This window comes from Dipodomys spectabilis, unplaced genomic scaffold, assembly GCF_019054845.1.
Source record: "Dipodomys spectabilis isolate Male_0828 unplaced genomic scaffold, ASM1905484v1 ptg000017l, whole genome shotgun sequence".
In the NCBI taxonomy this organism is placed as follows: Eukaryota; Metazoa; Chordata; class Mammalia; order Rodentia; family Heteromyidae; genus Dipodomys; species Dipodomys spectabilis.
This window is the reverse complement of record NW_024870694.1, coordinates 18,180,217-18,252,305: the sequence shown is the minus strand read 5'-3', so window position 1 is coordinate 18,252,305 and position 72,089 is coordinate 18,180,217. Positions and strand designations below refer to the sequence as shown.

The 72,089-nt window shown below is 40.5% G+C and overlaps 1 protein-coding gene and 1 pseudogene across 1 annotated transcript; both read left to right on the top strand.

Moving 5' to 3' along the window:
• The first annotated feature begins 3,490 nt into the window (after positions 1-3,490).
• LOC122098901 lies at positions 3,491-3,955 on the top strand (annotated as a pseudogene).
• A 47,293-nt stretch (positions 3,956-51,248) lies between these two features.
• On the top strand, positions 51,249-55,878 carry Rtp4 (receptor transporter protein 4). Its single transcript, XM_042668679.1, has 2 exons — positions 51,249-51,487; positions 55,224-55,878. Exons 1-2 carry the CDS (start codon positions 51,330-51,332, stop codon positions 55,723-55,725), a joined length of 660 nt encoding a protein of 219 aa, XP_042524613.1. The 5' UTR covers positions 51,249-51,329; the 3' UTR covers positions 55,726-55,878.
• The last annotated feature ends 16,211 nt before the right edge of the window (positions 55,879-72,089 follow it).

Genomic DNA, 72,089 nt, shown 5'->3' with positions numbered 1-72,089 from the left:
TTCAGATGACAATCTTCCTACATTTACCTTAGGAGTAGCTGAGATTACACATGTGTACCACTGTAACTGGCTTACAAAAGAATCTTTTCTATTTGATTCTACCTATCTTCATTTTCCTTTTGTTTCTTCCCTTAAAAGTATGAAGGGTTTCACTGTTCACCAAATATTTTATATTCATTTCTCACTTTCTGATATCAATGATCATTCTTGCTTTATTTTTTTCTTTTGAGACAGTTTTGTGATTCTGAGGCTTGAATTTAGGGTCTTGCCCTTGCTAGATAGTTCTATCACTTGAGCCATACTGCCTATCCTTTTTAAAATTTAGATTTATTTTTCAGGTAGGGTCTCCAATTTTTTCCTGGAGCTGGCTTCAGACAACAATACACCCATTGTCTCTAGTAGCCATGATTGCAGACATACATCACTATACCTGGCCATGATATTTAAACTTCTTGGGAGGATTATTTTTTCAGGCAGTATGGAAATAATGGCCCCTCAGGAACCCTCATAGCTTTGTCCCCAGAGCAATCTTAACATAACCCTCAACACTTGTAATGACAAAACAGATACACTTAGCTTTTAATACAACCAAAAAGCGGAATGATGCCGGGCTCTGGTGGTTCATGCCTGCAATCCTGGTTACTCAGGAAGCTGAGATCTCAAGATCACAGTTGGAAGCAAGCCAGGGTAGGAAAGTCCTTGAGATTTATTTATAGTTAAGAACCCAAACCAAACTAACCCGCCCTAAAAAAAACCCCAAAAGACAGAAGTGGAGTCGTTCAAGTGGTAGAACACTACCTTTGAGCCTAAAAGTTCAAGGACAGCACCTGAGTGCAAGCCCCAGAACTGGCGTGTGCATGTGCGCACGCACGTGCACACACACACACACACACACACACACACACACACACGTGTGTAAAGATTTCCTGAGCTCTGAGAGACCATGAAATCTAGGACAGACACAGTATAACTAACAGAAAAAGAGCATGAACAGGCAAGACTGAGGGCTCATTTGGGCTCATTGAGATGGAGGTTTACTCAGTTTCATAGCCAATCTTATGTTTCTCCAACTAATAGGGGAAAAAAGTAAAAATGTTCCTATTTCAGAGAGAACAGTGGCCTAAAATGGAGGAAAATGGGCCAGTTACCTGCTTCCTGATAGATGGTTCTCCCTGACCCACAGTTCGTAAGTTATTGCTGGCTATAATAGAGTTTTGGATGTTTTCTTCAATATATTTTCTTTTCTGAATGTGCTGTAACTTCTACAATGAACAAGTTCTGCTTAGCATGAGCCAGTGGCTCATGCCTAGTTCTAGCTACTCAGGAGGTTGAGATCTGGAGATCTCAGTTGAAAGCCAGCCCAGGTTTAAAAAAAAAGCCTGCAACCCCTCTGTACAGTATCTTTACAATAAAAAATATTAAGAACAAAAAATGGCTGCAAGATTCTTATTACCAATTAACTATCAAAAAGCCAGAAGTGGGGCTGTGGCTCAAGTGGTAGAGCACTAGCCTTGAGCAAAGAAGCTCAGAACAGAGCCTGGGCCTTGAACTCAATCCCCAGAACTGGCACTGAGTACCAATGAGTCTCATTTACCAGCCCTGGGGAAACCTTACAGATTCATCCTAGGGAAGAAGGAAGTCCTGGGCAACATGGCTGGTCACTGGGTCTCTTTGGCTCCTTCCTCCATATGGAAAGCTACAGAGGCCAGCTGTCCCTCTAGTGTTCTATCCCTACATCAGGAAATCTTTATAGACCAAAACCCCATGAGGTCTGTGCCCTGAGCAAGGCAGCTCTGTGCCCAAGCAGACAAGCACATCTATGGAACCCAGCCTGATGGCAGATTTGCATTTTGTCTAACTTCTGCAATCAAGAGGATGTGAAGAAAATAGAGGTACATTGTGCTATCAGGTTTCTCTCATCTCATAGCTTGCTAATGTGATTGACAATCCTAGCATGAACATTCTGCCTTTCAGCTTCAATCTTTCTCTAAATGAATATTGATGCTGTGTTTACCTTCAATTAATATTCCTCATGATAAAGGAATTATACTCATTCATTTATAATTATATCCCTTTTGCATAAACAGGCTTTTAATAAGAGACCTGCTAGAGTGAATAAAATAAGTTCTCTGCCCTCAGCCTTGTTTGAGGCCAGGAAAGCTGCATGGACCCTTGATAATGGGGATTTTATTTATTCTGTTACCTTGGGCTGTGGAAGAAGCCAGAGATGGAAAGTTAGTCTTTAAATTCTAGCTCCAGCTCTGTGGGTTTTCAAGCTAAATTCCTTTTCCTCCCCAACTTCAGCTTTTTCTTTGTCTGAAAAATGGGGAATAGACCCAAGCAAATGATTTTCATCTATGGCTACATGTATGGATCAGCTGGAGGACTTACTTAAAAGTACAAAAACCCAGACAATGTTCCAAACCAACCACATGAAAAGCTCTATGTGGGTTTTTTGGAGGGATGGGGTGGTAGGATTTTGAGATTTGAACACAGTCCTTGTGCTTGCTTAGGCAGGTATTCAACCATTGGAGTCATGCCCATATCCTTGTTTTGTTTTATTTATTTTTCTGAAATAGTTTCTCAATTTTTCCCCCAGGGCAAGTTTTGGACTGGGATGCCCCTATGTGTATCTATTCTTAACTAGTATTTTAGGAATGAACCAAAAAACTTAGCCCTGTGTGTTGTATTAAAAAAGTAAACCCTTGGGGCTGGGAAGGTGGCTCAGTGGAAGAGTGTTTGTCTGGCATGCATGAGGCCCTGGGTTCGATTCCTCAGCACCACATAAGCAGAAAGAAATCAGAAGTGGCGCTGTGGCTCAAGTGATAGAGCACTAGCCTTGAGCTGAAGAGCTGAGGGAGAGTGCCCAGGCCCCACGACCGACCAAAAACAAAACAAAACAAAAAACAAACAAACCAATTAGACCTCCTTGGAAAACATTAGGGTTCTAACCACTGATCTGGATTTCATTCTGGTTGCTGTGGCTCTTGCTTGGGTTGCAGATTGCACAGGGCTCAGAGGAAGGCAGACCTGGGCCCCAGCCACAGCTTTGGTCTGTCCTGTGTTCTCGGTGCTTTTAGTTCCCTTTTTGTGAACAGCTCAGTGATGCTTTATTTGCCACAGAAAGGAGGGAGCAGCTCTTTCTCTTCCTGTGAACAGTCTGAGGTGACCTGTGAAAATGATTCTCTACTCTCTGTCTTTTTTGCTAGTCCTGGGCTTGAACTCAGAGTCTGGGCACTGTCCCTGAGAGCTTCTTTTGCTCAAGGTTAGCACTCTACCACTTGAACCATAGCACCACTTCCAGATTTTTCTGTTTATGTGGTACAGAGGAATCAAACCCAGGGCTTCATGCATGCTACGCAAGCATGTTACCACTAAGCCCCATTCCCAGCTCTTCTCTACTCTCTTGACCCAGAAAAACCTCACAAAATCATGCAAATCCAGAGGTTCAAATCTTTGTGTTCACTTTACGAACACCAGAGAGATAGGCCAGGCCACCCAGGATATGCATATCTGAAAAGCTACCACATATCTGAAAGATGTCACTTTAAAGAAGCAGTGGGTGCCATTCTGGTGTTACAAATGGTAGAGACAGCAGGTGTGTCAAGGCCAGACAGTGGGACTGGACACAGGGTTGATGGCCCCAAAAGAGTGCTGAACTTCTGCTGTACATGCTTACATATGCAGAGAGTGATGCCGAACTGAAGGGTTTAGATGTAGACTCCCTGGTCACTGAACACCTCCAGGTGAACAAAGTACCCAAGATGTGCCACTGAATTTACGGAGGCCATTGGAGAATTAACCTATCCATGAGCTCCCCCTGCCACACTGAGATGATCATTACTGAAAAGGAGCAAATTGTTCCTAAAGAAGAGGTGATTGGACAGAAGAAAGAGGTATCCCAGAAGAAATGGAGGAAATAAAAACTTATGGCACGGGAATAAATTTAGCATAAAATAAATGCAAATAGGAAGTGGTGCCGTGGCTCAAGTGGTAGAGTGCTAGTCTTGAAGCTGAATTGCTAAGGGGGAGCGCCCAGGCCCAGAGTTCAAGTCCCATGACTGACAATTGTATTATTAATATCATAAATATTCAGATGGCCTCATAAAGAATTCTTATAGAGCATAGCTAAATAAAAAAATGCAAATAAATGAAAAAACAAGAAAGAAGGGAGCAATATTCACTGGGACTTTGCTATTACGCTGGGGCAATCCAGCATTTCATTTGTTGGGAATCAGATATATAGTGTAAGTTTACTGTGTGCCAGGCAAGATTTTAATAGTGATGAACAAAGAGGTTTCTAGCTACATGAAATTTATGATCTGGAGAATGACTTTAAACCAATAACTAGTTATTACATAAATTTAAGGAGACACATAGGAAAAATGGCAATTAGACTTGATCGGTGGTTTTCACTCATGACTGCTTACAGGGATCACTAGAGGATTATATTAAAATAGCAAAGTACAGGTTCCTACCAGAGCACACAGTAGAAGGGGTGGAATGTTGGTGATGGAAATCTGTATTGTGAAGTAATGTTTAAGACATAAGGCCAAAGGGTGAGGAGTTTCTTCAGTTAATTGATGTTGTGTTAGTTGGCTTTCTGATGCTATGATAAAATACTTAACATAAACAACTTAGAGGAAAAAGGGATTTATTTTGGTTTATACTTTTAGTTCATGATTTGCTGACTCCATGATGGTAGGCCAGAACATCATGATGGAGAGAGAGAGAGAAAAAGAGAGAGAGAGAGAGAGAGAGAGAGAGAGAGAGAGTCTCCCCTCAACCATTAACCATTGCTATCTTGGAATCTCTCACCAACACGCTTAGAAGTACATCTCACTAATCTTCTAGGTTTCTCTCAATCTAGCAAGGTGACAATCAAGATTAACCATCATAACTAGGGTGTATGGCTGAAGAGGTAGGAGTAGCAATCATGAGACCCTGAGTTCAAACCATAGTATTACCAAAACATTAACCATCACTAACAGCTGGGCAGAGTGGCCCATTCCTATAATTCCAGCACTTGGAAAGCTGAGACAGGAGAAATGTGAGTTTGAGGCTAGTATGGGCTACATAGTGAGATTCTATCACAAACTAACGAACAACTATTACAGAAGGGGATAGAAGCTGGGTAATTCTTTCAAAGGCAAATATTGTCACTTTTGTTTCACATGTGAGCAAAGACACAGAGAGGCCTGGTGCTTTTCCTGAGTCCCAGACCAACTACTCTGCTTCTGGCTTTTCAGCTGAGAGGGATATTAGAAACCACAATGAACTTGACAGGGTAGGATTCCAATGGGAATGAGGAGAGAATGAAGCAAAGATTTAGAGAAGGCAAACTTCAGGGAGAAAATGCCATTGGTTTGGTTGGGCAAAAGGTCACATGTAGTTCTGAAAAGGGAGTGTATCACAGTGTCTAATATGAGCTCAGAAGGTGTTCACTGCTCTGTGGGGGTGATAGCATGGTAAAAGAAGGGGCTCACTGATACAAGATGGTGGACTATCCAGCAGATGGCCCACAGTAATCTTGAGCTACTCATAGGTTTCCTATCATTAATCAAGGGTTTACACTGAACTCAAGACCAAACCATGTAAGGCAGGGCTGGAGGAGAATATCATGCAGCTCACCTAGGGAGCAAGAGGGGCATCACTTCTTGGCATTGGTGTAGTTTAAATGTGGGAAGACTCAGTAGGTCAGAGGCAACTCAATGTCATGTGACCTAGATGCTGAAGTTCAGAACTTTAGCCTGAGAATTGGATCAGTGCTGGAGGCTGTGGTAGGTCTTCCTTGAGTATTGTGCTCATGTAGTTCTTATTGTTAGAGAAGCAGGTGTGCATAGGAGAGGTGAGCAGAGACTAACATTCATTCAATGTTTCTTAGTTAGCACAAAGGTCTGACTTCCTTGAGAATTTACCCTAGCTTGTCTAGTGTGGATGGGAATTCTTATAAAACTCCACAAGTAAGTTTTATTAAAAATCAATGATGTAAACCAATTTTCTTTTTTTATTATTGTGAAAATACTGTACAGAGGGGTTATAATTACATGAGCAAGATAATGAGTACATTTCTTATCAAGCATTATAGCCTCCTCCTTTGTTTCCCCTTCCCATCCTATCCTTTCCCCCGCCCCCCCACCCAACCCTCCCCCCCAAACCAATTTTCTTTCTTACTTTCTTTTTCTTTTTTAGTTTTCAGATGGGAGGGTAGAAGCATAGAGTGAAGTGACTTGCCCAGGCTATACAACTATTATTGGAAGGAATACGCATAGAACCCTGTTTTCTTCAATCCAAGTTCAATATACTTCACTGTTTATGTTAAGGAATAACATTAACAGTCACAACAACTCCTTCAGCTCATTCATTTATGGGCTTATTTATTTAGGGGCTTCTGGGCTCATGACATTGTTTGACCTTCAGGACTAGGATGAAGCAATTAGAGGCTGTGTGAAGGGAAATGATTTTCATGCCCAAAGTCCTATGGCTGACCTGGGATAAGAATTTACTCCCCCTTTTTTCCTTCTGAGAAATTTGTCTCATTCATGCACTGGATTATAAAGCTAATGCCTTGGTTTTTCTCCCAGGAAGCAAGACCTGACCTTTCTCAGCCTGAATGTTCTAATGGCCTCCATCCATTTTCTGTGTGTGTCACCCAACCATCCTCTAATGGAGTGCTGCAGTAAGGCTAAAGGAGAGCCTGGTAATTAATGGAACAGAGGCATGAGTGACATTTGGACAACTGGCCTGCATTTGGTACCCCAAGGGTTCCAGTAACTGGAGTCCAAGTGCCAAGCCCATCAAGCTCAAGTGTCACCGAGGTCTGAGCTCAGCTGCTCCCTTAGTATTTGCAAAATGTCCTGCCCACACTCTTCTCCCAGCATCCTCACTGGACCATTTTCAGGAACAGATGAGCTGAGGTTACATGCAGCTGATCCCAGACTTGCTGGTTAATTATCTTTGCCTGTAATTAGTGTTTTCTTTATCTTGCTTCTAACCAACTCTCACAGTTAATGCATCAACTTTTCCTGCAGAGGCTCGAAGGAGTGTGTGGAATAAAACTGTTTTGTGGTGGCAACTGTTTGGAAGCGTGGTGGCAACTGTTTGGAAGCATTGCATCCACTCACTACCCTATCACTCTAGCCAGATCCCCACACGGTCTCTCTACCTCACACTCCACATCAGTCTTGAAGGCTTGCCAAGTTTCTCTCCTGAACTGTTCTCAAAGGTCTCTGAGCCTCTCCATCTTGTGTCCTCTCATTTGCTCAAGCCTCATTCATCATCCTCTACTTGAACTCTTATAGTACTTCTCCAGTGGACTGTCCTATCCTGGTCCTACAGGTGTCTTCTCTATAGTGTAGATGAATAATCTTTTCACTGCCTGTCTGGCTATGTCAATCTTCTACATAAATCCCATCCATCTGAGTTTGGCATGTAATGTCCTGTGAAATACAACCTGCCTAGTTTTTCAAATTTCTCTACTACCTCTTCCCCACTCCCAGATTTTGTAGTCTGCTAATATAGAATGTCTGTAATTGTCTCCTTCCTCCATATACATCCCAACACAGATGTACATGTGCACACATGTCTTATCCATGCATAAGAACACATTATCCACCCATCCTGCTGCTCTATCATCAGGAGATGTGGTCAGAAGGGCATCTTGTTGTCACCTTAGGCAAAAGCCTTAGGAACCATCTGGAGTGAAGTAGAAAGGAAAAGACTGATCTGTGTTTTTTGTTTGTTTTTGTTTTTGTTTGAAGGTATGGAGGCTTGAACTGAAGGCCTTGCGCTTTTGCTCAGCTTTTTTGCTCAAAGCATGCTACCACTTGAAACACACCTCCACTTTTAGCTGTTGTAAATTTTATTTTATTTATTGTAAAAATGTTTTACAGAGGGGTTAAAGTTATATATGTCAAGTAATAAGTACATTTCTTTTTTAACAGTATCACCTCTTCCCTTGTTTTCTTCCAATTTTTCCCACCTGACTCTCCTTCTCCACAAGTTAGATAGTTCATTTTCAACGTAGTATCTAGTGAGTATCACTGCTGCAATTGTTCAGCCTTTGTCCCACCATTTCTGTGCCCCCCCTTACCTTCCTCCAAACAGATAAACTTACATACAAGACAAAAGGTACAGAAATAAAAAACAAAGGAGAGAAAGAAAAAAAGAAAAATAACAAAAAACTTCTTGTTTCCATTTCTTGGAGTTCATTTTGATAAACAGTATTTTATATGATCATATTCACATAGCTATCAAGTTTTTGTGATCTTCTTCTATAGCCCACAAACAAGGCCACACTAAAGCTATCAGCACAACCATGTTCATTGCAGCCCTGTTTACCATATCAACCTATATGCCCCTCAGTGGATGAATGCATCAAGAAAATATGGTGTGGGGGGGGGGAGGGGGGGTATGATTGGGCGGGAGGGAGGGGGGAGGCTGGGAAGGGAGGTGAAGGGTAAACAAAGGAGGAGGCTGCAATGCTTGGTAAGAAATGTATGCATTATCCTGCCCATGTAATTGTAACCCCTCTGTACAGTATGTTCTCAAATAAAATAAAATAAAATTAAAAAAAAAAAAGAAAATGTGGTATATATACAGAATGGAATTTTATGTTTCTATCAGAAAGAATGATATTGTGCTATTTGTAAAGAAATGGAAAGACTTGGAAAAAATTATATTAAGCAAAGTAAGCCAGACCAAAAGAACATAGATTACATGGTTTCCCTCATTTCTTTTTTTAATTGTGAGAATAGCATACAGAGGAGTTACAATTACATGGGCAAGATAACGAGTACATTTCTTATCAAGCATTGTTGCCTCCTCTTTGTTTCCCCTTCCCATCCCTTCCCATACTCACCCCTCCCCTACCTGATCCTCCCTCCATCCCCCACCAAAGTTGTAAAGTTCGTTTTTCAACATAACGACTTGTACATTTCATTGTTGCAATGGGTCCACCTGTATCCTAGTTAAACGATTTGTTTTTTCCCTTCCCCTCCACAAATTATACCAATATCAAATACAGTGAAAGCATGGGTTACACCGTGGGAGAGGAACATACAAAGCAACAAAGAAATCATTTTATAAATATGTTAGAAACAATTGCATGAAAGGAAAAAAAACAAAAAAAATTTGAATACTTTTCTTGGGGTTCATTCCCCCAACATCAACTTCTCTGACTGTTTCTGCTTGACTCAGATATAAACTAGTTATTGCAAATAAGGGAAACCATGGGACCTATGTTTCTTTGGGCCTGACTTACTTCACTTCATATAATTTTTTCCAAGTCTTTCCATTTCTTAACAAATGGGGCAATGTCATTCTTTCTGCTGGAGGCATAGAATTCCATTGTATATATATACCACATTTTCTTGATTCATTCATCTACTGAGGGGCATCTGGGTTGGTTCCATATCTTAACTATGGTAACTAATGCTGCAATAAACATAGTTGTGCTGGTAGCTTTAGTGTGGTCTTGTTTGTGATCATTTGGGTAAATGCCCAAAAGTAGGATTGCCAGGTCATAGGAGTCTTTTGAGGAACCTCCATACTGCTTTCCAAAGTGGTTGAACAAGTTTACACTCCCACCAACAATGCAGTAAGGTTCCCTTCTGTCCACATCCCCTCCAGCATCTGTTGTTATTAGAGTTCTTGATTATAGCCATTCTAACTGGGGTGAGGTGGTATCTCAATGTTGTTTTCCTTCATTTGTTATAACTGGATTGTGTCTATAAATCTACAAGTAAATACACTGGATGGTAAAAGGCAAAACATTTCATTTGGATATGATAAATTATACAAGACTTTAAACATTCACACATTGGAGATAAAAGTCTCATGGACTTTTCTGCCCTGGCTGGCTTAGAATTGTGATTCTCAGGTCTCAGCCTCCTGAGTAGTTAGTATTACAAGCAAGAGCCATTAAATGCCCAGCTTTCATGTGGTTTTGACACTAAAACTTGTAATTTTATTTCAGTGTAATAACATATTTGACCATTGATGTTGTTTGAGCCTGAGACACCTGTAGTATTCCATGGATCCTGTCCCCAGTGTCTACCCTGGCCTTAGTATGGGAATCAATTTAACCTCAGATGACATGTGGACCCCAAGATTTTGTAAATCTTGGGTACAAACACCATTTTCTATTTCCAGAAAAAATTCTACTTTGAGAAGAATAGGCAAATAATTAGACTAGTGTCAAGATGCTACCTGGCCTTTAGTTGGGAAGCCAAGGCCCAGTTTGCTGGAGTGGAGGCCTGCCATGCTGTCTCCATGCCTTATTCTCAGATATGTCAGGCAGAGTCACAGGCTTCCTGAGTCCTATGGCTGTTATAGGCAAGTTAGTGAATTCACCTGAGACATTACCAAAATGCAGAAATCATGTCCAGTCTTAGAAGGCTAAGGGCTGTCATTGGGTTGTTGAGAAATGTCCATGTTTACATTGTGTGATGGGGAGAGAGAGAGAGAGAGAGACAGAGACAGAGACAGAGACAGAGACAGACAGACAGAGAGAGAGAGACAGAGAGAGAGAGAAATTTCATTGCAGTGTGATTTTCCCTCATGTGCTAAGGGTATTGAGGTCACTGGCAGTTCTAAAGTAAGTCCCATGATGAGAAGACATCAAGTCTTCTTCTTTTGTGCTTCTCAAAGCATTCTTAGAAGACACAGTGCTGGATACATGATAGCTCCAGAAGTTTTGGGTAATTGTTAAGAAAACAAGTTGCTTTGCACTTTCAAGATTGATGTGGCAGATGGAACACTGGTCTCATATTAAGGACCTGGTTTATGCCCTCTTCCCAGTTCTGTGATGTTAGACAAATCTCTTCTTTTAAGGCTCAGACTGTATGATAAAAGGAAATAGGAGGGCAAGAGGGGAGAGTAGATTAAATGATTGCATTCTTTGTTGCAGTAGGAATTTTCCTGATTTTTCTATATTATCTATAAAGGGCTAGATTTTTTAGGCTTTGTAAACTACATGGTATCTCCTGCAGCTTCTCAGCACTGAAACACTGTTAAATGCAAAGCAGAGATAATGAATAAATAAGTGAACAGTTTCAGTAGATCATTATTTATAAAATGAGTGGTAAGCTGAACTTTGTTTCACCTAGCCCTGGTTTGTAGACTCTTGTTCTACCCTATTCTACCTATTTTCCAAAAACATGTCTTCTTCAGTTTGCTGTAGGTGGCAGTGGGGGCCCCATTCTAGTCCAGGAAGTCATTTCCTTTGTGGCAAAGCTGTACATTCCTCCTCTGCCTAAGACTTCCCTTAGATCATTTCAGGGTTCTGTTTAACTTAGAGTTAAGAACCATGTGGTAAAAAAAAATGACAACAGTTGATAGTTTTCACTTCTGTCAAAGAACTCTAGGTTTACTAGATATACCAAAACTACTATGGTTTGGATAATTGTCTCCTATGGCCCTTACGCCAAAGACTGGGTTACTAGCCTATGAAGTTGTCAGGAGTTAATGGAGCAGGTGGAACACAGGGGAAGAAGTCTAGTCACTACACACATACCCCTTGAAGAGGATTTTGAGATTCCACTCCTTCCTGTCTGTTTTTGCTCCCAACCACAAGGAGGTGAAGACTTCCTCTACCACACAATCTGGTCACCATGTGTTAACTCACCACAGCCTCATGAGTAACAGGATCATGCAACCATGGAATGAAAGCTCTAACACTGCCTGTCAAATAAACCATTCCTCTTTTTGTGCTGGTCCTGGGACTTGAACTCAGGATCTGGGCATTATCCCTGAGCCTCTTAGTGCTCAAAGCTAGCACTCTACCACTTGAGTCACAACATCACTTCTGCCTTTATTTCTGAATAGCTTATTAGAGGTAAGAAACTTACAGGCTTTTCTTCCCAGTCTGGCTTCAACAGTGACCCTCAGATCTCAGCCTCCTGAATAGCTAGGATTGCAAGTGTGAGTTACCAGGTGCCCAGCTACCATTCCTCTTTTAAAGTTGATTCTTTCAGGCATATTGCTACAGTAATGGAACATTAACTATTACTTTGATGCATGGAAAATGGAGTTTGTAGGAAATAGGTTAAATATTTTCTTTCATAACAAAAGCATGAGAAAGTTTCTGGAGTAGGGCATATTTGACTCTTAAATTTGTTATCCAGTGTCCTCTTGATCTAGCATTGGTAGCAGTTACATATCACCATAACCACCACCAGCTGCTGTATCAGTTTTAAACATTTCTAAGCTATGTAACTTGAACTTTTCTATGCCTCAGTTTCTCCAATCAAATGAAATAACTGTCTTAAGAATATTGTGTATCTCCTAGAATATAGCAAAAATTGGTTAAATACCTTCTTTTGACTCCTTGTCTCATGAACATTTCCTGTACTTACTCACTTTTCAGGTAAGATGTTAGTGTATCTCTTCCTCTCATTATTCTAAATTGAGCATAGATACTGATTGGCCAGGAAATTTTCCCTGATTCTTCTCAAGAGAAACAACATTCCTATGTCCCACTCACCCCTTCACCTCGTTCTACTTATCACAGTGATTTTTCTACTTTGTCACAGTCTTCTGGCATTTGATACTGTAAATATTTTAGGGGCAAAATGTGACATTAAGTGAGTTATTAAATGTGCTATTAATAGGGTTATTGATTCTTTAAGGGTTTAGTTTCTTAACATTTTGCATATTCTGGCTATCAGGACATTGTCCATAGTATAGCTGGCAAAGATCTATTCTATAGGCTGCCTGTCTTTTTAGCTTATTAGCTATGTCCTGTGTTGTGCAGAAACTTTTTAGCTTGGTGTGGTCCCATTTGCCAATTCTCTTGATTTGTAGAGGCCCTGAAAATCTTCTTAGAAAATAGAATGCTAAGAAATTCTAAAGTTTCTTTTACTCCTTCCTGTAGTAGTTTCAGGTTTTGCATTAAGGTCTTTCATCTATTTGAATTGATATTTGGAAATTAAGGACATTATTTTAAATATGGAATTACATTTACTTTTAATGATGGCCGTCAGCCTAGGTGTATATTATGTCTAATTATGTCTAATTATGAAGTGAAGTGATTCTTGACTAGTAACTTCTTGCAAAGCCAGGGTGCCGGTGGCTCTTGCAACAATTAAAATCACCTACAAAAAAAAAAAAAAAAAGGAGAAAGAACTGAACTATCCTATTACAATCAGGATTTCAAACAAAACAACGCAAAGCAAAAAGTGTGTATTTACAGGTCCCATGGTTTCCCTTATTTGCAATATCTAGTATATGTATGAGTCAAGCGGAAAAAGTCAGATAATGTGATGTTAGGAAAATGAATCCTTAGATAGGTATTTTAATGTTTTTTTTCTTTCATGCATGTGTTTCTAACGCATTTATAACTTTATTTCTTTGTTGCTTTGTATGTCCCTCCCCCACAGTATAACCCCCGCTTTCAATATATTTGATGTCAGTATAACTTATAGAGGAGATGGGGAAAAACAAGTCATTTAAGGATTCAGGTGGACCTGTTGCAACAATGAGAAGTACAAAATGTCATGTCAAAAAGGAGCTTTACAATGTCAGTGGGGGGGAGGTGAAGGGTAAACAAAGGAGGAGGCTGCAATGCTTGGTAAGAAATGTACTCATTATCTTGCCTGTGTAATTGTAACCCCTCTGTACAGTATGTTCACAAATAAAATTTAAAAAAAAGTGTGTATTTAATTAACTTGTTCTAATTAGAATATTGGCCAAAAGTTCTATCCACCATTAAGAAATAAAATAACTTTTCTTTTCTGTAAAAACAAGCAAACAACAATGACAACAAAACAAGATGTGTCACCAGTTTTCTCTGGGTGCCTTTATGGACCTGAGCCAAGAGTCTCAACATAATAAAGGATTCTTTGTTAATATTGATTGAATGAGTGAATTGTTCAATCAACGTCAATAGCCAGATTGATTCTCCCTTCCTTCGCCCTCTTATGCTTTGACTTCTGAGGAGGGGGCTGTGTTTAGTTTCCAAGGCGCATCTAACAAAACTCATTCATTTTTAGAATCTATTACATATGTGAACTTATGGAGATGCCATTTTCTTGATGACTTGTAGTCTATAAACTCATGAATTTATACCACATCTAGGCACAAGTTGGAGACTTTGAGATCTGAGCCTGCAAAGCAGTAGGAGCCGGTTAGCTTGGTGCCTAGGGTGAGAGAATTTGTCAAATTTTGTTAATTAAATTTGGGATCTATTCTTCTCCCAACCTGCCAGGGTGATGCCGATGGGCTGCAACTGGTTATATTGTTGAGCAAATTCCCATCATAATTTTTTTCTGTCTTTAATGGAAAAGAAGACTGTGTGCATCAGCCACATAACAAGGCCATCTTTTACCCCAATTTACAATGAGTATTTGCTCTTATTTGATGTCAAATTCTTGGAATTGAGTTTAACTTGAGAGATTGGTTTTTATTCCCAGGCTTAGGGTTCTTCCAAGTGATAAATGAGTCACCAGCTTTCAGAAAATTGAAACGGGACCTTGAGATTAATGATTATAATGTCCCATGAATCCCTAGAAGGAAGCTGTACAACTTCTTTATGAGCACTTCCAGTGATGAGGAGCTTTGATCCTGTTTTTATTATGACTCTAATTTTCATCGATATTAACAGTGGCATTCACCTTCATTCTCCTGGTGGCTTAATCCAAGAAGGCATTTTCACATTCATATTGTTCGATTTTCACAAATATGGTAGGAAGAAGCCTGAACATATATCCCTTTGTTTCATCAAGAATAAACAAGCTCCTCAAAAGACTCCACATAGAGCTCCCCTATGACCCAGCAGTCCCACTTTTGGGCATTTACCCGAATGATCACAAACAAGACCATACTAAAGCTACCAGCACAACTATGTTTATTGCAGCATTAGTTACCATAGGTAAGATATGGAACCAACTCAGATGCCCCTCAGTAGATGAATGGATCAAGAAAATATGGTATATATACACAATGGAATTCTATGCCTCCAGCAGAAAGAATGACATTACCCCATTTGTTAGGAAATGGAAAGACTTAGAAAAAATTATATTAAGTGAAGTAAGTCAGGCCCAAAGAAACATAGGTCCCATGGTTTCCCTTATTTGCAATAACTAGTATATGTCTGAGTCAAGCAGAAAAGGTCAGATAAGTTCATGTTGGGGGAATGAACCCCAAGATAAGTATTCAAATTTATTTTTGTTTTTTTTTTCTTTTCATGCAATTGTTTCTAACATATTTATAAGATGATTTCTTTGTTGCTTTGTTTGTCCTCCCCCCACGGTATAACTCATGCTTTCACTATATTTGATGTTGGCACAATTTGGGGAGGGGAAGGGATAAAAACAATTGTTTAGAGATACAGGTGGACCCATTGCAACAATGAGATGTACAAGTCATTATGTTGAAAAATGAACTTTACAACTTTGGTGGGGGGGGGGGCGGCGGCGGGCAGGGGATGGGAAGGGATGGGTAGGGGAAACAAAGGAGGAGGCAATAATGCTTGGTAAGAAATGTACTCATTACCTTACTCATGTAATTGTAACCCCTCTGTACAGTATTTTCACAATAAAAATAAATAAATAAAAAGAATTTGGGATCCCAAAGGTGGAAAAAAAAAGAAGAATATACAAGCTCCTCCGGCTTTAATCAATGAATCTAGTACAGGGTGTTCTATCCTACACTTGAGATGGTATCAACTACAATTTCCCTTTTTAAAGATAACTTTCTTATCTCCCTTTACTTTTTTTTTTTTTTTTTTTTTTTTTTTTTTTTTTTTTTTTTTATTGTAAAGCTACTATACAGAGGGTCACAGTTACATGAGTGAGGTTATGAGTACACTTCCTCTTGAACATTGTTACCCCCTCCATTGTTTTCCCCCTACCATCCCCTCCCTCCCTCCCTTCCCCGAGGTTCTTTTTTTTTTTTTTTTGATTGTGATTAAATGATTACATAATTTCAAAGTCACAAGTTCATTCTAACTTCCCTGGAGCAAATTGTCTACCACAGTCTGTAATATATAACAGTGTTCACATGTTATATACCATATTTGTGATCAGCAGCATGAGGATATTTAGTAGTGGTTCAACCAGATGAGCGGGAGTTCTTTGTTTCTTAAGTCCTGTTAGTTTTGTCGTATCACTAACCTTTTGGATTTAGCATCCACTTATGAGGGAGACCATGTACCGTTTGTCTCTTCGTTCTTGGCTTACCTCGCTCAACATGATTCCTTCTAGCTCCATCCATTTCCCTGCAAATGCCATTATTTTGTCATTTCTAATGGCTGCATAATATTCCATTGTGTATAGATACCACAATTTTTGGATCCATTCATCTGTGGTGGGGCACCTAGGTTGTTTCCATATCCTAGCTATTGCGAACAGTGCTGCAATAAACATGGAGGTGCACGTGTCCTTGTATATTGGTTCCTGTTGTTCAGGGTAGATGCCTAGAAGTGGTATGACTGGGTCGTAAGGGAGGTCAATCTTTAGCTTTCTAAGGACCCTCCAGACTGCTTTCCAAAGTGGTTGTATAAGTGTACATTCCCACCAGCAGTGTAATAGGGTTCCTCTTTCTCCACATCCCCTCCAGCATTTGTCGTTGGCTGATTTGTGGATGTGGGACATTCTGACTGGGGTAAGGTGGTATCTCAGGGTTGTCTTTATTTGCATTTCCTTCACCACCAGGGATGATGAACATTTCCTCATGTGTTTCTTTGCCATTTTTATTTCTTCATTTGAGAAGTCCCTCTTTAGTTCCCTTGCCCATTTAGTAATTGGTTTGTTAGGTTTGGGAGGGATTAGTTTCTTGAGTTCCCTGTATATACAGGATGTTAACCCCTTGTCTGATATATTGCTGGTAAATATTTTTTCCCAATTAGTTGGTTGTCTTTCTAGCTTAGTTGCGATAGATTTAGCTGTGCAGAAGCTTTTTATTTTAAGGTAGTCCCATTTGTCGAGTCTCTCTCCAACTTGTTGTGACCCTGGGACTCTGTTCAGGAAGTTCCTTCCTGTGCCTATTAGTTCAAGTGTCTCTCCTACTCTGTCCTGCAGTAGTTTCAGAGATTCAGGTTTAATGTTAAGGTCTTTAATCCATTTTGAGTTGATGTTGGTGCATGGTGATAGGCTGGGGTCCACTTTTAGTTTTCTGCATGTGGCTGCCCAGTTTTCCCAGCACCAGCGGTTGAAGAGGCTGTGTTTCTTCCATTGTATGTCTTTGGCTCCTTTGTCGAATATCAGCTGGCTGTAGGCCTGTGGATTTATATCTGGATCTTCTATTCTGTTCCATTGGTCTTCGGGTCTGTTTTTGTGCCAGTACCATGCTGTCTTTGTGATTATAGCTCTGTAGTAGAGTTTGAAGTTCGGCATGGATAGCCCTCCCATATTGTCTTTATCCCCTAGAATTGTTTTGGCTATTCTAGGTCTTTTGTTGTTCCATATAAATTTTTGGACTGTTTTCTGTATTTCAGTGATGTACGTCATTGGGATTTTAATAGGAATTGCATTGAATTTGTATATTAATTTTGGAAGTATCACCATCTTTACTATATTAAGTCGGCCTATCCAGGAGCATGGGAGGTCTTTCCATTTCCTAGTGTCTTCTGCAATTTCTTTCTTTAACTTTTTATAGTTCTCATTAAATAGTTCTTTTACATCTTTGGTTAGGTTAATTCCTAAATATTTTATTTTTTGGGAGGTTATTGTGAATGGGGTTGCTCCCTTTATTTCCCTCTCTTCCTGTGCGTTATCAGTGTATAGGAAGGCAACTGATTTTTGTGGGTTTATTTTGTATCCTGCTATTTTGCCGAAGTGACTTATGATTTCTAAAAGTTTGGGGATGGAGTTTTTGGGATCGTGGAGGTATAGTATCATGTCGTCTGCAAAAAGGGATAGTTTCACTTCTTCTTTCCCTATGCGGATCCCTTTAATGTCTTTTTCTTGCCTTATTGCCCTGGCTAAGGGTTCTAGGACTATGTTGAAGAGGAGTGGAGACAGTGGACATCCTTGCCTTGTTCCTGTTTTTAGGAGGATTGGTTGTAGCTTTTCCCCATTAAGTATAATATTGGCTATTGGTCTGTCATAAATGGCTTTTATTGTTTTTAGAAATGTTCCTTCTATTCCTATTTTCTCCAGAGCTTTTAGCATGAATGAATGTTGAATTTTATCAAAGGCCTTTTCTGCATCTGTGGCGATAATCATGTGATTCTTGACCTTGGCTCTGTTGATATGCTGGATTACATTTATTGACTTACGTATGTTAAACCATCCCTGTGTCTCTGGGATGAAGCCTACCTGATCATAGTGTATTATTTTTTTTATGTGTTTCTGGATTCTGTTAGCTAGAATCTTGTTAAGGATCTTTGCATCTGTGTTCATCAAGGAGATTGGCCTGTAATTCTCCTTTTTGGTTGGGTCTTTGCCTGGTTTGGGGATGAGTGTGATATTGGCTTCGTAGAATGAGTTTGGGATAGCTCCCTCCTTCTCTGTTTCTCTGAAGAGCTTGAGGAGTATGGGTATTAGTTCTTCTTTAAAGGTCTTATAGAATTCTGCTGTGAATCCATCTGGTCCTGGGCTTTTTTTTGTTGGAAGACTTTTGATAGCTTCCTGTATCTCATTATAGGATATTGGCTTATTTAATTGGTTAACTTCTTCTTTGCTCAGTTTGGGTAACTTGTATTTCTCTAAAAATGCATCCATTTCCGCCAGATTTTCTTCCTTTAGAGAGTATAGCTTTTGAAAGTAGTCTGTTAGAATTGTTTGGATATCTTGGGTACGTGTTGTGATGTTTCCCGTGGCATCCCTAATCCTATTAATATGGGTTTCCTCTCTTCTTTTTTTAATTAATCTTGCCAACGGGCCATCAATTTTGTTTATTTTTTCAAAGAACCAGCTTTTTGTTTGGTTTATTTTGGTTATGGTTTTCTGATTTTCTAATTGGTTAATCTCTGCTCTCAATTTGGTTATCTGGCTTCGTCTAGTAGCTTTAGGTCCCATTTTTTCTTGTTTTTCTAGCTGTTTTAGTTGCAACATGAGATTATTTACTTGGTCTGTCTCCATTCTCTTGATGTGGGCACTGAGGGCAATAAATTTGCCCCTCAGGACTGCTTTTGCTGTGTCCCACAAGTTTCTTTGTGAGGTGTTTTCATTTTCATTGAGTTCTAGGAAATGCTTTATTTCTTCTCTGATCTCTTCTGTTACCCAGGCCTTGTTAAGGAGTGTGCTGTTCAATTTCCATGTATTAGAGAAATTTCTGCGGTATGCTTTGTTATTGAGAGCTAGCTTGATTCCACTGTGGTCAGATAGGATACAGGGGATTATGTCGATCCCTTTGTATTTGCTTAAGTTCCTTGAATGAACTATGATATGGTCTATTTTGGAGAAAGTTCCATGAGCTGCTGAGAAGAATGTGTACTGTGTTGTTTTAGGGTGAAATACTCGGTAGATGTCAGTTAATTCCGCTTGAAGTATGGCCTCACTTAATTCGGTAGCTTCTTTGCCAATCCTCTGGTTGGTAGACCTGTCCTTTGGTGAGAGTGGCGTGTTAAAGTCTCCTAGTATTATCGTATTGGGATCTATTTTATTCTGTAAGTTTGAGAGCATTTGTTTAACATATCTGGGTGCACCGATATTTGGGGCATATAAGTTGATGATGGTTATATCCTCCTCTTGGATTGTTCCCTTTATTAATATGTAATGTCCGTCCTTGTCTTTCTGTACTGATTTTAATGAAAAGTTTATTTTGTCAGATATCAGGATAGCTACACCTGCTTTCTTATTGGGGGAATTTGATTGGTAGATCCTTTTCCACCCCTTCACTCTGAGTTTGTTTGTATGTTTGGCTGAGAGGTGGGTCTCCTGAAGGCAACAGATGGATGGGTCTTGTTTTCTGATCCAGTCCTCAGTTCGTTTTCTTTTAATTGGCGAATTCAGCCCATTTATATTAAGAGAAAGTATAGAGAGATGCATTGTTGTCCCTGCCATTCCGTTTTCCTAAGTTTTTCTTCTTTCCTTTCCTCCTGTGCTTGCTCAGTTAGACTTTGAGTAATGCCTGTTTGGGGCAGGTCCCAGTTCCTGGTTGCTTTCTTCAGGTTGTGTCCCCCCTCTTAGAATTCTTTGTAATGCTGGCTTAATGTTTATGTATTCATTTAGTTTTTCTTTGCTATTAAAAGTTTTCAGTTCTCCATCGAATGTGAATGCTAGCTTTGCCGGGTATATCAGTCTGGGTTGGCAGTTATTGGCTCTCAGGGCTCGTATGGTGCTTTCCCAGGCTTTTCTTGCATTCATTGTTTGTGTGGAGAGATCTGCAGTGATTCTAATTTTTTTCCCGTTGTAGTATAGCTCCTTCTTCATTTTTGCTGCATGCAGGATTGTTTCCTTATTATTCAGATCCATCATTGTTACTATTATGTGCCTAGAAGTGTTTCTCCTGGGATCTTGCTTGTTGGGTGTTCGATAAGCTTTTGTGATGTAGTTAAGATGGTCGTTTTTGAGGTGGGGAAAATTTTCATTGACTATCTTGTTAAATAGGTGTTGCATTCCCTTGCTCTGGAATTCCTCACCTTCGTCCACTCCGATTATGCGAAGGTTAAATTTTTTAGCATTATCTGCTTGCTCTTGAATTTCCCTTTGGTTTAATTTGAGTGATTTTTCCATATCTGTCACTTTTTGGTCCAGTTGGTGTATTCTGTCTTCTGTATCTGACACTCTACCTTCCATTTCATTCACTCTGTTGACCGTGGCTTCTATTGTGGTTTGCATGATGGAAATGGATCCCTTTATGGATTCAATGTTGGTTCTCAGAGTACTGATCTCACCTCTCAATGAGGTGATATCAGTATGCATTACCTCTAATTTGGCGTTTATCTCACTTCTTACTGAGGTTTGTGCAGCTTCTATTTTTGCATCCAATTTTTGTTTGATATCCTGTATATCTTTTGATAGTTCATCCTTGTGCTCTTTCAATTTCTGATCCATTTCTCGCTTTATTTCTTGAGTCATTGCCTCCAGCAACCCTTGGATGTAGTTTTTGTCTTCCATTCCTGCTTTGCTCCCACTGGGGCTCTCCCCTGCGTGGCTGCTGGCTTTTGAGGTGAGCTTGCTGTCCTGGGTAGTGGTAAACCTTGTGATTTTTCTCTGTGATTTTCGCATGGGGGTTCAGGAGACTGCTCTTCAATCTTGTTTTGGTGTGTCTGTCTTTGCTTGGTTGCTGATTCTCTATTGGTAGAGAGAGTCTGTGTCTGATCTGGATTCTGTTGGGAGCCTATTTCCAGCTGCTATTCACTTAGGATTCTCAGCTCTCTGCTGTAGCAATTCCCGCCTTTGGAAGGGTTGAGCAGCCTAGACTGCTTGTGTTTGCTCCTGCGGGTGCTCTTGGGAAGATCAGATGCTCTGGATGCACTCTCCCAAATACTGGAGTCTGCTATGGGCTCCTGATGTGTTTTTGTTTGTTTTGGGCTGGTTGTGGGCTTGAACTCTAGGTTTGGGTGCTGTCCCTCAGCTCTTCAGCTCAGGGCTGGCACCCTACCATTTGAGCCACAGCCCCACTTCTGACCCTTTTTGCTTTGTTCAGGCGCCGGTCCCCTGGCCTGGTTCCGGCCCCAGCCTGGAGCGCGCTCGTTAGGCCTGTGCTAATGTGTATACCACCTTGGTTATGCAGCCTGGAGGACACAGTTCAAATTTCTTCTACTGTTGGTAGTCTTGACCCAGGGGCACTGTTCCTGGCTTGAGCATTTAAGCTCCCTTCCCGGGGCGCTCTTGCTCTGGCCTGGCCAGCAGAGTGTGCTCCACCGGCTGGTGGGGCTCTCGAACAGTTCCCAGTTTTAGTGGGTCCTGTGGTCCGGGTGTTGGGGTAGGGAGTCTAGGTCAGGGTCTGGGGATTCCCTCCAGCTCTGTTCTCCCTTGATGGATTCCCTGTCCCCTGATGGGTACTCACCCTGTAGGTCGTCAGTTGTTGTTGCAGTCCGTCAGTTGTTGTTGCAGTCCGAGTTCAGTTGGGGTGGTTGCGGGCTGGGTTGGGCGGCCCCCCGCCGGGTCGTTGCGATCGCGACAGGTCCCTTTGTGGCGCTGCTGGTGCCGGGTGGCTTTGGCGGGATGGAGCCTCTCCGCTCCGGTGGAGAGTGATGGGTGGGGTGGGATCCTCCTGGAGACTCCCGGCTGGTAGGTTTCTCTGTTCCTGGCGATCCGCTGTTCTGCAATCCGGTACCTGGTGATCTGCAAGCAGCCCCCTGTGTCTCTGTGGCTCCGGCAGCCCCTGCCGGGCCGGCTGGCCGGCGGCTTGGCGCACTGCCGCGCGGCCAGTAAAGGTTGGGGGAGGGGTCTTCGCTCTTCTCTGTTCTGAAATTCTTCTTTTCCTTTCTTTCTTTTTTTGTTATTTTCCACCTCTGGTTTTTCTCTGAGTGTTCGTCTTTTTGTTGTTGTCGGTCTCTTGGGGAGATTAAAGGTTGGAACTCGAACTCTCTTTTTGGTTGGAGAGAGCTGTGGCGTTTCCCTACTGCCCCGTCGCCATCTTGAGTCCCTTTACTTTTTGCTGCCAGCACTAGGGCTTGAACTCAGGGCTTTGTGTTCTGATTTAGCTTTTTCACTTAAAGCTGGTGTTCTACCACTTGAGCCACATCTCCACTGTCATCTTATTTTGCTGGTTAATTGGAGGTAAGAGTCTCATTGAAGCTAGAATCCAGTGGCTCACTCCTGTAATGCTAGCTACTCAGGAGGCTGAGATCTGAGGATTACAGTTTGAATCCTTCCTGGGTAGAAAAGTCCCAGGAGACTCATCTCCAATTAAACACTCAAAAAACCGAAAGTGGAGCTGTGGCTCAAAGTGCTAGAGTGCTAGCCTTGAGCAAAAGAGCTCTAGGCTGAGTTCAAGCCTCATGAATGACCAAAAAAAAAAAAAAGTTTCAAGGACTTTTCTCCCTGAGGTTGGCTTTGAACCATGATCCTCAGATCTCAGCTTCTGGAGTAGCAAGAATGACAGGTGTGAGTCTCCAGTTCTTGGCTTTATCTTCTATTTTTCAAGCAAGGAGAAGTATTTTCTCAGAATGCAGCGGAGAATTGAAATTACTCTGTATATTTTGAACCAATTCCCTGTCTTAACCCTCTATTAAGATGACTTAATCTCATGCCCAAACCTCAAGGAAGGGGCCTCAAAGCGGCCTCCCCGGCCGATTCAGACCACAGTCTGGGGAAGGTTTATATTTCAGCACAGTACATGACATTGTGCATATACAATTATTCAAGGATTTTTGATATTGTGGTAAGGCAAGACAAAGAGCAATGAGTACGAGGGACTTAAGGCTTGGCTCAAGTTGTAGAGCATCTGCCAAGCAAATGTAAGGCCTTCAGCTCCATCTAGTATGGCATTTTAGTTGAGTAAAAAGGAAAAAGGGAGATCCGTAGTCTAGGTTGACAATTATAGTAAAAACTTAATACAGTGCATGCTTGTAAATTACTTTTAAATGTTCTCACTACAAAAATAATGAGATGAGGGCTGGAAAGGTGGCTCAGTGGTAGAGTGCTTGCTTTGCATGCATGAGGCCCTGGGTTCGATTCCTCAGCACCACATAAGCAGAAAAAGCCGGAAGTAGCGCTGTGGCTCAAGTGGTAGAGTGCTAGCCTTGAGCTGAAGAGCTAAGGGACAGCGCCCAGGCCCAGAGTTCAGGCACCATGACTGGCAAAATAAAAATAAAAATAAAAATGAGGTGATACATATGTTAAATGCTATAATCCATCTATCAGGTAAACATATACCAAAACTTCCTAGTATATCCCATTATTGAATATAATAAATAGACATACATGTAGAAAAGATTGTGCTATAGTTTAATTTCCTTCTTTCTAAATCCTGCATCTATTTCTCAGTCTGTCTGAATGTGGGTGGAACAGGTATATCAGCTTTCTAAGATAGTCCAGAGTATAATGAAATGAAAATTTCCCCCTATCTTTCTGTGGGACTAGAATGGGCCTGACAGTAAACTTGATAAGGTGAGGACACAGAACCTAAATGATAGGTCATTCTAATTTAGAAAGTGTTTCTTGTCAAACTGACAAGAATTGTTCATGTTATCAGAAAATATGGAAATGTGTCCTTTGGCATGCTAGAAACAAGTATTTAAGGCTTCTCATTGTGTTTACTTCCTTTTCAAGCACATTTTACCTGGTGCTGGCAAGCTCTCTACCAAAAGGTACAAGCTGACATTCTATCAGCTTAGAGTTCTTTCTCCCAACAGCTTTCTCCTAACAATTTCAGTCCACAGAAGGGTCTACCAACAATTCCAATCCATAGAAGGGACCTCACTGGTCCAGCATGACTCTGATGCCATCATTACCATTATGGCCAGGAAATCTAATGTTCTGACTGGTGTAAAAGTTAGAACTCTTTTCTGGCAATGCAGTTACCTAAACAAGTCTGGTTTTGGTTTACTGTGCAGGTTAACTTCTAATCCCTTTCAAACTAGCCAATCTCACAAGATTGTGAAAGTAAATATTGACCAGTTCAAAGGACGATAACCAGTTCATGATAAACCTTGGTGAACTGCCTACCTAACATGCTTGTTTACTTTGCTGTTTGTAGTAATATGGCCTTCTTCAGAAGATCTTGCCTTGCCACATTCCTTTCATGTTGGTGTCCTTATTCCTATGTGACACCTTAATATGTATCCCAAGACATTTCCAACACTGGATAGGAATAAACTATGCATCCACCACTATATGATGGTTCAATAGTAGCAGGTCAATGAATGTATCAGAACATTATGAAGAAAGAGAAAGTACATGAGGGAAAGGCATTGAACTTGATGCAGCATTGCTTTGAGTTAATTGGCTCATTCCTCTTTCTTGAGCATCAACTATATGTGAGATGCTTTCCTATTTGGAGGGCTGGAAAGGTGGCTCAGTGGTAGAGTGTTTGCCTTGCAAACATGAGGCCCTGGGGTCGATTTCTTAGCACCATATAAGCAGAAAAAGGCAGAAGTGGCACTGTGGCTCAAGTGATAGAGTGCTAGCCTTGAGCTGAAGAGCTGAGGGACAGCACCCAGGCCCGTAGTTCAGGCCCCATGACTGACAAAAAAAAAAAAGAAAAGAAAAAAAAAAGTGATCTAAAATTGAGCAAATTTCCTGCTTTGTGGAGGTCACAATCAGTAATTAAAACTGAATGCAGCCGGGTGCTGGTGGCTCACACTTGTAATCCTGGCTGCTCAGGAGTCTGAGATCTGAGGACTGAGGTTCAAAGATAGCCAGGGCAGAAAAGTCCCTGTGAGATTCTTATCTCCAACAAACTACTCAAAAAAGCCAGAAGTGGCACTGTGGCTCAATTGGTAGAAGACTAACCTTGAGCCCAAAGAGGCTTAGGAACAGCACCCAGGCCCTTAGTTTAAGCCCCAAGACTGGCAAAAAACAAAACAAAAACAAAATCCTGAATGCAAAGCAGTGAACATTTGAAGTATCTTAAATGTGGTAAAAATGTCATTTGCTAATACAATTTTATATTAAATATTAAGGTACTAAGGGTATCCTTATTCTAGAGTTTTTATTCATATTGTTTTTCTGAGCACAGTTTAAGCAAGGTTTCTGGAAGTCCCAATATAGTCAGAGTTAAGACAATCTCTTCCCTCCTTTGAAAGTAAAAATATCTTTGTAGTTTTTCAGCCTTGAATATTTTTCCTTTAAACTACAACTGTTATTTATCTTTCATTTGATTTGGCATTTAAAATTAATAATAAAATTAATAATATTAATCAGTTAATATTAAGTAAATAATAAATAATCTAAAGTTAACTTAGTGTGTGTGTGTGTGTGTGTGTGTGTGTGTGTGTGTGTGTGTGTGCGCGCGCGCGCTGGTCCTGGGCACTACCCGTGAGCTTTCCTGCTTAAAGCTAGCACTCTGTACAGTATTTTCACAATTAAAAAAAATAAGTGAATAATAAATATTCCACTGAAATCTTTTTAAAAAATCTCACGTGGAACTGAAAAAATAAATAAATAAAATCTTCTTTCAGCTTCAACAAAAAAAAAAGAAGCTAGCACTCTACCACTTGAGCTACAACTCCATTTCTAACATTTTGGTGGTTAATTGGAGATAAAAGTCTCATGGACTTTCTTGCCCAGGCTGGCTTTGAACTGCAATCCTCAGATCTCAGCCTCCTGAGTAGATAAGATTATAGTGTAAGCCATGGCTACTAAAATAAGCCATTTCCTCCCATCTCTGCTTGGGTGCATATAGACCTCCCCAATACCCATTCATATTTTTTTAAATTTTTTATTATGAAAATACCATACAGGGGGTTACAATTACATGAGCAAGATAATGAGTACATTTCTTATCAAGCATTGTTGCTTCCTCCTTTGTTTCCCCTTCCTATCCCTTCCCACCATTCATATTTTTTAAAACAAATTTATCAGGGATTGTTATGTAGAATTCTTTTAGTTACTTTTGATTGTTCTTTATGAAATCCTTTGGCTTGCTCTCTTACCTCTTTTATTGTTTTTCTTTCCCTCCTCCTCCTCCTCATTCCTTCTTCTCCTCCTACTCCCCTCCTCTCCCCTTCGTTCATATTTTATTTTATATATAAATAGGAACTGCATTTTTTCCTATACCTTTTTGTTCAGTTGTTTATTGATTTGGGGAGACCCTAATGTTCTCTTCTAGACTTGGGCTTCCTTGGTATCTAGTATCCCCTTGTTTGGCTATGTTTTGTTGATGATACTTGTTATTTTCGGGGTCTTTCCTATTAAAACTTCATGGTGGTATTCAAAGAAATACAAGTTCAGGATACAAATTAAAAATCATGATAAAAAATCAATTTTATTTAATGGAAAGATGTTGCTTTGATTCAAGAAACCTGTACATTCTCCATATCAAATGTGAAGTTTGAATCCCACAAGAATTATCTGTGAATCTTTTAAAACATTTTGGTCTAAACTGTAAGGAACTAGTAAAGTTTAGATTTACATTGGTATTTCCCTGGCAGCCTGCATTCCAGAGGTATGGGAACTGTAGGCAAGGAACACAAGATAGAATAGTCAATTTCTTTTAGGTGTGTGTGTGTGTGTGTGTGTGTGTGTGTGTGTGTGTGTGTGTGTTGGTGCTGGAGCTTCAACTTATGGCCTGGGTGCTGTCTCTGAGGTTTTTATTTTTTTTGTCCAAGGATAGTATTATACAAGTTCAATCACAGCTCTACTGCTGGCTTTTTTCATTATAGGTAAGAGTCTCACTTTCTTGCTAGGGCTGGCTTTGAAATCTCAGCCTCCCAAATAGCCAGTATTACAGGCATGAACCATTGGCACATGGTTGATGTTTTTTGTGTGTTAGTGTTGGAGCTTGAATACAGGGTCTTACACTTTCTCTTGATTTTTCTGCTTCAGGCTAGCACTCTAACACTTGAGTCACAGCTCCACTTCTGGCTTTTGGTGATTAATTGGAGATAAAACTCTCAAGGACTTTCCTGCCTGAGATCCTCAGAGCTCAGCCTACTTAGTAGCTAGGATTAGAGGTGTGAGCCAACAAATCCTACTAGTATGTTCTCATTCTTTGCTCTGGCTTCTTCCCTTTTCTGTGTGATTTGGGAATTTACTTAGGTTAGATCTGAGTAATAGCCTCATTGGTCTGTCCTCATGCTCTATACCCTTAGCTCACATGTTCTTAGGTAGGCTCCTATATACTGGTTCACTCTTTATGTTATAATGGCTAGGAAACTTAATGTGAACAGTTCTACATAACAGGTGTTCAGTTGTCTGAGATAAGCTGAGCTGTACAAGGGTTTTTGTTGTTGTTGCTATTTTTTAATCTTAATGTTATTGTCACAAACCAAATTCTTTTCAACTCCCTTCTCTGCTTCTAGGATGTCGCTTTCACCCCAAAGCTGGCTTTCTTTAAGGAAATAATGTAGATGCTGCAATTTCAGAGCTGCCTCTACTTGTTATATGACCCAGCAGGAGAAACAGCCACCTGGCTCAGGCTGGAGAACTGAAACATCTTGTTGTTAAAAGGGAAATACATTTCACAAATTGACAGATCTGTCTTGACACTTCCTCTGTGGCTAGGGGTGAGTTAAGTTCACTTACCACTGCTGGCCTCATCACACAGCTGCTACCCAGGGGAAAAGGTTAAATGGGTAGTAAGGAATGGAGCATCTTCTGTAATATGCTCGTTTTTAATGTGCCTCTTAACATGTCTGGGGCTAAAAACAAGTTCAGAAGTGGTATAGACACTTCAGGGATACATTTCTTCAGCTTTGTGAGTCTTCTATAATAACAATTTTGCTTATTAAAATAGTGCTGTCCACTTTTTTTGTTTTGTTTCTGGTACCAGTACTGGAGCTTGAACTCAGGGCCTTGTCCTCTTTCTTAGCTTTTTTGCTCAAAACTTCCACTTGAGCCACAGATCCACGTCTGGCTTTTGGTGGTTAACTGAAGATAAGAGTCTGATGGACTTTTCTGCCCAGCCCAGCTCCCAACTACAATCTTCAGCTTTTAGTTTCCTGAGTAGCTAGGATTTATATGTGTGAGCCACCAGTGCCTGACTAATGAAATCCAATTCTTTTTTTCTTTGGTTCTGGTCCTGGGGCTTGAACTCAGGGCCTAGGCACTGTCCCTGGCTTCTGTGTGAGGCTGGGGAGACAAAAGTCACTATGTCTACATGATCAGTGTGATTCAAGAGAGACAAATTCGGGCACATTTCAGCCAAAAGTAGATGCAAAGCATCAGTCAGCGATACAGGACATGTGATCAGAGAGACTGATAGCAAGTCCCAGTCCCAGTTCCCATTTCCTCTTTGGAAGAGGGAAAAACTCCATTTCTTGGAATCCTAATCACGGCCAGAGCTGCTATAGGTCCCAGAAAGCCAAAATTCTGTCAGGTTATCAAGTGATGAAAAATTTCTAATCATTTTTGTAACAATAATTTATTAAAATGCTCAAATGTGCACTGGTAATAACTGATATTAATCTATTGTCTCTACCATCAAAAGGTTTAAGCTAGAGATTATTCTATATATATATACCGTGGGGTTATATCACAATATTCCCATTATACATTGATAATATCCTAGGTCAAAATGCACTGAGCTGGACATCAGTGGTTTATTCCTGTAATCAAGAGGTTGTAATCTGAGGATTGTCATTTGAAGGCAGCCTGGGCAGGAAGTCTGTGAGACTATTATCTCCAATTAACAACCAAAATCCCAGAAGTGGAGCTGTGGCTCAAGTGTAGAGTTTTATCCTTGAGCACAAAAGCTCAGGGATGGCACCCAGGCCCTGAGTCCAAGGCTCTGAGTCTAAACCTTGGGACCACTACAAAAACAATATACTTTATATAATATACTTAATATATTGTTCATACTAGCTTAGCCTGACCACTGCAAGCATGCTTAGAAAAATTACATTCGCTCATAGGCAAAATCATCTAACACAAAGCTCATTTTATAATCGAGAGTTGAATATCTCATGTAAGGTACAAATAAATACTACACCAAATGTGACAAGCAGAATAGTTGGATGGGTATTCACCATTCGTATATGGTTATTGCATGCTAGAGCATAGTTTTAAGTGAAGGAACATTGCTTTGGCATTATTGTGAAGTTTAAAAAATGCCTGCTAAACTATTGTAAGACAGGAAACATCTGTAGTTAGAAAAATAGGCATTAAATTACAATTTAACCATTCAAAAATTCTGACCTTACCAGATTTAGTGGCAAGAATGAGGGGGGAGATGAGAAATAGGGACAGGCTGAAGAAAGAGGAGAAGAAAGTCACCAGGGAGAAAGGAAGTTCTGTATAAGTTCTATATAAGATTAGAGCTATGAGGGCTTGTCAAAGACTTTTGTCTTTGTTTCTACAGTTGAAGGCAGAGATCATAGGTTGGCAATGTGTGAAGACAGAGTCATGTAGTAAAGGTAAGATCAATGTACAATTGAAAAAACAATGCAGAATGTCCATCAAAACAAACTTCAGAAACAACACTGCATAGAATGATATTAAGTCATATAAAGGGATAGATGGAATGAAAACATGGACAAACCTTGAAGAATAAGTTAAAGAAACAGTCACTAAGGACCATGTGTGATATGACTTCACTTACCTGAAATCTAGAAGAAAATAGGCTAATAACTGCCCAGGACTGGGGAAATTGGAAGAAAATTGGGAGTGATTGATAAATGGGCGTTGAACTTCTTTTTGAGTGATGTAAACATTCTAAAATTGGTTATGGTAATGTTTATACTACTCTACACATTCATTCTAAAATCATTGATTTGTATATTTATGATTATTACTACTTTTTTGGCGGGACTAGGGTTTGAACTCAGTCATGGTCTTACACTTACTAGTCTTGCATTCTATGATCTCATCTATGCCCCTAGCTCTTTCTACTTTAGTTTATTTTTTCAGATAGGCTCTTATACTTTACTTAAAGTCATTCTCAGACCCATGCTCCTACCTATGCCTGCCATGTCGTTAGGATCACAACTGTGCAGTACCATGCTTGCTTCATTGGTTAAGATAGGATTCTGGCTAACTTTTCCTGGGCTGACCTTGAACCAAGATCTTCCTGATCTCTGCCTCCCAAGAGAATATTTAAAGCAGTGGCTCTCCACCAGGGCTAATTTTGACTTTGAAGGGACAGTTGGTCATCTTTTTCAGACATTTTTGGTTATCACCATTAGGGTCATCATGCTACCAGTGTCTAGTGAGTAGATGGAAAGGCTGTCATTAAAAATGCTGTAAACATACAGGATATCTATGATTACCTTCCAGAACAAGGAGTTTTTCATCCTAAAATGTCAAAGTGCCAAAGTTGAGAAACCCTGGTCTCTAGAACAGAGGTCAGGACATGAAGGATTGTGGGGTTCAATTTGGGAAGTTTGGCTTTCCCTTTAGAGGAAATTTAACAATGAATTCAAGTCTTGTTGAGTACAAAGGCAAAAACAGGCATGGCCAGGAAATAAGAGTGAAGAACAATCTATTACCTGCAGCAGGTACGGAGAATGTGGGAATTATTTCTAAAGCCATGCCCCCTCCCCTTTTTTGTCAGTCATAGGGCTTGAACTCTGGGCCTGGGAGCTGTCCCACAGCTCTTCAGCTCAAGGCTAGTGCTCTATTACTAGCCACGGCACCAATTGCAGTTTTCTGGTGGTTTATTAGAGATCAGAGTCTTATGGACTTCCTTGCCAGGGCTGGCTTTGAATTATGATCTTCATATCTCAGCCTCCTGGGTAGCTAGGATTACAGGCATGAGCCACCGGTGCCCAGCTATCCATGCCCTTTTTAAACAAAGGAAATGTGAGAATTTTATTAGGAAGCCTATGCATATTCATATGATGATAGTTTATGGGTGGACTCATCCCTGGCCACGCTTAGTTAACAAGTACATTCCTGAGCATGTTCAGTTTAAAAATCATAGAACTTGAATTTTAGAATATGCTTAGCTTGTATCCAAAGATGGTGGACGTGCTCAGTTTTCTCCATAAACTTTCAGTGAAACAAAAGTAAAGGGCACTTTGAAAGTGATTTCATGTAGAATTGTCCCCTAAAGGTACCTTCATCACTTAAAAGGGATCAGAAACTGTGATATTTAGTGTGGGCTGGGCATAATGAGATCTCCCACTGAACATCCAATAGATCACCCAAAGAATGGATTAGAAGTCAGGGAAGGGAAGATGGTGGCTGCTCACACATGGAATACAGAGGTTTTAAAGATATTAGCATAGGAAGAAGAATAATCAGATCCTGGCCACTTCTTTAATGCAGTATTCAGGAAAAGATGAGGAAAGTGGGACTGATTGGCAGCCAGCATTGTGGCTTCAATTAATTAGCAGATGGATGGTGGTAATGTCATTGACTCAAAGAAGAAACAAAGTGAAGGAGATGGCTCAGCCCAGGGGAGAAAAATAGTAAGTAAAAATTTGGAAGAGAAGTAAGTGCCTGTAATTCCTGCTACTCAAGAGGCTGAGTTCTGAGGATTATAGTTTAAAGCAGGAAAATCCATGAGGCTCTTTTCTCTCCAATTAACCAGAAAAAAAAAAAAAAAAACAGTAAAAAGCTCAATTGGAAGAGTACCAGCCTTGAGTGGAAAGCTAAGCAAGAATGTAAGGACCCTATTATTGGCATTCCCTTCCCTGCCTCAAAAAAAAAAGAAAGCCAGTAAAACAAACAAAATGGTTAGAGATACAGCAGAGAGGAAATTAAAATGTCAGACTGAATTCATTGCTCAAGTTATGTTGAAAGATGCCTTCACTAGCAAAGCAGGAGCCGAGGATGGGGTTCATACCAAGGAGAGCTTAGAGGTATAGTAAAATTTGAACAATCACTCAGTCTAGTGAAGCTTTCAGCTTTTCCAGCAAAGGACCTAAAGACATCTAAGAGTAGGTCAATAAAGCAGCAAGAATTTGTGGAGGAGTGGACACAATTTGAAATGGCTCTCAGAAGATGGGAAAAATGGGATGTATGACTGATAAGGAAAGCTCAGTTGGACTTGGAGACAAAGATGAGTTCACCAAGGACATGAATGTATGTGTATAGGTGTGTTGCCAGCAGTGTTTTGCAGCTACTTATATTCTTAAATAAAATAGGAAGTAGATTCAACTCAGGTTGAAATCTTTTATAAGATGGGATAAGTCCTAAAAGGGATGGAGGAGAGAAAGAAGTATGGCCCTGGGGGACAGAGAGGTTGGGGGTGGCAAGCTTCAATACACTGGGTGGGTAGGAGGTGATGGGCCTCTGGAATAGCAACTGAATGAGAACTGAATGTAGTTAGATTATCTTGGATGGGACAAAGTAAAAGTATTTGACCATGGGCTGAGTGACTTAAATGGATGAAGGTGAAGGTTATGGAAAATGAATAGAGTCACTATTATAAGATGGATTTTCATCAACAAAAATTGATTTGTCACAGCAGAATGAAAGTATATAATGCCTTTCTGTATTAATACAGATTCTAAGTAATGTCTTGTTTTGGTTCTGTTCTCAATTGTTTAATCTATAAAGCAAGACTCAATAGTCCTTGTTACACTTTAAGTCTGTCTGGCACTTGCACTTAAGAAAATGATACAAAGAAGGAAACAGACATTTTGGAAGGCCACAATTGAGTTCAGCTCATTGGGTGCTCATTGACATGAAAGTTAGCCTGGACTTTCTGGCAGTCCTTCTGCAAGTAAACACCCACTTAACACACTTACACAAAGAGTCTGAGTGCTACCAGGCCAAACAGAACCACACTCATTTCTCCCATATGTTATATTCAATGTGGGGAAAGGGAAGATTTACCACAAGATTTTCATAGACCCAGGACTGGAAGAGGCTTTGTTATTTTAAGTTTTTAAATTATCTTTAAGCAGTGTGCAAAGAAGTTTCAATTCAACCTGTCACTATATGAGTACAGTATCTCTCAATCAATGCCGCCTCTTCCATCAATCTCCTTCATCTCTCCTCACCCCACCCTTTGCCTCAAGTTACCTGTTTCCATTTTCACATATATATATTGATGATTGTGACTAGGTGAAAGAGGTTTTGAAACCATCCCTTCTAGTTGACCTTTGGTGCCAAATTCTCCAGTACTCCCACTATAGGGGTCTCCTTATCTACCACAAACCCGTTCCTGGCAGAGCTTAGATTTGAATTCAGGTCTTAATTCTTTGTATAGACCAAGAATTAATTTGGGGGGAGTGCCATTAGGGAGGGAGGAAGTTGATGGTAGAATAACCCTGACCATCTTCCTTCCGTGTGTGTGTGTGTGTGTGTGTGTGTGTGTGTGTGTGTGTGTGTTTGTGCAGGGCCTGGGGCTTAAACTCAGTGTCTCGGCTCTGTCCCTGAGCTTTTTATGCTCAAGGCTAGTTCCCTACCACTCAAGCCATAGCTCCACTTCCACCATCTTCCTTTATCTTGGAGTCACAGTTGTATCCAGGTATTTCCTTAGAATTGTTCTTCTGGAAGTTTCTCTCTCTGATATGGAATTCAGCCCTTTGGAAATCTCAAGGGTAGCACTGCTTCCTTTGCACACCAAAGGCCTTTCTTTGCTATTGACAAATAGCCATCAATCACTCTAGAGAATCTTCCCTATCTCAAGATAAGTGGTCTTAGGTACCTGATCACTCTTCCTACTTCTCAGGCACTGAAACACATACTCACCTCCTCTTTTCCTGCTCCAACTTCAGCCCAGCTTCTCTGATGGAAAAGTAGACCCTACTGGGAGGTAGGCCTCCACCTTCCCGAGCACTATACTCAGAGTCATTACTCTGCTAAACACATGGCTCAAGCTGGTACTGTAAGCAGCACTATCATGGGACTTTTCTGCATTCTTCCATGCAGATCAGAGCCCTGCTCCACTGACACAATGCCGGAGATGGATTTGGTGGCTGGCTACTCCCCATATTTTACTATGCAGAAAGGAAAGCCTCAGCAAAGAGGCAAAGCAACTTGTCCAGATTATGGCAGAAAGTAGGTTTAAGTCCAAGTTTTCACATGCTTGATCTGATTTTCTTAATCAAATTTCCTGGGACACTATTGGGTTCTCTTTTTCCTATATATTTATGCCAAGATAATTTTTCATCACAGTTCTACATATTTGCACTTGGAGTATCCATTTCCAATGCTTAGGAGATAATTAAGAACAAAAATTGAGTCCAGATTTTAATCTGTTATTTGGTGACATAGATTGTAACAAATCCAAAGTAAGAGAAAACACATGTAAGGAAAGCCTCAACATGTGTATAGCTTACAGCATTCATCAGGCTACAACAAAAATTGGACAAGACAGAAAGTTGTAAAACTTGAGGCTGTAAGGGAAAAACAAGGAGAGAAATCAGGGCAATAGTGTACTACTTTCCCAAGTAACATCTATCACCTGTGATCACCCAGCCTTGTCAGTCATCTCTAGAACCTGTGAACACATTAAGTTTCATTCTGAAAGAGTAGCCCTCCCTGCATTCTTTATGTTCTTAATACACAGGACCGACACCAAATAGTTAATGGTTTCAATGCCCAAATATCCTCTTTTTATGAAACAGGATTATACTATGTTTTAAATTATCTTTAAATAGTTGTACAAAAGGATTTCAATTCAATATGTTTGTTTATGAGTACAATGTATCTTAATCAATTTTATCCCTTCCATCATCTCCATCCCCATCTCTAATGTACTTGGAAATTAAAAAGCAATAATGGGGGGGGGGGAATCTCTGATTGGTAGGAACAAAGCAAGAATAGGCTTCTTTTTTTTCTCTCCAGTGATGGAAAATCTAATCCAGGATGTTATGGTTGAGGGTGGAAGGGTGATGCCCTGAGTGGTACACATGGTGACTGTGACAATGACCTCTCAGAATGAGCCTGGGAGCAACCAGTAACGGCAGTTACTGGACATCAGATACTGAAACTATTCCAGTGTGAAACTTGTAAATTTGTCCCTGGGACAAGGAGATAAGTCTGAGTCTTTGCAAAACATCTGCCCTGAAGTCAAGGTTAGGAGTATTCTTTAATAGACTCTGGGTGAAATTCTTGCTGCAACTTGTTTGCTAGGGTCTTGCTTGCTTTTTACACAGGTTTAAAATTCCCTCTCAGAGAGGCCACATGGGCCTCCCTGAAGTTCCAGCTTTGTTCTCATGCTCACATCGAGGCCGCCAAGTAAAATCACGATCACTTATTGGTGATTTTAAGAAGTCTGTGAAATGTCTCCTCAGCTTTGCATGGCAAAGGCCCTGCATGATTAATCTTCATTTTTATAACCCTCCTCTTTGTTTTCAGTGTGGCCTGATGTTAATTAAACTCATGCAGTATGATTGTGGCTGTCTGGTGGATTCCATCCATCATGGGAGCATGCTGCTTTCTGGTGCCAAATTGGCTCCACCATAATGACAAGAGTGATGTCTGACCTTGCCTTCCAGAATCTCACTGTGGAGAAAAGCATACAGGTGGAAATAAAGCACCTTGCTTCAATCCTGCCTCTGCCACTCATAATGCTAGCCCTTAGCATATTGAAGTTTTTATTAATACTGGCTTTTTATCCAGGAGTGTCTTTCAGTTTTATTCCTGGACCTTTCTAAAATACTTGGCCTCCTATCTGGATGTGGGTGGCTCATGCTTTGTAATCTTAGCTACTCAGAAGGCTGAGATCTAAGGATTGTAGTTCAAAGCCATCTTGTGCAGAAATCAGCAAAAAGCCAGAAGTGAAGCTATGTCTCAAGTGGTAGAGTGCCAGCCTTGAGTGAAAAAGTCAAGGGTTAGCCAGGCTCTGGTGGCTCATGCCTGCAATCAGGAGGCTGAGCTCTGAGGATTGAGATTCAAAGCCGGCCCCAGCAGGGAAGTCCGTGAGACTCTGATCTCCACTTGACACCAGAAACCTGGAAGTGGTGCTGAGGTTTAAAGTGTAAAGCATGAGCCTTGCGTGAAAGAGCTCAGGGACAGTGCCCAGGCCCTGAGTTCAAGCACCATACCAAAAAAAAAAAGTTAAGGGACAGCACCCAGATCTTGAGTTCAGGCCAATACGGACACACAAAAAACAACAAATAAAATGAATGAGTAAAATTAAATAAAAATGAAATACATGGGCCCAGAATTTCCAGAATGTACACAGCTTCAGTAGCTGTGTCTACTCCGAAACAATTCCTGATAAGAGTCATTAATTAACCATTGTGGCATTTTAGGGACCATGTAGATGTGAGGATAAAGTGTTCAAAATTCTGTCATTCATTTTATCTTTTGCTCTTGCTTCTCTCCAACACACAGGCACAGATCCTTTCCTGGTCCTTACTTTAAATATTTCTTTTCCTTACATATGTGAGCCCTTTACGTTCACTTCACTTGTCAACTATTGAGTTCAAATGTTCTATTTTATTTGAATGTTATTATTGCAAACTATTCATAGTTTTTCTTTATTGAAATACTATCGATAGCTTGTCATTACGGTCTGTATATAAATCATATCACTATACTTATGATTAAATCTAATGGAATAGGTAATATTGTCAGTAATATGAGAATATTACTAACAAAACAATAAGGTTCCAAGAGGTAAAACAACTCATCAAAGTTGGATATATAATTTAAACTCTTATTTTCAAATTTAAATCTATTTCTATTACCTCTGAATTATTTCAGAAATATATAACATTTGAGCTTTTATTTATTATTCATATGTCAATCTTTATGAAACTGGCATGGAAAGAATGAAACATGAAGGACTCCTAAAATCATTGAGCTGTGGTTTGCTGACTTAACAATAATTATTATAATAATTTCATCTGTATAATTAGAAATTCTAATGGATGAAGGGAAAAACTGGGAGAGAATGAGGGAGGGAATGACATTGTTCAAAAGGAAGTGCACTCATTACCTGAATCATGTAACTGCAACCTTTCTGTATATCATCATTACAACAACAAAAATTATTTTTTAAGAAATTTTGATGGTTGGCTGGGAAGGTGGCTCAGTGGTAGAGCGCTTGCCTTGTATGTATGAGGCCCTGGGTTTGATTCCTCAGCACCACATAAGCAAAAAGAAAAAAAGCCGGAAGTGGCACTGTGGCTCAAGTGCTAGAGCGCTAGCCTTGAGCTGAAGAGCTGAGGGACAGCACCCAGGCCCAGAGTTCAGGCCCCACGATCGGACCCCCCCAAAAAAGAAATTCTGATGGCTAATTCAGTGCCTAGCTACTCAAGAGGCTGAGATTTGTGGTTTGAGACCAGCCCAGGCAAGTAAGTCTGTGAGACGTTAATCTCCAATTAACCACCAAAAAAAAAAAAAAAAAAAAAAAAAAACAAAAGCAACAAAACAAAACAACAAAAAAAACTCAAATAAATAAAAGCCATAAGTGGACCTGTGACTCAAGTGGTAGAATACCAGCCAGCCTTAGGCAAAAAGGCTAAGAGATAGTTCCCAGGTTCAGATATCAAGCTCCAGTACCAACACACACACACACACACACACACACACACACACACACACACACACACACACACACACACACACACACACACACACACACACACACAGAGCAGAGCAGAAGAGCTGGGCATCAGTGGCTCACACCTGTAATCTTAGCTACTCAGGAGGCTGAGATCTGAGGAAAATAGTTGAAGCCAGCCTGGGCAGAAATGTCTGTAAGACTCTTATCTCCAATTAACTACTCAGAAAAAGCTGGAAGTGGTGCTGTGGTTCAAGTGGTAGAGTGTTAGCCTTGAGCAAAAGAAGCTCAGCGACAGTGTGCAGGCCCAGAGTTCAAGCCTCAGGACCAGCAGGAGGGGAAGTGGGGGGGTAAGGAGCAGAAGAAATTCTGATGGCTGATTGATTTTTCTCTCCCTCAGATCTATTATGAGGTAACCAGAGAATTAATCTAAACTGTGTGGGAGCTGGCTCTTGTCCCAGAGCAAAGCACACAGGTGGCTCTGTGCCCTTGAGCTTATTCCAAACTTGTTCTCATTACAATGAAGACAGCCATCACACACAGGAAAGACTGATAAAGTCCCCTCAACCATGTTGAAGGCTGGAAGTGGATGGCAGTGAATATTTTCTGTCCCCAGGTTAGAACTGGGTAATTCTTCTGTCTGTCATGCTCTGAAGAAATAAAGTTCCTGTGGACTCACAGTTTAAGGGCAGCAGAGAGTTCTGGGTGCTTTTTTGAAATTGTTATACTTCTCCTCCCCTACTAGAAACACAAGATTTTCTTCATTATGAAAACTTGGTGGGGGCTCTTGAAGGTGAAACTCATGGAAGTGTCCTCTCCCCAACTTTTAAACTCTTAACACTGTCTTTACTGAGCCTTCAGCAATTTACCAACTATAGCTTAAGAATGTCCACCCTACCAGTGCCAAGATCACTTCGTGGGCTCTGGTCCCAATACACTGTGATTCTCTGTATCCACCTGTCTCTCTCCATCTTCAGTGCAACGTTGTTTTCTGTAACCTCAATTCTCTGATGTGTCTAAAAAGAGTTATTAATTTTCAGTGTGTCCCACTTTTCTCTGTTGTAAGGAGAGTGAGGACTTCTAAATTTTGGACTGGAAACTGCCTTTTTCACAGATGAGAAGGAAATGAAGAAAAATGAAATAAATCATTCTTTGTCTTTATTAAATTTCTTTGAAAAGCAGAGTTGGAAGCTGGACACTGATTATGGCTCATACCTCTAATCCTGGCTCCCCAAGAACCTGAAATCTGGAGGATCTAAGTTTGGATCCATCCTGGGTGGAAAAGTCTATGACCCAATCTCCAAAATAATCAACAAAAAGCGGAACTGGAGGTTTAAATGGTAGAGTGACAGCCATGAGCAAGCAAGCCAAGCTAGCTCATAGTTATGAGTTCAAACCCAGTACAGGCAAAATAAAACAAAACAAAATAATAAAAAAAAAAAACCATAACAGCAGTCTGAGACCTGAGGAATTTAGGCATAAGTAGATAATTTGAGAGCTGATCCTGGGGGTAGGAGTGAGGGAATTGGGAAAACAAGTCAGGAGCAGGAGAAAGCTCATAAAAGCATGCCCTTTGACCTGCTACTTTCCTGATACTGCCTGGAGTGGGAAAAGATACAGGTCCTGCTCACATAGGTTGTACTCACTTGTATGCATGCTCATGTTGGTTATAAACACTCAGGTGCATGCTCATATAGGTTGCACATACTATGTACATGCTCATGTAGGCTGTACACATTCATGTGTATGCTCATGTAGACTGTACACATTCGTGTGTATGCTCATGAAGGTTGTCCATGTTTGCCTCAGTTTTGCACCAGCACTAATAGTTCTGTTTCTATCTTTAAGATCACCTATGCTGAAAAACTGGAAATAGTTGCCATGAATAGAAATCTAGACTGTATTTATAGTGCCTTGGTGAGCTGGACAGCCTTCTGTTGGTCACCTTTCCTTCATGGAGTTTAGTTTTGTTAAAAAGAAAACCGATCTGGGTGTCTATCAATAGATAGAAGCATGCATCTTTGCTCTTGTGGATGATATTCTTAGCATAGTTGGCTATGAATATCACATCTTGTTTCACTATTTTATTTTGTTGTTGTTCTAGTCCTAGGCTTTAACTCAGGGCCTTGGTGTTGTCTCTAACCTTTTTTTTTTTTTTTTGTCAAGGCTTGTATTCTGTTCCACTTCTGGGTTTTTTTGGTGGTTCATTGGAGATAAGAGGCTTTTCTGCCTGGGTTGGCTTTGAATTGTGAACCTCAGATCTTAGCCTCCTGAGTTTTTAGGATTACAGGAGTGATTATAAGTGCCCAGCTCTTGTTTTTGGTTCTTGTTCACCTTTCATGGGGTGGATGGCTGTCAGTACAGAGGTTGGATGTGTATTCTGGTGAGGAGATAAAAAGCTGGAGAGCAGGGGGATTGGAAAAAAGGAAGGATCTCCAAAGGAAGAAAGCTACAGATCAACTCTGAAAAAGGATGGTACAGAAATACTGTTTCTCAATAGCTCCACATGCAATGAGGCCACTGGATCAAGCCTATTGTTTCTGCTAGACAAAACTACCCTGTCTGAGGGTAAGGGCACTGGGGCTGAAAGAGTGTAGGTATTTTGTCTTTTTAAATTTTTTATTTTTAATAAAAATAAAATTAATAAATAAATTAATAAATAAAATAATAAAATTAATAAATAAAATTTAATTCTGCATTTCCTTTATTTCTCTAGTTCCTTGCACCTAGTTGTGACTGTCCCTAAGGTTAAGTGTGAAGGCAGTGATAAAGAGTAAACTCAGTTCCTTCAATTTCATTGTGGGATGGTATGATATCAACACCTCTTTTCCTCTCTAGTCTGAGCTTTTGCTAAGAACTCTTCCAAATTGGAGTAATGGCCAAGCCTTAGGATGTGCCCAGGTCAAGAATGCAGTCCTTAAAGAATCAGTGTGAAGATCCTCTCTCAGATTCTCCAGGATAGCTTTCCGTGCCTCCTGCCAGTTCCTCCACCACTGACAATTCATTTCCTCTTTAGAAACATGCATATTTTTAAGCTTTAACATCCTATCAGATAACTCTCAGGGTCAAGGTGGTAGTGATTTATATTTGGCATTATGAACAAAGCAAAGACTGCCCCAGTGCAGAATTCATTCCCTTTACTCTTGTGGAAGCATATTCCCATGTACTTACCTGAAATTGTTTCCCTGCATTTGTTCTGTAAAGACTTTCAGAGTGTATGCTAAGTAGTCAAAGAGGTTTAAAATATATAAGTTATATTATTACTAACTCTAGGAACTATTTCTATCGTTTCTTATTACTCTGTCATCACCAAATCTGGTCTTTTCATCCCTTTCTAATCTCAAGCTAGAGTGCCTTCAGAAATAAAAGATCAAGTGGCTAAGTGCTACAGGTAAGGCCTCTGTAGGTTTAATTCTCCTGAATCCTTGTCGCTAATGTCCAGTCTTCTTTATTCCCAAGCAGACATTTGCCATCTTACAATGTGTTAAATTTTTTTGCTAGCCTTCTTTATGGTAGATTAGTGACAATCCAAAAATAAGTGCATGTCTAAGATTACAAGAACTGAAACCTTAGTTGAACTAGATGTATCTTGGTTTTAATTTTTGCTGCTTGTAAGAGGAGTTGGACTGCTACAAGCATGGCAGGAATGTTTTATCTACCACTTGGCTGGTTATGGCTACATGGGGCACTACTAAGAGGCATTCTGAAGTCACACTCAGACCTCCCAAGAGAGGTGCAGGCATTTATTGGTAATGTCTGTCTTGGGCAAGGAAAGAGAGTGACATTGCTTGTCATCTCAGGATTAGGGACTCCCCTAGAGTCATTCCAGTTCTAACTACTGAGAATTGAAATTTTCCTATTGTTTCCTTTTATTTTAGAAGAGGTCTCATTTTCTTTCTTTGGAACCTTTCCTCTTCTAGCTGTCTCTCAGCAATTCTTTGATCAACTCTTGATGAAAGCTGAAAAATTTCTATCATCAAATCATATGATTTGTTTAAATTATTTTCCCTCAATGAAATGGAGGGAGAGGAGAGGCTGTCATCACAATGGTATCTAAAATCTCTTTCAACTACTAAGTACATTACATGGTTGCATAAAAGGCTGTGGTTTCCTCTTTTCCTTCTTTCCCTTCCTCACATCTCTTTTCTCAGTCCCCATGCCATCAGACCACACTGATCTGGAGCTGTTGTGTGTGACAGAAGTAATACACTTAGAAAAGGCAGAGAAAGAGGTAAGATATCATGAAGAATTGCACTTGACCCTCAAGCTAAATTCTGAGGGAAAACAAGATAATGTGAGGAGCCATCAGTCAGAGAACTCTCTGAAGGCATGCCCTGAAAATTACAGATGGAACGAATGAATTTGGTGTCCTATAGAAATGATAAGGAAAGGTTCTATGTATGGGCAGGATAGGAATATAGTCAGGCTCTGTGTTGATATTATATTGCTATGTGATCCTGGACAAGAGATCTCATTCATGTAGGTCTCAGTTTTTAAAATAAATTAAACTTGGAAACCAGGCATTGGTGGCTCACACTTGTAATGCTAACTACTGTGGAGTCTGAGATCTGAGGACCACAGATTGAAGTCAGTTGAGCCAGAAGTTGAGCTGTGGCTCAATTAGTAGAGCCTTGAGTAAAATTACTAAGGGATAGAGCTAAGGCCCTGTGTTTAAGCCCCAGCACAATAAAATAAAATAAAATAAAATAAAATTGGAGGGGAAAAGAGAGCAAGTTAATTCCAATGCGCTTTATGGGTCTAGTGTTTTGTACAGGATGAATTGAATTGCAGGTTTCCAGTTTCCTACAATCTCTACCTGCAGACATAAGTGCCCTTAGTTTGCAAATTTATAAAGCAGAGCATTTTCAATGAACAGAATATTAGAGTGTGCTGGCAGGGTAGCTCTGGTTCCCAAAGAGGTCACATTAAAGGCCCCCAAAAGACAGGCTGATCCTGTATCAGACACAGATTCAGTAGTGGGACTTCCAAGAAAAAAGTGATCTGCTTCTCTTACCTCCCCCATTTGACTTTAAACTCCAAGTGAACAATTTCAGATTCCTTCAGCTAGATATGTCTTTAATTTTTTTTCTAGTCTTTATTCCCCAAAGAGAATTTGTGGGGAGAGCATTGATTATAGGGCTTTAACTCAGAACTTGGATGCTAAGTGCTCTACCACTTTAAGCTACATTGCCACTTCTGGTTTCCTGGTGGTTAATTAGAGAGAAGAGTCTCATGGACTTTCCTGCCCTGGCTGGTCTCAAACTGTGATCCTCAGCTCTCAGCTAGGGTAGCTAGAGTTACAGGTGTGTGCCACTGACACCCAGCTGAGGAATTCTTTCTATTGTCCCATTGAAAGATATCTCCCAAACCTGCTTGAGTATTGCCCTGCTCATTAACATACAAGTGAAAGTACAGTGAAATAGTGTTTTTTGGTAACCTGGTCTCTAATCTGGTGCCCACGGTGTAAAAAAAAATCTCCCCTAATTGCGTGAATGTGAGGAAGCTAGTCAAAGAATAATATAGGAATTGTGAGAGCAAGATGAGAATAGACAAAGATCAATAGAAGCTTTCATGGAATCTATAAACAGACAGCTGAAAGAATTCAGGGAGACCACAAAGGGAATGCTGAATGGAGCCCAACAGAAGGAATGGGAGTCCAAGGAAACCATAACCAATCAACTAAGTGATTTGAGAATAAACACTGAACACCAAATTAAGGAAGTAAAGAAGTTCATACAAGACCTAAAACAAAGCTCTAACAAAGAATTTGAAGCCATCAAAGCTAACCAATTAGAAGGAAAAGAAATAAAAAACAAAATAGAAAATCTTGACAATAGGTTAGACAATGCAGAAAATCGAATCTTGGGGATTGAAGACAGCCTAGCTATTATAGAGAAAGAACATACAACTATCCAAGACAAATCCAAGAAATATGATAGATCTATTCATCATTTGGAATACACCATCAGAAGGCCTAATCTGAGGATTATGGGTGTAGAAGAGCACCTACAGACAGAAGTTAATGGTCTAGGAAATTTGTTTAACAGGATCCTAGCAGAAAACTTCCCAAACGTGCAAAAAGATCGGCCTATTCAGATACAAGAAGCTTTTAGAACCCCAAATAAACCAGATCAGAACAGGACATCCTACTGTCACATTATAATCTGCACAGGATCAATTCAGGCCAAGGAAAAGATCCTTAAAGCTGTCAAGGAGAAAAGATCAATCACCTATAAAGGGAAACCAATTAGAATCACCTCAGATTTCTCAGCAGAGACAATCAAAGCAAGAAGAGCCTAGAATGATGTATGCCATGCCCTAAAGACAAACAACTATCAACCAAGAATACTGTACCCAGATAAACTCTCCTTCACAACTGAAGGTCAAATAAAAACCTTCCATAGCAAAGAAAAATTGAAACAATATATTTCTACCAAACCAGACCTACAAAAGATACTTAAAGATGTCCTACGCATAGAAAACAAACAAGACCACAATAAATGCCAAGAAATCACACCTAAACTGAGAATCCAAGAACCATAGGAAGAACCCAACTGTCGCAGCCCCCAAGTAGGTGGATAACATTTCAGGAACTACCAAACACCTCTCAGTCCTATTCCTCAACATTAATGGACTTAACTCTCCAATAAGACATAGACTGTCTAGTTGGATTAAAAGCAAGATCCTTCTATCTGCTGCCTTCAGGAGTCACACCTTGCCCATAAAAACAAACATGTTTTGAAAGTGAAAGGCTGGAATAAAATCTACCGAGCAAATGGCCCCCATAAACAGGCAGGAGTTGTAATCCTAATATCTGATAAAATAAACTTCAAATTAAAATTAGTGAGAAGAGATAAAGAAGGCCGCTACATACTAATTAAGGGATCTCTCCTTCAGGAGGATATTACAGTTCTAAATATTTATTTGCCAAACAACAGAGCACCCAAATTTATCCAAGAAACACTATTTTCCCTCAAATCTCACATAGCTCCAAAGACATTAATTGTTGGGGACTTTAACACGCAACTATCCCCACTAGATGGATCAACTAGGCAAAAACTAAACAGAGAAAACTCAGATCTATACAATTGCATAGAGCAACTAGATTTAACAGATATCTACTGAATATTTCACCCAGCAGCATCAGAATACACAGCACATGGAACATTTTCCAAAATAGACCACATTTTAGGTCACAAAACAAACTTGTCCAAATTCAAAAACATTGAAGTTATACGTTGCATTCTCTCAGACCACAAGGGAATAAAAATTGAACTTAACACCAAAAGCCACCAAAGAAAGTCTTGTAACACATGGAGGCCAAACAACACACTGTTGAATCACCAGTGGATCATGGAAGAGATTAGAAGGGAAATTAAATGTTCATGATATTCAACAAAAATGAACACACAAATTACCAGCTCCTCTGGGACACAGCAAAGGAAGTACTCAGAGGCAAGTTCATAGCTCTGAGTTCCTACATCAACAAATTGGAGAGATCTGAAACCAACAATTGTTGAGACATCTGAACCTCCTTGAAAAAGAGCAGCAAGATAAACCCCAATCCAGTAGATTGGAAGAAATAATTAAAATTAAATCAGAATTAAACTAATTAGAATCCAAAAAACCATAGAAAGAATCAACAAAACAAAGAGATGGTTCTGTGAAAAAATTAACAAAATTGACAGACCCTTAGCAAATCTTATCAGAAAAAGAAGAGAACACACCCAAATAAATAAACTCAGAGATGAGAATGGAAACATCACCACAGAAAAAAACCAAGATTCAGAACATTATAAGGGAATAGTTCTCAAACCTTTATGCTAATAAGTTTGAGAACTTAGCAGAAATGCATTTTTTCCTAGCAAATATCGACATGCCGACACTAAACCAAGATGAGTTATACCAGCTTAACAGGCCCATATCAAGCACTGAAATAGAAACAGACCTCCCATCTAAGAAAATCCCAGGACCAGATAGATTTACAGCAGAATTCTACAAGGCCTTCAAAGCAGAGCTCACACCAATTCTGCTCCAACTCTTCAATGAAATTGAAAGAGAAAGTTCACTACCGAACTCATTCTATGAAGCCATCATAACCCTCATCCAAAAACCAGGCAGGAACTCGTCAAAGAAAGACCCATTTCTTTGATGAACATTGATGCGAAACTTCTCCACAAAATTTTGGGCAATCGACTTCAACAATTCATCCAAAAAATCATACACCACGATCAAACAGGATTCATTTCAGGGATGCAAAGCTGGTTCAATATATGCAAATCAATTAATATAATTCATCACATCCACAGGAGCAAGGATAAGAACCACATGGTTATCTCAATAGATGCAGAAAAAGCATTTGACAAGATCCAACACCCCTTTATGATGAAGGTTCTGGAAAAACTAGGAATCCAGGGAACATTCCTCAATACAATAAAGTCTGTATATGACAAATCTACAGCCGGCATTATACTTAATGGTGAAAAACTAAAGCCATTTCCTCTTAACTCAGGAACAAGACAAGAATGTCCACTCTCTCCACTTCTCTTCAATCTAGTATTAGAATGCCTAGCTACAGCAATAAGACAAGATACAGACATAAAAGAGATCCAAATCGGGAAAGATGAAGTAAAACTCTCCCTCTTTGCAGATGACTTGATCTTGTATTTAAAGAATCCCACGGATTCCACTCCTAAATTACTCAAGCTGATTCAAAACTTTGGCAAAGTAGCAGGGTATAAAATTAACCCTCAAAAATCAATGGCTTTCATACAACGGACAAGGGTCTCATATCTAAAATATACTTGGAACTCAAAAAATTAAACCACCCAACAACAAATCCTCAAAGAAACAACTGCCCAATAAGTAAGTGGGCGAAAGACTTAAAGAGAAGCTTCTCTGAAGAAGAAAGAAGGATGGCCAATAGACACATGAAGAAATGTTCAACATCCCTAGCCATAAAAGAAATGCAAATCAAAACAACATTGAGATATCACCTCACTCCAGTTAGAACAGCAAAAATCAAGAACTCCAACAACAACAGATGCTGGAGGGGATGTGGACAGAAAGGAACCTTACTTCATTGTTGGTGGGAATGTAAACTTGTTCAACCACTTTGGAAAGCAGTATGGAGGTTCCTCAAAAGACTCCACATAGAGCTCCCCAATGACCCAGCAATCCCACTTTTGGGCATTTACCCAAATGATCACAAACAAGGCCACACTAAAGCTACCAGCACAACTATGTTTATTGCAGCATTATTTACCATAGCTAAGACATGGAACCAACCCAGATGCCCCTCAGTAGATGAATGGATCAAGAAGATGTGGTATATATACACAATGGAATTCTATGCCTCCATCAGAAAGAATGACATTTCCCCATTTGTTAGGAAATGGAAAGGCTTGGAAAAAATTATATTAAGTGAAGTAAGCCAGGCCCAAAGAAACACAGGTCCCATGGTTTCCCTTATTTGCAATATCTAGTATAGGTATGAGTCAAGCGGAAAAAATCAGATAATGTGATGTTAGGAAAATGAAACCTCAAATATGTATTTTAATGTTTTTGTTTCTTTCATGCATGTGTTTCTAACGCATTTATAAGATTATTTCTTTGTTGCTTTGTATGTCCCTCCCCCACAGTGTAACCCCCGCTTTCACTATATTTGATGTCAGTATAACATGTGGAGGAGATGGGGACAAACAAGTCGTTTAAGGATTCAGGTGGACCTGTTGCAACAATGAGAAGTACAAAATGTCATGTCAAAACCAGCTTTACAATGTCGGTGGGGGGGGGGGTGGGGGGGTATGATTGGGTGGGAGGGAGGGGGGAGGCTGGGAAGGGAGGTGAAGGGTAAACAAAGGAGGAGGCTGCAATGCTTGGTAAGAAATGTATGCATTATCCTGCCCATGTAATTGTAACCCCTCTGTACAGTATGTTCTCAAATAAAATAAAATAAAATTAAAAAAAAAAAAATCAATGGCTTTTCTGTATGCCAAGAATGAGAAAAGGATGGCTGAAATCAGGAAAGCAACTCCATTCGTAATAGCCCCACAAAAAATAAAATACACTTCCCAAAGGTATCTACAAATTCAATGCGATACCTATCAATATTCCAACCTCATTCTTCAAGGAAATAGAAGAGGCAATCCAAAAATTTATATGGAACAATAAAAGACCCCGAATAGCAAAAACGATCCTTAACAGAAAGAACAGTCCTGGAGGAATATCAATACCAAATTTCAAACTCTACTACAAAGCTATAGTAATCAAAACTGCTTGGTACTGGCACAAGAACAGACCTCAGGACCAATGGAATAGAATTGAAAACCCAGAAATGAACCTACAAACCTATAGCCAACTAATCTTTGATAAGGGAGCTAAAAAAAATAGAATGGAAGAAAGACAGCCTCTTCAGTAAATGGTGCTGGCAAAATTGGTTAATCAGTTGTAGAAAACTAAAGCTAGTTCTTTATATATCACCCTGTACCAGAATCGACTCCAAATGGATCAAAGACCTCAGAGTCAAAGCAGACACTTTGAAAACATCATAGGATGGAATAGGAGAAACGGTAGGTCTCCTTGGCACAGGCCAAAATTTTCTTAATACAGACCCAGAAACACAACAAATCAAAGAAAGGTTGGACAAATGGTATTGCATGAAATTGCAGAGCTTCTGCATGACAAAGGACATAGCTAGCAAGATCAATAGAAAGCCCACGGATTGGGAGAAGATTTTCACTGGCCATACAACTGACAAGGGTCTCATATCTAAAATATACCTGGAATTCAAAAAATTAAATCCCCCAACAACAAATCCTCAAAGAAACAACTGCCCAATAAATAAGTGGGCTAAAGACTTAAAGAGAAACTTCTCTGAAGAAGAAAGAAGGATGACCAATAGACACATGAAGAAATGCTCAACCTCCCTAGCCATAAAAGAAATGCAGATCAAAACAGCATTGAGATTCCACCTCACCTCAGTTAGAATGGCTAGAATCAAGAATTCTAATAACAACAGATGCTGGAGGGGATGTGGACAGAATGGAACCTTACTACATTGTTGGTGGGAGTGTAAACTTGTTTAACCACTTTGGAAAGCAGTATGGAGGTTCCTCAAAAGACTCCACATAGAGCTCCCCTATAACCCAGCAATCCCACTTTTGGTCATTTACCCAAATGATCACAAACAAGACCACACTAAAGCTACCAGCACAACTATGTTTAGTGCAGCATCATTTACCATAGCTAAGATATAAAACCAGCCCAGATTCCCCTCAGTAAATGAATGGATCAAGAAAATGTGATACACACACACACACACACACACACACACACACACACACACAAACATAATGGAATTCTATGCCTCCATCAGAAAGAATGACATTACTCCATTTATTAGAAATGGAAAAACTTGGAAAAGATTATTTTGAGTGAAGTAAGTCAGGCCCAAGGAAACATACCCATGATTTCCCTTATTTTCAATAACTAGTATATGTCTGAGACAAGCAGAAATGGTCAGATAAGTTGATGTTAGGCTAAATGAACCCTAAGATAAGGATTCAAATGTTTTTTTCTTTCTTCCTATTGTTTCTAACATATTTATAAGTTATTTCTTTGTTGTTTTGTATGTCCCTCCCTCAGGGTATAACCCCTGCTTTCACTGTATTTGATTGTTCGATTTGGGGAGGGGAAGGGAAAAAAGAAATTGTTTAAAAAGGGATACAGGTAGACCCATTGCAACAATGAGATGTACAAGACCTTATGTGGAAAAACAAACTTTACAACTTTGGCGGGGTGGGGGGGGGGGAAGGGGGGGTTAGGGGGGGATATGGGAAGGGATGAGAAGGAGAAACAAAGGAAGAGACAACAATGCTTGATAAGAAATGTACTAATTACCTTGCCCATGTAATTGTAACCCCTCTGTATGGTATTTTTACAATAAAAAGAAAAGAAGAAGGAGGAGGAGGAGGAGGAGGAGGAGGAGAAGAAGAAGAGGAAGAGGAGGAAGAGGAAGAAGAAGAAGAAGAAGAAGAAGAAGAAGAAGAAGAAGAAGAAGAAGAAGAAGAAGAAGAAGAAGAAGAAGAAGAAGAAAGAAGAAGAAGAAGAAGAAGAAGAAGAAGAAGAAGAAGAAGAAGAAGAAGAAGAAGAAGAAGAAGAAATCTCCCCTATATTAAACCATTAAATCAGGGCTTCAACATGGCTCCTTGGGGACCTGAAATACCATTTCTGGCTTCTCTGGAAAGGAAATGGCTGGAAACATGGCAAATTTGGGAGTCATATAGAACTGGATTCAAGTATCACCTGTAGTAATGTGCTGCCTGGAGCAAGACACAAGACCCCCCCAAGCTGTCCTTGTGGTTAGCTGAAAAATACAAAAAAAAAAAAAAAAAAAAAGGAAAAAAAGAAAGAAAGAAAGAAAGAAAAAGCCCATCAAGAGCTGGTAGGGTGCGAGCATCTGGGAGGGCAGGCAAATAACCTGGAACTCCTAAAAATAGTGCCGTGCTTACTATAAAGTGAGAAAAATGCTGCTCATAAAGGTAAAACATCTAAGTAGGGATCAAACTTAGTGCTTTCTATTTGAAAGGCAAACATTCTGTTGCTTGAACTACTCATTCAGGAGCTAAGGATATATCTCATGCCAGAGTTACATATACAATGGAATTCTATGCTTCTATCAGAAGAATGACACTGCCCCATTTGTTAGGAAATGGAAAACTTGGGGAAAAAATCATATTAAGTGAAGTAAGCCAGACCCAAAGAAATATAGGTCCCATGGTTTCCCTTATTTGCAATAATTAGTATATGGCTAGGATAATCTTATCAAAGAAGCAGAAAAGCTCAAAAGCTATGTACGTATGACCATATAAGATGATGCTAAGCGAAATGAACCCAAGATATGTACACAAGAAGTTTTCTTTGTTGTTGTTGTTTTTAATGTACTATGTGATTTTGTTTGTTTCTTTTGTATGTTCTTCCTTTCCCTTGTGGTATAACACCTATTGTCACTATATTTGATTCTGGTGCTCTGCATCTTGTATATACATTTATGTTATTTGGGGCGGGGAAGGGGAGTAACAAAATGCTGAAACAAGGCCACAGGAGGACCCAGTGTAACAATGAGACTAGCAAGACACTATGTCGGAAATGAACTTTACAACTTAGGGGGCGGGGGAGGGGGGATGGTGGGGGAGGAAAAGGGGTAGAAGGGGGTAACAATGTTCCACAAGAAATGTACTCATTACCTTACTCATGTAACTGTAACCCTCTGTACAGCATCTTTACAATAAAATAAAGTAAATTTTAAAAAGAAAGTAACAAAACTCTGCTGCCCTCTATCTTCCAACGCAAGAAGTTTTGTGCTCTGCTTCAAAAACGAAAGTTAAAACCAGGAAATCGAAACTAAGCTGAATCCGAGTCAGGCTGGGACCAGAGGAAGCGAAAAGTACCAGCTGGACATTGGACTGCAGCTTCAGAGGAACATGCCAGTTAAAAATGGCTACAAATGGGAAGAGAAATTTCAAGAGCAGATGAGACAGGAAATACTGTGGGTTAAGTGGACCCTGAAGTTGGATAAAAACATCACTCCAGACTCCCCTCCCCCTGGGTGGATGCAGTATCAGCAGAGAGCATTTGGCAGGTAAGTGAGGTCTCCCTGAGCAAAGAAGCTCGGGCTAGCACTGATTTATCCCTTAGAAAGCTTATTAAGACCACGAATCATCACCAGCTTCTCCAGTCTGATTTTATATAAAATATAGATGATAGGAAAAAAAACAGAGTTATGTATAATTTGGGCCATTCTGCCTTGTCTCTAGTTTTCCCCTAGCAGAACTGACAGAAATGAAATATACATATTCAGATTTAGCCTTGGATGCTGGGGGATAAGTCCTTCTCTTGGCAGGGATCCAGGGGTTGGGTCCTGCCTCATATATCCTAATATATCTAGGATTTCCTGAAGGGAGCTGGAACTGAAACCAACAATTTTTAAATAAATCCTCATTTTGAGGAAGCCTCTGTACTGTCTCACTAACTCTTTTGGTTGAAGAACTCTCTAAAGTTTTCTGCAGGCTCCTTTCCAGTCCTGACCAGGCTGCATCCTTTCTCCTGGTCTCCCCTCCTCTCCCTCCCTCTCCCTCTCCTTCCTTCCCTCCTCCTCTCCTATCTTTCTCTCTCCCTCTCCTTCCCTCCCCCTCTCCTCTCTCCTCTCTCCCTCCCTCTCTCTTTTCTCTTCTATCTCTCCTCTCACCCATCCTGCTCCCTCCCCTTTCTCTCTCCTCTCTCTCTCCCTCTCCCTCCCTCCCTTCCCCTTCTCTCTCTGTCTCTTTCCTCTCTCTCTGTCTCTCTCTCTTTCTTATAGGGTCTGAGAATGAAAGAAAATGCTGTTGCCAAAAAAAAAAAAAAGTTTAAAACCTAGCTCCTGAAATTTCTATGGGATGTCCCTCCCTCATTGGCTAATTTTTTAAAGGCCCAGAAAGCATCTGGGTTATAAGAATCAGCTTCCTTTCTTTCTTACCAAGAGCCTGAGAATGACCAAGACAGCCAAGCCCTCTGAATCCTCTGTCTCAGAATATCTTGTTCCCTGACTGCCTATCTCCTACATCATGCAAGCCTGCTCCATTCCTCATGAACTATCAGCCAAACCATGCATTTTTCCCACAGCAGTCTCTCTCTTTTTTTAAAGTATTTTATTGTAAAGATGCTGTACAGAGAAGGGTTTCAATTACATGAGTAAGATAATGAGTACATTTCTTGTGGAACATTTTTACCCCTCCTTTGTATTTTTCCTATTACCCCTTCCCTCCCCTACCGCCTCAACTAACCCCCCCTTGAAGTTGTAAAGATCATGTCCAACATAGTGTCTTTTGAGTCTCATTGTTGCAATAGGTCATCCCGTGTCCTTGTTTCAGCATTTTGTTATTCCCCTTCCCCTCCCCAAATTAGATAAATGTATATATAAGATGCAGGGCACAAAATTAAATGCAGTAACAACAGGGGATATACCATAAGGGGAAGAACATACAAAAGAAACAAAAAAAATCACATGGTACATTAAAAAACAACAACAACAAAGAAAAACCTCTTGTGTCCATACTTTGCAGTTCATTTTGCTTAGAGCATGCTTCATGCCTCGGCTTAAGGCATTTCCAATCTGATTCTCTTAAAGAGAAGACTTTTTTTCAACAGATAGTGGATATAGCTGAAGATCACAGTTCAAAGTCAGCTTAGAGAAGGACAATCTATGATACTCTTATTTCCAATTGGACAGCAAAAAGTGTAAAGTGGAGAAAGTGGAGCTGTGAACACAAGTGGTAGAGTGCCAGCCTTGGGCAGAATAACTAAGGGATAGTGCCCAGGCCCTTACTTCAAGCCCTAGTATGGCACAAAAAAGATAAACTATTATATAATATATGATACTTTTACGTTAGCTGCAAGATTCATAGTTTTCTTTTTTAATTTTTTTATTTATATATATTTTATTGTTACATGAGAAGAGTACATTTCCTATCAAGCATTCCTACCCCTTCCTTTGTTTTTCCCCTACCATCTGTCCCCTCCCAACCCCTCCCTCCTCCTCCCAAGTTGTAAAGTTTGTTTTCAGCAAAGTGTCCTGTACATCTCATTGTTACAATGGATCAACCTGTATCCTTGTTTCAACATTTTTTTATTTCCCTTCCCCTCCCCAAATTAGAAAAATGTATATACAAGATGCAGGGCACCGGAATCAAACACAGTGAAAACAGGGGTTATACCATGGGGGGAAAACATTCAAAACAAACAAAAAAAACCCACATACTACATTAAAAACAACAGCAACAAAGATAAAACCTCTCTATCTTGAGGTTCATTAAGCTGAGCATCATCTTTTTTTTTTTACATTCTTTTTTTAATAGTTTTTTAATTGTAAAGATACTGTATAGAGGGGTTACATTTATATGAATAAGGTAATGAGTACATTTCGTATTGAGCATTGTTACCTTGTACTCAGGGTCTCATGCTTGCTAGGCAAGCCCTCAACCCCTTGAGCCATATCTTTCCTCCCCTAGTCTTTAGAACCTTTTGTTTTAAATGAAACCTCTTCTTGCTCTAAAGAACAGGTTTCAAGTCACTTGTCAGCCTATATAGTAGCAGTCCCTTTGTTCTGCCTTGAAAGCCAAGGAGCCATGTGAGTGTCCCTTTCCACATTAGCCAGAACTCTGTGAGCAATTCATAATGTCCTTTAATGCTTTTTAAAATGTCAGGTGTTCCTTCTAATAACACTTTTGAGATGGGGAAAGCAGCACACTTTTGGAAAATATAAAGCATGTTTTATACAGCATTGTGTAGTCCAGCACTAGGGGCTCACAGCTGTATGTCTAGCTACTCATGACACTGAGATCTGAGAATTGAGGGGTGAATCCAGCCTGGCAGGAAAGTGTAGGAGACTCTTAACTCCATGAAAGCCAGAAATAGGGATGTTGCTCAAGTGGTAGAGTGACATCCTTGAATGGAAAAACTAAGGGACAGCCCCCAGGCCCTTAGTTCAAGCCCTAATACTGGCTTGCATGTGTGTGTGTGTGTTTGCACTCTGCCATCTCTTTGTCTGTCTGTCTGTCTGTCTGTCTCTTTCACACACATACACACAAAAACACACACGCATGCATGCACATGCATGCATAAAGGATGCATTTCCTTCTTATTGATTTAAAAGCTAAGGTATGGAGAAGTACTTTCCCCAAGTCCTGTGATATAAACCATGAACTTGGATTTTCAACCAAGTGTCATTGCTTCTAGACTAGTTCTTTTCTCTAGGTCTAAAAATAGCCATGCTACTCACTGGAGGTGAGATGCTATGATAGATAGATAAATAGGGTTGGTATTAAATGACCATATGTTGGAAAAATATGCCTCTACCACTTACCTACTTTGTCTGGAGCAATTTGTTTATACTTTTTGTGAGTTAGTTTCCTTATATGGATATTGACCTCCATTATGCCTATGTTATAGGAATGTCTTTAAAGATGACATGAGATTTTTGTAGTTTTCTCCCAATAAAAATTTTTGGGAACAAAAAGATGACATGAGATAATGTAAGGCTATGAACATGCCTTTCTCAAAATACATACTTTGTAAAAAGTTTTCTGTTACCATAGTGAGGAATCAAGTAGAAATTTGTTTCCTTGTAGTATACAGAAATGGATGGATTCAGTGTTTCACAGGAAAAAGTTTTTTTATGTAAAGTATAAGCCTTTTGTTTCTAGTTTTGCGTGGTGACTGGGACAGTCTAGATCACATGAAGTTTTTCAGATTGAAAGGGATATTAGAGATGAGGTCAAGACCATTGACCCTCAGGTCAATAATCAGCTTAAGGACCCATGGAATTGTCTTTCTTCCCGCAGGTTTTTGTGTGCACTGTGCAACCGAAGTTGGACTTCTGCCCAAATAATCACTCTGTGCCACTTCTACTTGTATCCTTGGAAATCCCAGGGCCAGGTGCTTATGCGGATTTTTGCTCAGAAGTGCAACAATTGCTCCAGCTGGCGATCTGAAAATCCTGAGTTCTCTACAAAAAGTGTCACACGGATTCTGAAAAATCTGGTCCAGTACATCCTGCATGTATACTATGGATATGATTTTGAGGAGATACTAGTTATCTGGGAGGTGCCTTTGGATGAGCCTCCTAACAGAGGCAACATTGTGGGGTTTGCTGTAAGGGGCTCATTAAAACACCAAACAAAGTCTTCCCAATCTCTACCTTCCTCCCGGGAGAGCTGTCGATCCTCACCTCGTTCACGTGAGGACATTATCCCTGAACCCCAAAGACCCCTAACAGCAGGTGAAAAGCTTATGCTTATCTGTATTGTCGTGCTTTGTCTTATTTTGGGCCAGATACTACACTAAACTTAATTTTTTTAAGTTTACTTGTCCCCCCCCCCTTTTAGTTATGTAGTGGCTTATAAGCTTCTGTTTTAGTGAATATTCCTTGAAGAAATTCTCAAATATAATCAACACATAAAGGACCCAATAATAAATAAATGTGTTGTGTCACTGAAAGGTCTTCATTCATTCATTTCTTGGTGTATATATAAAATCTTGGGATTTTAGATGTACATATATAAATAATCTTAACAAGAAATATATATATATATATATATATATATATATATGATCTTGGGATCTCTCTCTATATACATATATATATATATATATATATTCTTCACAAGAACTAAAAGTAATGAGTACTATCAGAAACTTAATATGATAATACTGAATAAGCTCCTAACCCTTGAAATGCCTATGACTTAATCGTTAGGACCCATAAAATATTATTTTATTTGGCATAATGGACTTTGGAGCTGTGATAACTTTAACATATTGAGGTAAGTAGATTGTTTTGTATTATCCAGGTTTGAATCTTACGTTTACCCCAAGGGCTCATGTGTTAAAAATTGAGTACTCAGTTGATAGTCCTGTTGGGAGGTGGTCTAAATGTTAAGGAAGTGGGGCTTAGAGTAAGTAGGTCATTGGGTTGTGGTCTTGGAGAACATGTTGAGACCCTGGTTTTCCCTCCCTCCCTCCCCCACCTTCTGACCACCATGAGGCTTTTTCACTACATACTTGTCACTGTGTCTTGTCATGCAGCAGGACCCCAACAAACAACAGGTGCACTAGTGATAAGTAACTGACCTGGTAGATCATAGTGATCTGCAGTATAAGTATGGGGAAACAAAGATACAAATATATGTGGAGCCCTCACAAAGCATCTATGATTGTGGGTAACCAGCAGCTCTGAAGATAGAACCCAGGAAGAAGGAGAATTGCTGGAAATCCTTTACAAGTATCTGTCCTCTTCATCTCACACACCTATCAAACCTATCAAACCTTCCAACTGAGAGAATGAGCTACCCAAGGATGGCTTTATGGGTCATGCCCTGGTTACGGTTATCCTAGCTGTCCCCTTCCTAGGACCTCTATTGTCTATTTTACTTCCTTTGGTCATTGTATCGACACAACCCTTTAACTGCTTTGCACCCAATCCAAGGAGAGGACGTGACTCTGAAGACATATGCTCATAGGAACTCTGAGCTTTGAGAATTCCCTAAGGGAGTGAGTGCCACCTAGGCAGCAAAAAGACAGTGAAAGTCTACACAATGAAAAATGTGACTCCTATTGCCTACAACCAAATCTAGGAGCCATTATTATACCCTACCTACTCACCTCAAATGTGAAGGATGGGGATTCCATTGGGCAATATTAAATAGCTCAAGGTAAACCAAAAAGATACACTGAAAGTAGAAGGAAGAAGGGGCCGTGGATTTTACCAATGAGTTGGTTTGCTAATTCATCAGTTAACACAGAGAATTCCGGAATTCCAAGCTCAACACATGGTGTTGAAATCCCATGTGGCACTGAGATAACCCTTTGGCTCAAGGCAAATTATTTGGGAGGTCCCAGCTACAGACCCCTGCAATTAGGCTCCCAGAAGTTTGAAGAATGAGTGCCTTTGTGTCAAAGAAAGTAATCTAGGTAATGCCTTATACTTGTACTATAATCCACACCTTGCACATTCAGATATACTTGCTTTATACAAAAAAATTAACATCTGGATAACGATTCTCCAGGAATATTTTTTTTTCCTGAGGAACCATACAAGAGATAGGGCATGAACTAAGTTTCTACTACTGCTTCTGGTTTGGGGATGACAACTGGACAGTCACAATCTCCATTTCTTACCACACATCCATGATTATCCTAACACTTTTGTTGGAAAAAAGCCCACTGTTTTTTAGCCAATTTACTAGGCAGCCTACTCCATACCCTCACTGATATACAGAGAAACAGACTATTTAGGGGCAATAGTCTTACCAAAAAATGGCCTTAAATATGTTCACTGCTGCCCAAGGTAGATCTTGTGTTATCCTCAGGAAAGACTGCAGCTTTTAGGTTAATAAATTAGGGCAAGTTCAAACTAACATTCATAAATTAACCTACCAAACCTTCTAACTTAGAGAATGACCCAAGGATAAGTTTCATGGGTCATGCCCTGGTTATAGTTATCCTGGCTGTCCCCTTCCTTAGACCTTTATTGTCTATTTTACCTCCCTTTGTCAATGCATCCAGCTTTATTAACCTTCTAATCAGATTTTCTTCCTCTTGCCTCTAGGCCATAAGTTACAAATGATGTTCTAATGTAGCTTCCATCCCCTACTGTGTAACCCTCTAGTTCCTCTTAGTCCCAGGACATGGATGGCTTCCATATGATTTTATTCTGTTATTCAATTAGATCCCACTGTGTCCCCAAAGACCACTCCATAACCTTCTTCCAGAACAACAAACACAGGAAGGGACAGCTCTACTATCCCACTAAGCTTGAAGCAAATACATGATGAGACATTTGCCCTACTGGAACCAGGATTGTTTTTCTGTTGGGGCAGGGGGAAGAATGTGAAGGAGAAAAAGAAAAAATCTAGGTGGAAGGTATGGCGTGTGAAACAGACCAGTTAGAACAAAGAAGTAAGTCAAGCCCACAAAATGGGCAGAGCTGCTCTGTGCCTACTAGGTTCACAAAAGGAAAGATAGCCAATCAACAGTCCCCTTCCACTAACTCCATAAAAACCTGCACCCACATCAAACTGCCATAGCTGCAGCGTGTCCCTCTGGCTGGCTAGCTAGCTGCAGCATCTTCCTAATACCAGGGTCATAATAAACATTTTCTTTTTCTTACTGTCCTGTCTCAGTAAGTTCTTTCACCATCTTACAACTCCCACATATCCATATTGAATAGGGAAGGATATTATGGAAGGAATTTTTTGAAAGTCTTTCCTAGCACTGTAGGGCATGACTTCCTGATGATGAGTTCACCAATAGGTCACATACACAAGGAATAGACAAAAGATTCAGACCAAGACACATCACTGTGAAATTTCTGACAACAGATATAAAGAAGATAGATTCATGCTTTTGTTGTGTGAGTGTATATGACTTTCTCTTCTGGTTCGTTCTTCTCACTTTTCTTATGTTGTTGTTGTTTTTATCTATGTCAATGTTAGAGAATTTCCTCAAATATCAAAGAATCCTTGGCTGTCTCCTTAAGTTAAAAAAAAAATGAGACACTAAAAAGTGGATTGGAACACACTGGAAGCTGAATGTGGACCAAAGCCTCAGCCCTCAAATTTTAAGTAACTCTGACATTGAAAAAGTCAAAATTATTCCTCCTTTTGCCCATGCATCCATTTTCAGGAAGCTACTAAAGGACATTATCCAAAAAAATGAGAAAGTAAACCATAGATTGTGAGCATGTGGGCCCAAGATCAGGAAGAGACTAAGGGAGTTGTCAGAATACTGAGAAGCCAGCTCCTAGAACACTGGCTGTACAGTCAGCTTAGAGAAAAATCCACGGAGACAGGAGCAGGTTGAGAGAAGGTCCAGGAACTCTCCCTAAGGGAAAAAGTAAACCAGAGCTTACTGGCTATATTTTTTATTTTTTAAATAGTTTTGGTGGTCATTTTTTCTTTTCTTTTATTCATTTTATGTTTATGTACCAAAGAATTGAACCCACGTCCTCATGTATGCTAGGCAAGCGCTCTACCACTAAGCTACATTCTCTGCTCCCAGAAGACTTTATACTTCAAATGGAATCTGGGGATGAATTAGATCAAAACTTAGAAAGCAGAAAAAAAAAGTAAAAAAAAAATATTAATGGCAGTTTTTAAAGGATATATCAGAACGCTAATGCAATCAATTTTCTGTATGGATTAGCTATAGGTGATATTCTAATAGTAAATATTGTGATTGAATATTGATTTAACCAAACACAAGTTTTAAAAAGCCTATGAAGGAAGAGAAAAAAGCTAGAGCTGATGATGTATGAGTTTCCTTATCTGGATGAAGGGGGATCAGTGGTTAATATAAAAATCTTTAAAAGTCAAGAAACAGAAAAATGAAACTAAATACTAGAAGGAAAAGGCTAAACAAGAGCAAGCTAACTGTTAAGAAGGGTAAAAATGGAAATCAAAAGAGACTGAAACAGGAGTTTTATATCCCAGTCAAACTCCAGCAGTTTGTCCATATGGCCACTTATTCCTATATGCACATAAACACTTGTTGCAGGGCAGAGAAATAATATTTCTTATATAGCAGTTATGGGAGGACTTAGTTTAGTACTTCTTAGGCCATTTCCAGCAGTACAGACATTTGGCTTCCCTTTAAATAGACAGAGAACTAAAAGCAAGAGGCAGGGAGTATGCCTAATGACTAAACACTCCTGAAAGGTCCCCTCCTGGATGGCAAGCAGACTCCACCCTCCTCGCTCTCTAGTATTTTTTTTTCAGTCTCTCAATGCCTCATAAGACTTTCTCCAGACTTCATCCAAGAGACTTGCCTCCTGCAGACTTATTTTTGCCTCTGCAATTGGTAAATGGTCAGAAGTCTGTTAATGTTCAGGCTCTCTTAGCTTTCTGCTAGTCATGTCCAACTTTCTCTATCTCTCCCTTTCTTTTTTACAACTTTTTGGCTTGTACCCTGAAGAGTGCAATGCAGGCTGGGTCCTGAGGACCCCCCTCTAGGTTCCCTCTCACAGGCTAGCCAATCTAGGCCTGATCTATTTGTTCAGGCTTTCTTTGCATTTTTTCAGAAATTCACCATCTTGACTTTGCCATCTTGACCACATGATGGGTTAAGGGTTTGGTCTCATCTGACCCTTAAGGTTAAGCTTACTACTAAACTTACTTACTAAGCTTACTACTCCATCCACTTATTCTAAGGTGCCTTGCTAACAATTTGCTCTTTTCACAGGCCCTGGTAACTGTGGCCCAACCATCTGATGTGCTTTGTTAGCAAAGATGTCTAAACATTGTTGTCAAAAATTTTAGGTTTTGAGTTTTGCCTTTTTTGTTTTGTGTTGTGTATTCTAGTATTGACTATATGACTCTAAAATATTGGGCATATCTGTGCTAAGATTCTCATCACATCTAACAAGTTTTGTCATTGCAGAATATTTGTTGGTCAATTCTTGATAAAGACCAGGTAACTCTACTTATTCTACTTGATCTCCCTGTTGCTTTAATTGGAAATAATAAAGGGTTTTTGTGGCAAATATTGCAATTCAAAGCCAGCCTGGGCTGAAAAATCCCTAAGACTCCATCTTCTAACTAACCTGCAAAGAGCCAGGCTGGAAGCATGGCTCAAGACTCTTATTTCTAACCAGCCAAACACTGGAAGTGGTACTGTAACTCAAAGTGGTAGAGCACTAGCCTTGAGCAGAAGTGTTCAGGAACAGTGCCCAGGCCTTGAGTTCAAACCTCCATGAATACTAATTGGGACAAGCCATCCCAGCAGTGAGCACCTAGACTCAGCCAGTCTGGGGAACAAGAGAACATGGAGAGGAGTAAGAGGAGATGATGTCATATCAGCCACTTTTTGCCTGCCCTTTCAAAATTAACCAGAGCTGGGAGGTCAATAGAAGTAGAAGCCTGCCCATCTAATGTCCATACCTGTCTACCTCTTAACTAGACAGGAATTTACATTATTGCTTTTGTCACCTGACTTCTCTATCTAGTTGCCAGATGTCAGAAATAGCTAGGGACATTTCTACCAACATTTTCAGCCCCAAGTCCTTCCTCTTGCCATTTATTTGCTCTCTAGTGTTTTTTTTCCAGCCCCTTAATGCCTCATGAGACTTCTCCAGACTTCATTCAAGAGACTTGCCTCCTCCAGACTTCATCTAAGGACTCATGCCCACCAAGGGACAGCTGCTGGAGGGGACCACATTCCAGCCTTTTACCTCTAATGTCGACACCCCTTGTCAGCAGAAAGTAGCCAGAGAGACTCCCCACCCTGTTTCATGATTATTAAAAGGCTGAATGTAAGGTCCGGTCCTGGAAGGCAGCAGACTCTACCCTCTTTGCAGCAATGTCTCCACTCAGTACCTGCGTTACCTAGGCAACTGGCACACCCGGAAAAGGTCACATCTGGATTCGATGTGGCCACAACTTTCCCCGCCCCTACCCTATATAAGCCCTAGCCCAGGGCCAGACACCCTCTTTCCCAGGCCTTTCCCAGCCACGTAGAGGGCCAACATGGCCTGGTGTCAGCCAGAACAATGAATAAACTTACCCCTTACCTGAATACCACGTGTGTGGTGTGGTTCTTACTCGGCAACGTCTCTTTAAAAACATAACAACTCCCAGTCACAGTGAAAGATTAAAAATTAGAGTTACATTTTACAATTGCTAACTGCTGGTTTTGCTTCTGTAAACTTGCTTGCGCTAGCACTGACCCTTCCCCTCCCTGGAGATAAAAGTTTTGAAGTCTAGATGGTGAAAGACCCCAGCCCGTAGGTACCCCAAGGAAGACTGCGGCCCCTCACCCTACATACCTAAGAGAGTGGGGCAGGATACGTGCAGGCCGCTAACCAGGAAACGAAACCTCGGGCCTCTGAGTCACCGCCTGCAGACCCTAGCATGACCCTAGTACATGCCTTAAAACCAGGCATTCCGGTAAAATAGCCGACCACCACATTCCTTCCTGTAAAACTTAGCCTAAATACTAGGGTGAGGCAGGGCAGGATGTGATAAATCACTTGTCAAAACTAGGGAACAAACAGTTTCGGTGCATAGCGACCAGCACAGGCATGTCAGGGCAAGTACTGACACGTCAGCTTTCCCCCAACCCCACCTACCCCATCTGGCCAGCTTAACCTGACCAATCCTCACCCTGAGCGTAATTTGAAATTAACCAATCATCCCCCTGTAACCACGCATCTCGCTTCTGTAACCTCGCTTCTGCTGTCCATAAAAAGAGGGTGCTTTCAAGCACTCGGCGCGCAAGTCTCCCGATAGACTTTGTCGCCCCGGGTACCCGTGTAACCGGTTCTCAGACACTCAACCCGAACCTTGTGGATCTCGAGGTTGAGTGCACCTGGGAGCCGAGGGCTTGCCCGAATAAACCTCTTGCTGTTTGCATCCGCACAAGTGGTCTCGTTGTTCCTTGGGGAAGGGTCTCTTCAGATTGAAGGACACCCCACGCCGCCGGGGGTCTTTCATCTGGGGGCTCGTCCGGGATAGAGACCCCCACCCAGGGACCACCGACCCATTTTCGGGAGGTAAGCTCGCCAGCGTCTATGTGTTGTCCAGGTATTGTCTGTGTACTGTTTAAGTCAATCTGTGTGTGCGCTTGCGAATCTGGTGAGTTCGGCCGTACTCGTCCGTATCTGGCGGGCCCGTGGAGGAGCTGACGAGCTCGTACTCCCGACCGCAACCCCCAGGAGACGTCTTGGGGGTGTCCGGAGCCTGAAACAGTGGCTCATCCGGAGCCTGAAACAGTGGCTCATCCGGAGCCTGAAACAGTGGCTCATCCGGAGCCTGAAAAAGTGGCTCATCCGGAGCCTGAAACAGTGGCTCATCCGGAGCCTGAAACAGTGGCTCATCCGGAGCCTGAAACAGTGGCTCATCCGGAGCCTGAAACAGTGGCTCATCCGAGGGCCTGAAAAAGTGGCCCATCTGGAACCCGGTCCTTTTGGACGCGTGGTTCATCAGGGAGGCGAGAGATCCGGACTCTCAATAAAGTCTCCATCAGGTTTTGCTTTCAGTTTGTTAGCAAAAGCGCGCCGCGAAGCTAAGTGTTGTCTGTGTTGTTGTCTGTACTGTTTCTGTGTTTGTTAAAATTTTTAGCATGGGGCAAACTGTCGCGACCCCCCTTAGCCTTACTTTACAGCACTGGAAGGACAGCCCGAGCCTAGATTGTCAGGTTTTAGGAACTTGCTTGTTTGTCAATTATAAAATTGCCACTGACCACCTGTGAGTGGCCCCAGTTAGATCTCAGCCTTGGGCCTTGGCTCAGGGGGTCTGAGCGTGGGGGAGAACCTGTCAGTCTGAGGGGACGGCCGCTAGGGATTTTTCTTTTCCCTTGCCCCAGATGACTGGGAATTCTCCTCCGCCTTGGAAGGCCCCTGGGTCAACGTCTGCAGGAAAAAAAAAAAAAAAATCCTCCGGAGGTAAATAGGGGGTTTGAGTCCCCTGGTAAGTGAATGGTGGTGAGATGTTGCCCCATTCACTGAGACTTGATTTTGTCTTTGTGGCCACTTGGTTGTATTGTTAACTTTAGTGTGTGTTTGTTTTATGTTTTCTGGGGTAGGAAAGTTCTGGGTGAGTGTGACAGGCTCAATCAGCAGTCTCTGGATTCAGCTTGCTGAGTGAGAACAGCACAGAGTTCCAGTATAAACTGGAGCTCATTAGTCCCCAACTCAGCCTTCAGTTCTTGTCTAGTCCTGTTTTAGAATTGGTACCAGTTTTAAATGTGGATTCTTGGTTTTTGTGTTTATCTGTGTTTTTGTTATTTATTTAAACATCTCTGGGGGAATAAAAGTTCCAGCTGGGCTGGGTCACAGACCTGCTATGCCCACCCTCCCTGTGAGGCATGGAAGGTTACTGGGCTAGTTTGGTTCCCTTCAAGCCTCAGGCTGCATTTTCTCCTTGTGCAGGCTGCTAGCAGGGAGGGTGTAAAAGGCTGTGTGACTGGTTTGGACTTTTTCAACTAGTCCTGACAATGTAAAAATCTGGACAGTTTAGTTTTAGGTGACCCCCTCCCCCAGCCCTCCTCCTACAGAAGGGATTCAAAAGACCAATTAGTGAATTGCCTTGCTAGATAAGCAAGCTCTGGGAAAATAAAGCCCAACAAAGGTACCTAGTTAAAAGAAATACTGTCTTAAATTTTTGTTTAAGAACTTTAAAAGGTGTACGTACGACTGATTTTGATTTTTGCGCGCTTTAAGATCTGTGTGAGTGCTTTGTGTGTGTCTGTGAACATGTTCAAAGATAAGAATTGTCAGCATGCTGTAACAATTGGGTGAGTTTAAATTTAAAATTCAAAAGGTTATGAGGTTTGGACATTACCAAAGATTTTAAAAAAATCTTCACATTGTTTTAAATGGCTTTGTAAAGATTCTTTAACTTGCAAATTAGAAAATCTGGTATTTTAAAAGACTAATGTTTTAAAATGCATAAGACTGTTTATTCTGTAATCAAGTTATCTGGCTTAACAAAAATGCATTGGCTGTTTGGGATCTAATTCCCTTGGCTAAAATTTGGGGATAAATATTAGAAATTTAAATGTAAAAGTTAGTTTAACACTGTCAAAGATGTTACCTGTTCTGTCTGTCTAAAACTGTATTTCATTCGAGAACCAAGAGAAGAGATGGAAAAAAAAAACTTAGAAACCAACAGAAGACCTATCTTTAGGGGTAAGAGGTAAACAAGCAGAAGTGCAGTTCAGCTGGCCATGCATGGTGGGACAAGCCCTGGGAGGAGTCCACGCAGGGTGAAAGAGGGTAAGCTGGCACAAGCGCAGTTCATCTAACCCTAAAGAGTCAGATTGGGTGTGCCCATTCCATAGAAGGGGCCGAACGGCCCATCTTTGTTCTCTCTTTTCTCTGCAGTCAGACACTGAAAACATGATGGTTAAAATGAGTGATGTGATGACCTGATTAGTATTGCTAAAACTTCCCCTTGGATGTGTTAACATTAAAATTAGAAAGGCCTTAAAAAGAGGGCCAAAAAGTTATTTGTATAATGTGGCTTACTTTCAATTATGTTCTACAATTAGGATGTTTTTAAAAGTTATAAAGGTGTTAAGACTAGCTTTGTGGTATAGTAAAGGTGACTGTAATTCTTGCATTAAAAAATTTTGTCATTTAAGTGTAAAAGTTTTAATATGTAAAAACAAGCAGCCAAGAGACAATGAGTGACACTTGGTCTCAAGATTTTAAGAGGTTTTTTAAATGCAAATAAAACCTAAAGTATATTAAAAAAGATTAGTGGGAAACTTTAAAAGAAAAAATAAAAAAATGGATTTTGGGATATAAAGTTTAAATGTAAAATTGTTCTTGACATTGGCCTCAATGTGCACAAAGGGAAAAATTAAAATTACCAAAATAATTGCTATTCTAGCTTGCTCTTATAGGTTTTTTTTAAGTTTCCAGCAAGCCCAGAGCAAAGCACAGAGGATTCTTACAAGTTTGTCAGATGTAACTTTGACTCTTAATAAGTTTCAGGTAAGAGCATGCTTAAAAGCTACTTCTATGTTGACCACCTTGTTGCTTTTAATTGGAGTAAAGTGGCCTTTTATAAGACGCATTGATCTGCAAACTGGTTCGAAGCCAGCCCGGGCAGAAAAAGGTCCCTGTGAGACTGTCACCTCTATTCAGCCAGCAGAGTACTAGCCCTGGACTAAAGAGTCAGGGGACAGTACTCAAGCCCCAAGCTCAAGACTCATAGTGGCAGAGTACTAGCCCTGGACTGAAGAGTTAGGGGACAGCATTCAAGCCCTGAGTCTGGGACTCAAAGTGGCAGAGTGCTAGCCTTGAGCTGTAGAGCTGAGGGACAGTGCTCAGGCCCTGAGTTCGAGTCCAACAACCAGCTAAAGGGAAATGCCAATGAGGCATTTATCCCAATGTGGAGAAGACACTCCTGGGACAAAAGCAATGGAGGAGCATCCAGAGGCAGTAAGCCACTGCTTGGATGGCAGAAATGTCAGATCCTAGTGTCATTTGTGCGTGGCCCTTCAAAACTGGTCAGAGCCGGGAGGTCATAGGAAGATAGTTTGGAAGCATGCCTAATGTTCATGACTACCTTGTAAGGGACAGGAACTTGCCAGACCTCTGTGATAGTAAAAAGCTAATGTTATAAAATGTGGGGGATAGTTTAAATCTCAACCCCTTTATGTGCCAAAAAGCTCTAATTGGCAGCTCTAATTGAGCTGACACTAGTTACATGAAGTTCATCTGCTCAGGAAAAAGTTTGCAAACCTGAGTGTGTTTCTATTAATATCTGTCTAAAGGCCTGCAAAGGTAACTTAGGCATCTTAGGCATTGTTGAGATCACATTCCTAAGCCATCTAGGAAGATGCTTTTACAAACCAGAGTGCTAAACAAGCTACACTACTGTTGTAGCCGGAGAAAAGGTCTGTACAGTTGTCAAAGGTTAAATATTGTTCTTAATGACATCTAACCCTGATGGCCTCTTTATAAAATAGGCTAAGGTTATAGGTTCCTGGTTAGGTAGGATCAACGCCCCTGAAGTCAGCTTGAAGAAGTTACAGAAGATTGACCTTCGCCCTTCTACCCCCATTTTAAGATCAAGGGTCCAGAGTCAGTTTTGGAAAAATGAGGCAAAATAGATAAAATAATTTTTTTAAAGGCATAAAAAAATAGTGCTAACAGTTGTTGATATGCAAGGTGTGGAGACTGCATCTGTCAGAGATGGTTACAAGACTAAACCTTCTGAGCCTTCTGTGTCCATTTACAAAAATATCTCGTTAGTAAAAAAGTTGTGATTTTGGTAAATTGTCCTGGGCTATTGTTTAATGATCTTAAAAACCAGCAGGATCAAAGCCTGCCAAGCCTATGCAATGTATCCTTAACCAGTCTGTGTAGGAATTTACAGCCCAGCATGAGGTGTGACAGTCCCTTGGAGCCACTGAGAGATCCTGCTGCTGCTGCTGCTGCTGCTGCTGCTGCATACCCTAATGGTTAAAGTTCAACGACTGCCTGACAGCCACCTGGAGAAACTCCTGCCTAAAGATTCCATCACCTGAGTCTGCTTCCTGGTTGACTGCTGCTAAATCTAAGATCTTGAGGGACATTCTTTCGGGTGATATCCAAAAACCCTCTCTTCCCACAGTGGATATTGGGGACAAGGATATCACTGGCTTGCTTGCCAGTGCATAGTGACTGAAAATCCACTCTATGGTCACAGCCTAGTTTGGCTCTGGTATGGTAATAACTTGAGTGTGTTATCAATGGAGGTAATACTCTTAGCCTTAAAATCTAGCAAGCTTCTGCATCACAGTGGTGTCTTAAGGCTGTTCTAAGATAAAGGTTCCACAAGCCAAAGAAAAATTGTGCAGTTTTAAACTACAGCTACAAAGATGCTCAGGGATTGTAAAGAAAGAGGGTGGTAAAAAAAAGCCTTGGAAAAGGGATTGTAAAGAAAAAAGGTAGTAAAGAAAGCCTTGGAAAAGGAATTGGGGAAAAAATTGATATCCACTTTGGATAAGAAAGGATTTGAAAAGTAAGAATTGTCTTTAAAGAAGACAAACCTCAGAAAGTTTAAGTATGTAGCAAATGGTATGAGTATGTCTTAAAATTGGAGCTTACAAGTACAGCTGGTATAAAATTAAGTTAACTGTGATACAGAGTCAGGACTGGTGACTGAGATAAGAACCCCCTAAATTTTAAGATTAAAATTAGCCCAAAGAAAAATGGGGGAATGAAAGATTAAAAATTAGAGTTACATTTTACAATTGCTAACTGCTGGTTTTGCTTCTGTAAACTTGCTTGCGCTAGCACTGACCCTTCCCCTCCCTGGAGATAAAAGTTTTGAAGTCTAGATGGTGAAAGACCCCAGCCCGTAGGTACCCCAAGGAAGACTGCGGCCCCTCACCCTACATACCTAAGAGAGTGGGGCAGGATACGTGCAGGCCGCTAACCAGGAAACGAAACCTCGGGCCTCTGAGTCACCGCCTGCAGACCCTAGCATGACCCTAGTACATGCCTTAAAACCAGGCATTCCGGTAAAATAGCCGACCACCACATTCCTTCCTGTAAAACTTAGCCTAAATACTAGGGTGAGGCAGGGCAGGATGTGATAAATCACTTGTCAAAACTAGGGAACAAACAGTTTCGGTGCATAGCGACCAGCACAGGCATGTCAGGGCAAGTACCGACACGTCAGCTTTCCCCCAACCCCACCTACCCCATCTGGCCAGCTTAACCTGACCAATCCTCACCCTGAGCGTAATTTGAAATTAACCAATCATCCCCCTGTAACCACGCATCTCGCTTCTGTAACCTCACTTCTGCTGTCCATAAAAAGAGGGTGCTTTCAAGCACTCGGCGCGCAAGTCTCCCGATAGACTTTGTCGCCCCGGGTACCCGTGTAACCGGTTCTCAGACACTCAACCCGAACCTTGTGGATCTCGAGGTTGAGTGCACCTGGGAGCCGAGGGCTTGCCCGAATAAACCTCTTGCTGTTTGCATCCGCACAAGTGGTCTCGTTGTTCCTTGGGGAAGGGTCTCTTCAGATTGAAGGACACCCCACGCCGCCAGGGGTCTTTCATCAGCTAGGACCTGGCTGATCAAAATCTCATTCTTTATGTCTGGAGGGGTTCCAGGGAAGTCATCAGTTCATCATTGGAGGTGAGCAGGAGCAAGTTGCCTGTGGATTGCCTGTCCTGCATTTATCCTTTGAGTTAATTCATAGATCCAACAAAAGTTAACATTTTAGGCAGTTCTTGGAGGACTAAGAAGGTTGATTTTTTTTCTGGGAAAAACATAACATTTTTACATTTTGTAAAATTTGTAGACATAAATTGTACACATAACTGAAAAATTAAGATAAAATGCCACTTTTAAAATTATTAGTTGGGGCTGGGAAGGTGGCTCAGTGGTAGAGCACTTGCCTTGCATGCATGAGGCCCTGGGTTCGATTCCCCAGCATCACATAAGCAAAAACAAAAAAGCTGGAAGTGGCGCTGTGGCTCAAGTGGTAGAGCGCTAGCCTTGAGCTGAAGACCTGAGGGACAGCGCCCAGGCCCAGAGTTCAGGCCCCACAACTAGACCCCCCCCCCAGAAAAAATAATAAAATAAAATAAAATTATTAGTATTTCATGATTTCTCTCAAGTTGTCATATCCTCCCTGTTAATCACTCTAATATGTCCTTCTTCCTTCTCTTCTCACCAGTCCTTGTCTTTTCTTATCTCTCATTCTTCTTTGTGATATGGTATGATTATAGTATATAATTTACAGATAGAAGGGTATTTTTTTCCTTTGCAAACAATGAGACAGACTATTTACAATGAGATTCACACTATTAAAACCCAAGACTTTTTAGGTGTTGGTGAATATCAAGGATAGCAGTGGGTGGGCGCCATTGTAATGAAGGGTAGAGAATTTGACTCCATAATAAAATGGATAAAAACCACATGCCATCAACTCTCAAGAATTTCAGTCCAGGACTCATGAGAGTCCCAAATTGGGCTGTCAGTCTAGGAAACACCACTCTTTTCCCATGTTAAAGAATTACTATCCTTAAGTAATGGATTGGAACACTACTGAGGGGTGTACCACACACTAAGCCATGAATTCGCATTAGCAATCAGGTCAGGCAAGCAAGCTGGGATCGGAAACAGAAAAATATTTGTTTTGTGAATACTGTAAGCACTGAGCTGATACTCAAACAACAATCACAAAAGGTTTGACCTGAGAAAGTTCAGGAAAAATGTGTTATGAACAAAATCAGTCATCCCCTAAAATGCAAACATTTTCCCCCCATTCCAGTGTTGGTCATTGAGTATAGCCCAGGGCCAACAGCTAAAGATTTCGAAGGATGCAAACTGTGATTGCTGACCTTCCAAAATCACCTCTTAGATCTCTGTCCCCAGCTTTACCCTGGTGAGCAAGGCATTTTAGCCTAGAGCAAAAGTTCCCAGACATCCTCAGACCAAGAGGGCAGAAGGAGAGAAAACTGGCAGGGCAGATTAATCTGATGTCAGCAGCAGAAGTGATTCTAGAGAGGAATCCTGACCCAACCCCTTTAGTACAGTGAATAATATTTGACAACTGATGTTTTAGCCGGGACCTAAAGGTACAGATTTCCACTTACGGGCATCAAAGAGGTGAACACTCATGGGATAATGTCAAAGCTTCTGGAATAAACTAAAAGCTATAGATAAGAAAAAGTTTTTTTCAAGTTTGTAATGGGAAATAGGGAGTAGCTAGAAGAGGAAGTATCAGAAAAATGGGAGTAAATTGAGAAAGAACAATGTACCCCGGCTCCTGGGAACTTCTAAACAACTCAGGGTTGCTGAAGGCCTAAAGTACTAATGTCATCTGACTATCTCTTTGGTTGTTGGGGTTAGAGGGCTGGAGATACAGGAAGCAATATTTCATTCACTAATTCTTACTGCAGAAAGATGGAATGGTCCTTTCTCTGGAAGCCCTAGGATGTTGAAGAGATGAGATGTCAGTTGGCTTAGTGGCTCAGATACCTTAAAGGAAGCTCTTAGAGACCTCTAGTCCTACTGCATCTTTCAAAAGATAAGAAAATCTAATCCTTGAAGGAAGAACTGAGTTGCCTGTTAAAGTATATAATTTATAAGCAAGGTAAAATTGCCTCTCTTGAATATGCATGTTTCAAAGATTTGATTTGAATTTATTTGAATTGATGAGGAAATGGTAAGATTAAAACTGGTCTTGAGCATTTGTAAAACTAAGTAGGTAAAAGTATTTTAATAGCTTAGCAGGATTATAAATTATATAAAAAGTGGCTTACGAGGTGGGACAAAATGGCAGACCAAAAGAATCTGCCATTTTCACTCTGGATAAGAATAATCTGGTGTCAACAAATCAAAGAAAGGTTGGACAAATGGGATTGCATGAAATTGCAGAGCTTCTGTATGGCAAAGGACATAGCTAGCAAGATCAAGAGAAAGCCCATGGATTGGGAGAAGATCTTCACTAGCTATACAACAGACATGGGTCTCATATCTAAAATATACCTGGAACTCAAAAAATTAAATCCCCCAACAACAAATCCTCAAAGAAACAACTGCCCAATAAATAAGTGGGCTAAAGACTTAAAGAGAAACTTCTCTGAAGACGAAAGAAGGATGGCCAATAGACACATGCATAAATGCTCAATCTCTCTAGTCATAAAAGTAATGCAAATCAAAACAACATTGAGATACCACCTCACCCCAGTTAGAATGGCTATAATCAAGAACTCTAATAACAACAGATGCTGGAGGGGATGTGGACAGAAGGGAACCTTACTGCATTGTTGGTGGGAGTGTAAATTTGTTCAATGACTTTGGAAAGTAGTATGGACATTCCTCAAAAGACTCTACACAGAGCTCCCCTATGACCCAGCAATCCCACTTTTGGTCATTTACCCAAATGATCACAAACAAGACCAAAAAGCTACGAGCACAACTATGTTTATTGCAGCATTATTTACCATAGCTAAGATATGGAACCAACCCAGATGCCCCTCAGTAGATGAATGGATCAAGAAAATGTGATACACACACACACACACACACACACACACACACACACACACACACACACACACACACAATGGAATTCTATGCCTCCATCAGAAAGAATGACATTGCCCCATTTGTTAGAAATGGAAAGACTTGAAAAAAATTATATTAAGTGAAGTAAGCCAGGCCCAAAGAGACACAGGTCCCATGGTTTTCCTTATTT

Excerpts from the sequence above, each read along its gene's own strand:
- Rtp4 (XM_042668679.1), top strand. The coding sequence starts at position 51,330 with ATGCCAGTTAAAAATGGCTACAAATGGGAAGAGAAATTTCAAGAGCAG. Across the intron at positions 51,488-55,223 it reads CAGCAGAGAGCATTTGGCAG|GTTTTTGTGTGCACTGTGCA; the intron begins GTAAGTGAGGTC and ends TTCTTCCCGCAG.